Below are 60571 nucleotides of genomic sequence, written 5' to 3'. Positions count from 1 at the left end.
GCTGCTCTTCAGGACAAGCGAGATTTCAGCACCGATGCACGGCACAGTCAAGTTTTAAAATAAACTTATTAGGAGTGGCGGCAAAGGCTGTAGAAACGCAAGCCTGAATTCATTCAGCCCTGAGATTAGACTTGTACAACCTTTGTTCTCGATGAAATGTAAAGATCTTTCTGCGAGTATTGAAATCCTCTGCTGGTGAAAGTTATCAATAATATTAGCTCATCAGAGGAGTCTCCACATCCCTGCTGCTTCAGGCCAGCCGTGGAGGAAAGTCAACTATGGGATTGACTTATTCTGTTTCAAGCTTTTTTTATTTTTATAGTAAGAACAGAAAAATATGATTACCACTGCGTATTACGTTGTGCTGGGGACACAAGGATCCTAAAATATTGTAATACAGTCACTTCTCTTCTTCTCCTTGGGGGGGGAAAAAAAAACCTCACAGAGCCACGACTGAATATTTGTTTTAGTCTGCGAGATTTGTGGAACTTCCTCTGTAGTGTAATATACACATTTTCCATCTTTCTTGGCTTCACCGGAGAATGTTGGCGCCGATTTCATGGAGTATTTTTCAATATGCTGCCACATATTCTTTTTCGCTTCATCCGCTTTTGCCTTTAACCTCCTTTCACCGTCCATCACACGCTGTCTTGGCTACGTTACAGGGACACCAGAAACGGGGGCAGCCAGCCGGGTGATCTGAGTGTTTCCTGGCTTTGATGCGACCCGAGTGTACCTGGAGCATGTCCACAGTGGGCCTGACTGCTCAGGAGATCTCTTTTCCCGTAGAAAACCCCTTCCTGAGGGGTAGCTACTGTCACACCATGGCTGCGTCCAAACCCTCTTGGAGCTATCACCATGAGCTGGACAAGTAAGTGTCCTGGTGGAGGGATGATGATGATGATGATGAATATATTTATTAGATAGAATGTTAGCGTACAAGTACAGTCACACAGTAGCATGTATTACAGTATGAATAAAGTCAAACATCCTGTCTAAGAGGAGAATTTCAAAAAAGTACATACTTAGTACATAAATCATCGACATTTAACAACACAATTTTGGATGGTTTGTCAACTTTGCATGACGTTCTAAATGTTTATAGTTTATGCAAGACTGCGACCATGAAATATAATACGGCTTATTTAAACTGGTGACAATCGTTTTTAACAGCTTCTACTTCACTATGGACACTGCTCACACAGATCGCAGCCCTCGTGCCCAGCCAAAGGGGCCGCCCGCACCCTGCCAAAGTGCTGAAAGTAAGTGAAGCAGAGTTGTGGAAGAGAACCTAACAGTACACACGTCCCTTACTACAGGACGCAGTTAAGATGTAGTTGCAAATTTGTATTGGTGTTAACAAACTGTAATAATTTAATACCGTACCATTGATGTTATTTTTTCATTTTACCGCTCTCACAGGACATAAACACAGTCCTAGCTCACAAAGGTTGCCCCCAAAGAAATCCAGGCCGTCCCATCTTTCCCTGTCCAGCAGCACTGAATCACCGACTCCAAGTCCCGCTGATGACGACCAGGTCGTACCCTCGTTCCAGAGGCTGTCGGTGTACGAGTGCAGCAGTCCACCGCAGACACCGGGCAGATGCTCCAAGCCGTTGCCTCCCATTCCTACAAAAACAGACGTCTCCCCTGAACAGGCTGTGGACAATGAGGTAGAATTTTTCACGAGTTCGGACGACAGCTGCTGCCTGGTGTCTGTCCAGTGTCCCAAATCATCTCCTTTCCGACGTGGAGTCCCTAGTCGGAGAAGCTTCAGGGACTGTGGACAAATAAACTACGCTTACTACGACGGTCCATTGGGACCACAAAGTCCAAAGCAACCCCAACAGCAGCATGAGGCACACTTCCCACAGGATGTGCGTGAACAGCGTGAGCAGCATGGACCAGAGTTACCTGAGCAGGTGGCCGTTCAGAGACAGCAGGACAAGGCTCAGAGAAGACTTCGGCGCTCACACTCTGGCCCAGCTGGCTCCTTTAACAAGTCTTCGGTGCTGCGCCACACATATACCAAACGCCACACCAGCAGTATGGATAAGCCTGAGGTCCCACCCCCCATCCCTCCTCGAACAACGAAGATGGGAGACTATCGCCGCTGGTCAGCAGAGGTCTCATCAGGGGCTTATAGCAATGAGGACAAACCTCCCAAGGTGCCCCCACGGGAACCTTTGTCCAGAGGCAGCTCCCGCACCCCAAGCCCCAAGATCCTCCCGACATACATTAATGGGGTGATGCCCCCAACTCAAAGCTTCGCACCAGACCCAAAGTATGTAAGCTACAGGGGTTTACAGAGACAGAACAGTGAGGGCTCCCCCTGCATTATCCCTATTATAGAGAATGGCAAGAAGGTCAGCACCACACATTACTATCTTCTGCCTGATCGGCCAGCTAGCATGGACTCGCCGTACGTAGAGAAGTTTCTCCGGGTCATGGACAACCCCTCAGTTCACGGTACAGATGTATCGGCGTCAGACTGGGACTGCCACACCAGGAGGAAAGCACAAGTGGATTTAGTTTGAAAAGATTTATTGGAAGTAGCACATGGCTCCCACTGTACAAAAAAACAACACAACTTGGAATAAAAAGGTGAAACTGGACGCTAACCATCCTAAACTGCTGCTTATGTTATTATCTTTAACCCCCTATGTATTCTGAACACACAGGGTATGTGTGCACTGTATTCAGTTACTGGTAATGTTGGAACAACGATCACAGATGAGATGCTTCATGTTAAAACTGTATCTCTTGTGGGCAAACTTCAACATTGTAGAGCTTATTTTTGATATGATTTTTACTATGTGACATTCAATGTTGTGGTCTTTGTTTTTCTGATGACGTGGTATAAGGCCGAAGGTGCAAGCGGGCCTTGGACCTTGTGCTCAGTGTTTGCTTTGTCTGGAAGGTTTAAGATGTTTCGTGAGACGAACATGGATGCTGCTTTTTGTGTCTCACAAGGAGGGACTAAAGGTCATTAAAATAACCATGCGCCACTTAAGATATGAAGTTTAAGTACAAGGCCAATTAATTCTTAACAAAAATGAAGGATTCTTGCACATAATTCTCCATTCTGTTTGCTAATATAAATACTGACATTGTTTTTCTGCCTTGATGAAGTTACAGTCTCGCTCAGGTCTCTGCATCTGTGCAAATTTGTGTTTCCCCACGTGAATTGTGGTCATTGTACGTTTTGTACTAAGAGGTGGGTACATCACTGGTAGCTATGCACGTTTCCTTTGGAGTGTCTAGTGCAGCTTTTATGGTATACTTTGTCTTTTGATATGTGTGAATGACTGTATGTGAATGTCAAGTGTCAATGTTTGTGCAAAAGCGCGTTGGAACAGCAGTTGAAGTGAGAAAAATATGTTCTACAGTTCGTACAAAAATACTTGTTACTGTGCTTATTCGCAGTGCCTGCCTTTAAGTACAAACCCTCTAGAACGTGCACATATTAGTTTGCTTTCTTTCATCGACCAGGTCCGTTTTGTTGCACAGAAATTGACCTGCTGAACATTATGTGAATGTACGCTATTCTAACTGAGATTCCACCAAACAGTCGGAGAAGATTATTTCGATCAAGCTGTGAGTTATTGCTTGGATCTAATTTGCCTCAAGTACTACCTCCCTTTGATGTTTTTACTCCTATATTTCACTTACTCTCCCCAAATTTTGACAAATGTAATCTTTGAAATTTGGCATCGTCAAATAGAAGTTTACGCAAACGTGCGGTCGAGTTCGACATCGCGAAATCAATTCCAAGGGGAAATCCTTAAAAAGAGTATTTAGATCATTGAGATTACAGAGATGTTAATATAATCTGTTATTACAGACACATTACAAAGACGGTGCAGAGTTTACCTACCCGACACAGACTTTCCTGTTCTGCTCATGCATTCCTGTTGTACATGATTGCAGTGGGTGTGGTTTGAGAGACTGGCCGCTGGCAGGCTAGAAAATAGAAGCATTTTACTGTCGTAGGTTATTCAAGCGTTGTCAGGATGATATGGTGACTAACACATGCATTGAAGTAAGCCCAGAATCGAACATGGTGGTTAGTTTAAGAAACAAAAAGTAATTCAGGTCTAAGAGTCAATGAAATCTGCTTTCTCTCTCCTCCCTTTTCACACGAAACGTGCCGACACAATGTTGCTTTTGACTCAACTGTCTGAAAAATGTTTACATCATATACCCATACTATGTAATCTTAAGGTGTTCATACGTCTTATTAGAAATAATAACACAGAATGAAGAGTAGTTTATCAAGAAACAAGTTCTCTGCTGTGGTGAAGACACGCACTGGGAGAGTACAGTATGCTGTGTACAGTATTTAACTATTCCATTTGTTGCTATGAATAGAGAGGTATATAGTCTTTGAAACCGAAGCAAAATAAACTGATTATTTATGAGCCCGTTTCATTCCGTTTCTTGAATCTGTCGAACTTCAACTCTAAACGCAACCGTTCGTCCTGGTTATCACCCACACACCCTGTACGGCATATTGCCTTCCTCTTCCTGGTTATGGCATGCTCACCTCCTGCATGACAGCTTGGATGTTCTGTGGCAGTCACATTCGTGCCAGGTTTTTAAGGACTTGACAATTTTGCAAGTGTTTTACTCTTGACTTGAGTCCATGTGTTTAGGGCACTAGGCGACAGTGACACTGAGCCACACAGCTCATTAGTGGTCAAATAATTACCCCGCCAAGCTTAAATGCGGGACACATCTAGGTTTAAAAATGTTGTCATTGATTCCTTTGTGTGAATCGGCTTGGTGCAACTTTTCTTATCGTTTGCTGTGAGGGTTGGACAGAGTTGCAAATATTTAACCGAGAGCAATGTAATCCTGCCCAGCATTTACTGAGGTCAGAGTAGTCGTAAAGAAAAAGGTCAGTGTTTTGAGTTAGGAATAAAAATCTACTCGTGATTTAAAGCCGTTTTGGAGCAGCAGGAATGTGCTATAGATTTGGTAGAGTGTTATAGTTAAAAATAATTAGTAAGACTGACTGAAACTGTTAAATCGGACTGTTAGTGCACTGATAAAGCTAGTATTACTGCAACGATCGTAAAGACAACTGCATGTATGATATGGTCTACGTACTTCCCATCTCACAGTGCAAAAGCAGAGCATTATTAAAATAAGAATTTGTGCGCCATCTCGTGGCAATATATTGCATTGACTCTTGGATTTTATTGCTGAAAAATGAATGATGTGCAGATGATTTTAATTCTGTACATCGAGTGTGTTTGAATTTTGAAGATTCAAGGATGTATTATTATTATTACTGTAGGATGCATTGTGATTTTATCTAGATAAATGTTGTCCGTACTGCCATTTGCTGCTTAATAGCAGCTTGCGTGTATAATCTAAAATATCATTAAAATAAATATAAAACGGACAAAAACGCTGACAACGCCACCTAGGTTATTGAAAAAGAGAATGAATTCTCAATTGACTTACCTGATTAAGTAAAACTCTACTAAAACTACGCAGGTTCTTTTAAAATCAGGGATGAGCAGAGTTAAAAAGCCACCTGTGCGACAACCTGTTCACAAAGTTTATTTAAGAATAAAATATTTAAAACTATTAGAAAGGACCCTGCCGTCCAATGTCTCACGGACGGCAGGGAATACATGTTTTGTATTCATCGTCAAAATAATAAGTTTGAATAAAAGTTAAACAAAAATCCCCAAACAAAATGTTGATTCGTTTTTTAAGTCAAATAAAACTAAACGAACAACCTCTATAGAACTCCACTGCCAGAAGTAAAACCCGAAGCTGGTGCATTTGTATAGTTTTATTATAAATTGTTCACAGCAGCTGACATCACGATATGGTATCTACTCTCAAGTTCTCACAAAGTCCCCAGGTTTATTTCTCACACTTCAGCCGCCTCCTCTTTATCCTCCATTCCATCATCTGTTGCATTTTCTGCTAGTGCTGTTTGGGCTCTTTTGCGCTCCGCCGCCGTTATCATCATGGGATGTAGAGGAAAAAACCCAGCCAATCCTTCATAAAGACAGAAACAAGAGAGGGAGAACGCAAGTTTTAAAACAATTTTCCAACAATTGTGGCTGAAAACAGGAATTGCTGGAATCCTTTGGAACATTAGAATCTAAAGATAATATTATAGAATAGAATAAATGAATTTTATTTTGGTTTACTTTTCAATGAAACAGGGAAAGAGAACATTATACAAACACTTTTTAACACAGATGAACCAAAAGGAGGTCGGTTGAAGCAAATCCGTATTTAGAACCTGCCCATTTTCTTACAATAACCTACAAAATAAAAAATAAAAATCCCCTTCTTCTCGGGACTGAATTGTTCTGAATTTTGGTTTGTTTAATCTTTTTTACAAATATTTTCTCAAAAACATTTGAGATGTGATAATAATAAAATAGGCCCATAATTGTAAAATTGATGTTGATTGAATCCAATGCCAGACAAAGTGCATCAGATGCTTGTTGTAATGATAAAAGGCATATTAAATCTAGTTCTGCACAATGATTCAAACGAGAGAGAATGCATCAGGTTCACCATTTATGAATATAGAAAACAGAGTTTCAAAGAATAGTCAGCAGAAAGTAGATCAATGAAATTGAGCAACGCTGGTCAAACTCATTAGAACAAGTTAAAGCGGCGAATACACACCTAGCAGTTTGGCCACTGGCAGCGTCGGGTGTGCGCCGCAGGCGAGCCAGTGCTTTAATCGGTCGTAGTTGAAGCTGACAAGTTTTTCATTGTAGAGGTTCGGGAGGGGGTCGTAGGAGCCCAGCTGTTCTAGATAGGTGCCATCTCTTGCCCGTTTGTTGTAAGCAGCCACGATACGATAAAAGGGTCTGTTTGCTTGTTTGTGGCCTGCAAGAGCCAACCTGATGACAACGTAACCCCCAACGTACTTCTTCAGTAGGAACGATGCTGCGAAAGGAAACAAGCACAGTTAGCATCGCCAAATAAAAAATGTTGCCGATATAATTTCCCGATGGGATTATTAAAGTATTCTGATTCTGAAAAACATGATTTATTGTAACTATCAAGCCATTTCTTGAAACTGTGTTTTAATGTCATGTCCATTTGTGGAGCATCCTGCCTCGATCAACATTACATTTTTGAACCGGATGAAGGGATGAGAAGTGAGGAGAAGCAGTAATGTACCATCTGTAAATGTTTTCTTCTTTTTATGTTGTACCAGTATATATAAATTATTCATATCCCTGTCATGTTCTGCTTTTATTCAACAAGCAAGTTTTTTCTCGATTAGAAATGACAGGCGTCTCCTAGGCGATAAGATGATGTACAAGAGACATCACTGTGGAAAAAATATATCAGCTTTTATTTACATTTGAACAAAATGTGGCAAAGTGGAGAAGAGGCGATACGCTTCTGCGCCTGTGGAACCCAGCGATGTCCGTTGGATGTCACGACCAGCAGAGCCCAGATCCACCAGTAAAGCCTTGGTGGTGATCCTTGGATTCTTTGTAACCTCTCTCACCACCATTCTGGCCAGAACAGGTGTCCCTTTCGTCTTCCGACCACGTCCTCTGAGAGTTTCCACTCTGCGGAACGTCTTGTATTTTGTAATAATACTGTGCGCTGTAGCCAGTGGAGCTGGAAACCATTCAGAAATGGCCTTTTCACCCTTTCCTGACTTGCGAGCAGCAACAACCTGCAGCCACCGGTCCCCAGCGAGCTCCTTTGTCTCGCCATGATGCTCCACATGGTGTTTTTCACCTGTTCAGTTGATTCGAACTGCTGTTCCCAATGAAACGGGGTAATTGGGGTGCTTTAAAACAGCCTGGACTATTTGGAATGGTATAAAACTCTGGATTTTCCCTCAGACTGCGATGGGTTGCAAAAAGTATGAATAATTGTCGACATGCCGCTTTTTCTTCTAACGTGAATACTCACATAAATGAACCATGGCGTCAGCCGAATCAACCTGCAACAGAGACAAAAACGGCACAATTAAACCGCATCACATGCTAGTAACTCTTTACAGATGCGTCGTTATCAGATAAACCCTAAGCTATCATTAAAGGCCCAAGGGCTAGCTACAGAACGGCTAACCGCAGACGGCATTTTACTTTGGAAGACAAACGAGCAGCGGCCGTTGGGTTACCTCGTCAGCAGTGGAACGAAGGGACGCAGAACTTGCCCAGATGACGCGTTTGCAGACAGAAAGGTGGTCAAATAAACACAGACGAAACGTTTCCCCGCAGACATGAGTGACATTCACCAGTGCGCGGCCATCTTTAAACAGGAAGTGACGTTACTTATCGCCGTCATTGCATCGCGATGACTCTAGGTGGCGCTGTTGGACTACTGTAGGCTGGCCGCTTCCTGTTTCTACTGCAAAACAGGATTGAGATGTTGCTTTTTACGCTGAAACATTTTACGCACCGATTAAAGTTATTGTACATAATTTATTCCGAACTTGAGAATGTTCTTGAAAGTGTTTAATTGCGGAGGTAAAATGTATTGAAAGAGTTAATGCTCATATGTAATATAGTATAATATTTATGCACAAAAGTAAGATCCCCTCATATAATTAATAACACATTTTAAAATGTCTGTAACTTCTGCATTTTTTTTTTACATCAGTATTGTCAAAATGAATAATAATAAATTATTTACCCACAGTGAGGTGGACTATTATTCCTCTTATTTTGTATGTTGATTCATAAACTGGTAGCCACTATATCAGAATCACAATCAGAATTGTTTTCTTAATCCCAGAGGGAAATTCTATTCGCAACAGTGCTCCACTCGGCAAAAGAAACTGAGACTATGCACAGTGGTTGAAATATAATACAGAAGATTTACAATGATGCATTGTATATTTTTATTGCCACAGGAAGGAAATACCTTCTATAGCATTAGGTTTTTTGAGGGGGGTGGACTCAGTCTGTTTGTCCATGTGCTCCTGTTTTGTACCAGGAGCTGATGGAGGGGGTGGGTGGTGTAGTCCAGGGCCTTTGTAGTATAGTGTAGTACATGAGCATTTATATATATATATATATTGCCATTGGATTCATTATAATTCTAAGTGGTCAAATACTTGTATACTACATACATCAGTGTTTGAGATGTGTGAATATTAAAATGTAGTCAAACATAGTTGACGACAATGTTGGTGTTTTGTTTCTGCTGTTGGTAATGGTAACTGAGCTGCTACACAGAATTTATATATAAACAGACTGAGAGTATTCTAAGACTCCGGTGATATAAGCAGCTGTTGTATTTATATTGATGACTTCTCTAAATATTAAGATGTTGTCAATGTTATAGGTTCTCTAATTATATTCTGTGTTGTCAGTCATGTCATCTTTCTCATTCTTCTTTTTGTCATTTCTATTCTCTGAGCATTTTGTGTCTTACAACAGGAACGCAGGGAGTTTTAAATCGGTTTCCACTGTTGACCCCAGCAGAGACGAAACACTGATTTCCTGAGCGTGTTCATGAATTCAGGGGTTGTTGCTTTCACTGATGTCATCTGAGTGCATCTGAGTGAGATTTCTTCACACTGGGAGTGCAGCTACCCCCCCAGCCCCCCAGTCTTGGAACATGGTGATTTCACACTCCTGTTGTGTCAAGCTTGTTTTTCTGTGTGTCTGTGTGGGTGTGACAAACACATGGTTTTCAAGAGTGGAGGTCACCGAATACTCTCCAAAAAGAGGGATTGTATTCATTCTGAGAGTCACGCAACCCATATGTTTCTTCTTCTTGTGTAGAAACAGAAAGAGGTCATTCTGATGGATAGGTCGAAGGTAAAAAACAAAAAACAATTCGGTTGTTTGAATCCATTTAATGGAATGAACCAGTTATGCACTTTAGATCTGACAGTTTCATCTGCATTGTAGTCTAATTATTTGTAAACTGCTAAAGATGCATTTATTTTACCATTTAAGGAAACATCTCAAATTATGAAGAAAAAAAATGCTTTCAAATTAAAATTAGAGCAAACAGCCAAGCTGCACAGAACACAGAACTCTGTTCAGCAACCAAACAACCTAATGCAAAATATTTGCCTTGAACAACCCGTTATGGAACTTCAAGAGGAAGGCGCCATTATTGAACTGACCACATTTTTCCTTTCTGTGGAAAAATCAGCAAATGAATGGAGGCTTTACACAATTAGGTAGCAAGCAAAATTCATCTTACATGGTGAATCTGCAACGCATGATTATCTGAACGGTGACATTGATTCTAGTTGTGGCTCACTCTCTCGTGAGGACCCCATGCTCTCTGGGATATCAAGCCAAATTGTTCCTACTCTAATCCTCTGTGACATTTCAGTTAGAGATGCTCAGATGACCAAATATTTTACTTGGAAAAAACGACAGAAGTCCTTTTTAAATGAAGAAGACCTCACATTGTAACCAAAGATGTCTGCATGTAATTTGATTATGTGGAAGACGACAAATATCTATTAAGCACTGAGCTCGGTCTCAGCATGTGTGCTTACGAACACTTATATGTGCATGTGATTCTCTGTTGATCGTCTCATTGCACTTGGTTGTGCATGGAAGTAAAACATTTTATACCCAACAGTAAAGAACTGTCCATAACTTCTCCTGCATAGTTTTTAATTATTATTTACAGTTCATTACTGTACTTGGAATTACAGTATAATTCTGGAACTTAACGTACATGACAGCATCTTGACTATTCATAGGCAGCATGGTGGCGCAGTGGTAGGTGCTGTTGCCTCACAGCAAGAAGGTCACAGGATCCCTAACAGTTTGACTCCAACTTTGGGCCTTTCTGTTTGCATGTTCTCCCCGTGTCTGTGTGGGTTCTGTCCGGGTTCTCCGGCTTCCTCTCACCACCAAAAACATGCAGCTTAGGCGGATTGGTGATGCTAAATTGCCCGTAGGTGTGAGTGTATGTGTGAATGATTGTTTGTCTGTGAGTGTGTGGCCCTACGATGAACTGGCGGCTTGTCCAGGGTGTACTCCACCTCTGACCCATAGGCAGCCGGGAGAGACTCCAGCATGACCCACGGTTACTCTACTGTGGATGTAGTACATGGGCTGACTGATACAACGCCTTGTGTGAGTGATCCGACAGAGGCGGATGCTTTGCGTTGCTTCTCATCATCAATAACCATTGACTCGATCACTCGGACGCCAATTGAACAAAAGGGATGGATGGGTTTCACACTGGGTTTGAAATGTTGCCAGTGGGAACAGGAGAACAAACCTGTACCATGGTGCCTCATTTCCCCCAATATGTCATCTCAAATAATGAATAATGTCAGTAGATTTTGGTATTATTATTCATTTAATGGTTATGAATAAAATATATATATATATATTTTAACCAATAACAGACCAAAAACATCACCTCCTTGGCAGAAATAAAAATAAAAATAACAACACGTTAAAATTACTGAAATAAATCACTTTCATATTTTGTCAAGGACCAGGTTAGACCATTTCTTAAAGTCTTTGCACTTTGAAGTAGAGAAAAATGGCCTTCTGTGCCACTGAGTGGAGGATACTTTATAAATGCAGCTCGAGATATCCGTTAAAAAGCTGAGCCGGATGCTGTTTTTCTTTTCCACTTTCATACATAAGTCCCGACATGCTTCTCTCTCCTTTTACTTCCACAGAGGGAGTGTGTCATCTTTCACCAGATCTGCCGTGCTGCACTTTTCCTACAGCAAAATGGACAAAACAAATAGTTCCTCAAGGTTGGGAATTATGGTTTCTGTCATATTTGTAACTGTAACTTGATGCAACTGCAATGCTCAATGCCACACACTGGGCCTGACACACACTGACATCCTCGGAAAGATGATCATGCACATTTGTTTAATCTGGACCGTTATAAAATAAATTCTAGAAATAATCGTGGCTATATTACCGTTTATCGGTTTGCCGTGCGTGTGGGTTTGTGTCTGTTTGCTGTACTACTGACACATTAAACTTTAGTCCAACAAAGACATCGCATCGAAACATTTCTCATTGCGCTGTTGGAGTCCCAGTCCTCCCAGTCTCCATGAGGGGCAGCTCACTGGTCCTCACAGACGGGTCAAACCGAAACAAATTTCTTAACTTTATATAGTTTTATGTGACAAATAAAGTTTCTTCTTCAATAAACTCTGCATAATATCTATAATGTAAACCCTTGCAGCATTGAGAGTTTTTACTTCCTTTGACGTAAACAGAAATTCGGCGTGATGGAGAGCAACTCATGACAGAACATGTTTTATCAGGATAAAGTAGTGCATTTATTCTGAAATGAATGCCGATAACAATGAAGCAGTTTGACGAAAACAATCCTGGAAAGTCAACTTTAGATTTAAACTTGTGAATTCCCCAAAGACACCGCAGATTTGTAAAGGGGTCTCAAGTGTGTTGTTTGAAAGGAACACCGTATCCGTACGATTCTTTGGAATAGTTAGTCGGAATAATGGATCCTTTCAATTATCGGCACCATGTGACATCCAGTCTGCTGGAGCTTTGTAACGCCTTCTGCTCTTTTTAAGCATGTGTCGATGTTGAGCAGAGATAAATGTTACGGTTGCAGAGAGCACCTAATGGAAAGACAGGATTCAGTCATCGATGGGGGGGTCAAGTGATCTCCTTTCTCTGGAAAGGGGCTTTCAGATGGTTGGAGTGAAACAAATTGTGATAGCATGGAAAATGAAGGCATTGCTTTTATCTTCATTAACAAAGAGACTTTTTCTTCTTCGGCTACTTTTCCGTCCCCCTTTCATCCTGTGATGAAAGTGGAAGTGTTTTCTGCTTTTACAAATTGAGAGGAATTGCGATGCTCAACCCCAATATAGCACGTTTAATTCTGATTTTATTGTGGATTCCATCTTCTGAGAAAATAAAAGCTGACCTTAAACGGTCAGCAACCAAATTAGTCAAATTATGTGTTTTCCACCATTTCCATCTTTCACAGCACAATTTCTTTTCATTTCATACGTTGAATACGTTTTTATTGGGTTATCACAGAGTATAAATTGTAAAAGAATCCCAATCACAATATCACACTTTTCATTGGGTTTTACTGACTGGCTTCTTCATTGGTGCTAGAAACAGATTTATTCCACCCAGCCGATCGAAAGCAAATATGTATGCTTGTGTATTCATCGTTAGGCCTGTATAACACATCAATTAGTTAGAATTATGTTTTGAAGACCCAAACAACCACATATTTACCAGTCCTTAAACCATTGGAAAATTTATCTGACGTTATCTCTATTAGTGTTCAATAGGGGATGGTTTTAAAATATAACTAATTCAAAGATAAATATGGAGAAACTGGGAACATGACAAATGTCATGGTCATGGTGAAATATGCTCTTTTGCTCAATTTCTGAGGTACTTATTTGCTTGAATACTCAATTTTACCAACTAATTTGTGTCTCTTCAGCGCTGCATTTCAGAAATATTGTGCATTTTATCATCTTTACTTATTCAACACTTCAGATTGAGATCAATTTACAGCTCATTTGATCAACGTCCGACTACGTATGAACATAATATGAGCAGCGTTCCATCAGGAGGAGTTATATCATTGATATAATAAGACGGCAACCCTTTTAAGGATTGAGATTGGTAATAATCATGGAGCAACAAAGGCTGCCGAGGGCAGCGAACTGAGGTAATATTTGGCCACATCGTGATTTCGGCGGTGTGAGGTCACGACCTGCTTCCTGTGCCGCCGCTCTCCCCAGAGCAGAGCTGAATACGACACAGCCGCAAACTGGCCGGCTGTGTGAGGCGACAAGTGGATTTGCCATGCACATCAGAGCGTGATACCCACGCAATTTGGTCCCATCACATGCCCCACACACACACACACACACTAATGCAACATGCACACAGAGCATTCATGGTTGTGTAAAATGGACTGTAACACTGGCCGCTGTAATGAAATGATACCAGCAAGCCATAGTGCTCAGCAGCTTCAAAAGGAGTTTTAAATATTCTTTAATGCAAAATAATCTGTTTCTTGTTCTAACAGAGCAATAAATTTGATTTGATCAATAAAAAAATATTCCAATTTAAAAAGTATACCTCCCGGTTGTTTTCTCGTCAAACCTTTGAAGAGATTTGAGGAAGAGTGACGAATATTACCTGGGACAAATGCAGATTTGGTTTCTGTCATTTTGAGTTGTGCTTTAGGGAAATCTGTTCTCTGATCTTTCACATTTGGGTGTTAGTGCAAAACCTGTTTATTGGACGGCCGGTAGCAATGCAGAGTTGCCACTTACGTAAGTGCAATCTAAAGAAACTGACTTAAAACCAAAAGCTGACATATCTTAGGGATGTTGTAGGCGGCCATGGCAAGTTATACCCCCGTTTGAATGTTGCGTTATTTCAACACATTTGTGCCAATCTGAGGCGAATCATCAAAGAGCAGATCAGCAGATGGTTGTTGCATGGCACCCTGTTTATGCAGAACTCAGAGGACACACATCATGTTAAACTCTCACGACCAAAAACCAACTGGTGTTGAAGAGCAAGTGAGGTTTTGTGTGACAGTAAAAACAAGAAAGGGTTCCTTTGATGGTTTTGCTGTTGCAATGAACAGAAGAGGACGGGTGAGGTCTGCTGCAGGGTGATAACAGTCTCGGGATGTACAGACAGCAGGTTGCTTACAACATTGTGAGAGGAGGATAAATGGCTGCGATGCCTGGGACACAGCAGGCATTGTCGTTGCCTTGTCATGCGCCTTGTGTTTTCTGCTCATCTGTTCCTCGCTGCTTCCCCGCTTCCATGTCTCATGGCGCTCTGCTTTCAAGACTCCAGATTATTGCATTTTGTGCAGAGCATTGTCGGCATCTTGATTGTCTTCCACGTGTTTTTCAGCGGTCAACTTCTCTTGCCTCTGTCTTTCCTTCAGAGATATCTATTTCCAGTGTCGCGTCTCCAGCTTGTGATACAGCAAATGAAGGTGTATTTGTGGAGACGCTTGAATTCACAGTATAATGAGCAGTGACAGGTGATGTCACCCACTCTGCCACAGAACAACCCCCCCCCCCCCAGCTTATACCACTGCCACCCCTGCACCCTCCTGCACCATGCAGCTGGGTCCGCCTGTGCGATGCCACCCGCACACCTCACCTTGTCTTCCCGTTTTTACAAGAGCTATACACTTATTTGGAATTCCCCCTGGTCCCTTTACAATCCATCTGATATCTCTGATCACCTGAGAGGTGAGATCTTCCCTCCGTGGCCTTCGTCTGTGTTTGATCCCTGCCTCCCACGTCTCATAACTCAGACGTCACATTCAGATGTCCGCCCAGCGCATGTTGTTTTCCTGCTCTCCTACCACACATGCTGGGGGAACGTAGAACACGATGATGCTGGAGAGTGTGAACTTGGGTGTTTTAGCTCGAACGCAGCAGCTTCATGTCCCTTTGGATTCGGATACCTCAAATTTGAACAATCATTTGTGAATCTGCAGAATAGCTGTGGGCGCTAGAAAGACCGGTCCTCTTTTCTCTGACTTTAATTTGATGCCTTTCCTTTTTTTTTGTAAAGATCCAAAGAGGTGAAACTTTCTAGTATTTTCCATATAGAAAGAAAAGATTTCTTTCTGAAATAAAACTTTTTTTTTTTATTGTGCTGTTACACTTTCTATATGATTGTATTGTTGTATTCCGTTTTCCACACCGTTGCAGAGCTTTTCTGTTGAACTTTCTTTTATGCACTACAGTCATTAAATAGACCCATGGAGAAGGAGACTGACCTGTGAGAGTTCAAGCAAGGTTCACACGTATGGCTAACTTGTTCCAAATGAGTGTGAGGAATGCCTGCATCCCGTTCTCCCAATTCACCAAACATCACCTTGTCGTACGCTGCCTGCATCCCTGTGTGGAGCTCCTGCCAGTGCCACACAATTAAAGTTACAAGACAGTCTAAGTTTTTCACCAGCCGCCTCCTAAGAGCACATTTTAAACGCTCTCTCTCTCTCTCTCTCTCTCTCTCTCTCTCTCTCGATTGTGATAAAATAATTTGCATAAGGAAGTGATTACACGAATGGATAATTCTGAGCAGATGTGAAAATGTCTCAACATGTTAACAGGGCTGTGCGGAGCGTCAGGAGTCTGTCTCCGGCCTGGTACCTGGAAGCACGAATGAAAACTTTGGAGAACTTCATTCACTTGAAACTTGCTCCATGACATCTCTGCATTGTATTTTTATTTGGGGGTGAATTATATTCAAGACATCATGGGAGAGAAAGAACAGTTTATGCTTCATGTTTTGAGTATTGCAGATGTAAGAGCACAAACATCTGCAAAAACACAGAGCTTGTCAGTGTTTATTGTTTACTCTTAAATCTTGTCTTGTACTGATTTAGGGATGTCCTATTTCTATGTTAAATACATTTTTATGTTGCGCAGACAAGCCTGAGCAGAAGTTTGTCACCACAATTAAAGAAAAAAAAGTATTATGTGAACATATATTCTGCGCACCAATCACAAAAAAAGTTACTATTTGGTCGCACTTTGCTTGTGAGAAGCTCAACACACTGTTGACATTTAAATCTAGTTTAGAACAATCTTTAATACACACTTAATAACTGCTTCTTTTCTTTGTTCGTCTGAGCTGAGGCAAAGATAAAGTCTTTTGGTGATGCCTTTCATCAAAGATGTTTTCTTTGGGGTAGGATGCTCACCTACAAGCCAAACAAAAAATGTAAAAAAAAACCTAAAAACCCTCTGGTAATTTCCATAACACAAATAATGAGAGGCTACGCAGCAAAGTGTTTGAAGAGCAGTCCTGATCAAGATAAGATTGGAGACAGTGGAGAGACGTGAAGCGCTTTTGTCTCTGCTGCAGCTATAAGCAAAGAGACAGAGTTCTCTTATGATCCAGAGAACCCAGCAGAAAGAACCAGGATAAAATGGATGGGGTGAGGCGTGTCAGTCAAACGCTTCTGGTCTCATTGTATGTTCCTGTTTATTCACACAATAGGCCAACAAAGCTGCTGTTTGGAGTGCCATGGGGATCGTATGAAATATACCACAATCTAACAGAACTCATTGTAGAGAAAAATAACTCATGGACATGATGGTAAAACGAAAATATTCTGAACATGACATTAAGAATTATGTATTTTATAATTATGATAACAACAAACTGTTTTACTTTGGTGTAGACATTTTACTTTTAACTAAACTTAAACTAAATTATTGATTATAAGTCAAAGCTTTTTTCTGTAAGGCTTCTAGGCTCACGGAACAGCAGCTTAACCCAACAATATTTTTAACTGTTTATTTCATCATCTGGCAATTTTGAAAATCTCCATCAACATACATAAAACAAAAAATATAATTAGATAGAGATTAGTGTGGTTACTCAACTTTTATGAAAATGAAAAAAAAATCTATCATCCCAAGTATGCTGGAAATTCTTATGATAAAGTAGAACAAATAAAAACAGAGTTTATTACTCAACAGTTCAATTATGAGCAAAGAACCTGCTAAGACGTGTCAAATATTCTACATTTTATAGACGTATTTTTTTTCTGTGCCCTTGTAACTCCGTTTCTCGTTGGGTGTAATCACCAGCAGCTGCAAAACAAATGAAGAGCAGACTATTATTGAATATGGGATAAAAGGAAGATGACCTTTGATATTTGAAAAATATACCTGATGCAGCTTCAGAGAGAAACAGAAACAATAAAGGGAGAATTAATAATAAAAAAAATAACATAAGAAAACACTTTCTGTTGCTCACATTTCACATGATTGATGCTTGACTTAATCCATTGCTCTCTGCGCCCTCCCAGGAGGGTGCAGGCGGTCTCTTTGTGCGTCTCTGGCGCATGTGAAGCGCACCAAAGCGCGGCAGCGTGAGGGTCATAGCTGTTCGGCAGGGCACCAGATCGTTCCCACCGGCGCATCTGCATGTGAAATCGCCATTTCACCCCTCCACACTCCCTAATTGTTGCTAAAATTATTTGTGAAATTGCCTTCCACCAGGAGTGTTTTCCACGGCAATTGTCGGTGGGCCCACAGAGTCGACACACGCGTCTCTCCTTCGCTGCCATATGTGCTCTTTTTATTCGACTTTAATAGTAGCGCATTATTTTCAACAATTACCTTTAAACAATTACCGCGGTGCGTCCTGGAGGGCAAGTCAACCTGTTGTCGTCAATATAGCGGGTCGATCCAACTGGTGTAATTTACCACAAAAGCTTTAGCAGCAATTGAGATGTTCCTGCTGCGCACAATTAATTGAAAGGTTAACAAGCCAAATGCATTTTATAGTCCAACCTTCGCCATCCGGGGTTGCGCTTTTGTACACAAAGAATCCACATCATCAATTCTTGATGCTATTCTCCCCCCCCCCCCCCCCCCCCCCCTGCGCAATGTGAAAATAACACAATATAGACCTCTGCAGTGAATGATTTGTCATAAACGGAAAGACCTTTGCCAAATAATGTAGATTTAATTTCAAAACATTACTAATTTTAGCAAATTCTTTAGACAATATGAACAATAAACTATTTAATTAGCATGACATTATTAGTTATTGTTTCAGCTTTGACTGTATGGTTCTGCCGGTTTTTTTGTAAATATAGTTTATTTTAAAATACACCAGTTTATATTTTAAATTTCAAGAGATAGTCTTGATCAATGAAAGAAAGAAAGAAAGAAAGAAAGAAAGAAAGAAAGAAAGAAAATGAAACATCTTAATTTGAAAGGCATTAATATTCCACAGGTTTGAGCAGCTGAATGTCGTGGAATCAGAAACACTTTGACGTGACAGGATTTAGGATAACATTTATATTTAATTAATAACATTGCGAAGCGTTTTTTTGTGGAATCTTATGAGGAAGACAGCGGTGAATTAAAAGTGGAATGGGCCGCTCTGATTGGTCGGCTGGCTCCTGGCTAAACCCACTCTCTTTCATCCATAAAAGAAAGGCCGGCGAGCCTATGGGAGCGCTCGGCTGTCTCCGCCTCCGACGAGCACTAAAGTTGGCCACTTAAACTACTTCCAACCAGCCGGCAGACATTATACTGAAACCAAACTAGACCACGGGAAGCGCGTAACAGTGAATGTTTGTAACTGACGTGCACATCTTTCGGTGTTCGGTGCTTCTCATCATTTCATTGAATTTGTACCTGCTGTTCTTTTCTTTTGATCCTGACCCATTGATCGACCCGGAGGAGAGCATCACTTCCTTTCCCCGGTCCGGTGGAAGAAGGGTTTGTGCGCATTCTCCGCCTCGGATTGGGATTTGACAGCAGATTTTAACATATTTTTGCGCATTTTGAAGACATTGCTTCCTTTTTTTGTTCTTTTTTTTTTTTTTAACTTTGGACTTTGTGAAAATCGCTGGTGCGAGTCATTTTTATTGTTTCGCATTTGTAGCTCCACGCAATGGCTACTTTAACAGGAACAATGCCTCGGATGATGCGCCCTGCGCCAGGCCAGAACTACCCCCGGGCCGGCTTCCCCCTGGAAGGTAAGCGAAGCAACAACATGTGATTGATGTTTGAACTTGGCCGCTGCGACAAAACTCGTGAGTAGTGCATTCTGTCAGCTTAAGGTTGCGCAGACCAGCGCGTAACTGGAGTCTTACTGGGAAATAAAAAGGGTGGGCGAACAAACGCGACCTCCAGTCAGCGGCGATTGAAGTCAACAACTTAAATCACAAGTGAGTTGCTGCTGCAGTGAAGCATTAGTGCAATAGGAATAAAATACGTTATTATTATCTGATGTGATGCCGTTTATGAAATGTTCAGTCTGTGTTTATAACTGTTGTCTTTATTTTCATTTATTATAACGACATTCATCAATTATTAACTGTGATTATAATATTTATTGTTCATTTTTATGTATTTGTTTTAGTTTTTTTTATTTTCTACCATGTTTTGCCTTTTATGTCAAATGATATTAACAATTTAAGACTTGCGAAACGATTTATTGATTCATTCTGAACTGCATCCAATCCAGCCAATAAACGGATTATTTATTTTTTTAATTGTTAATTTTAAATACGTTATTAGTAATTAAGATTTAAATGCAACACGTTCAAAAAAAAGCAATCTAATTTGTAATTGAAAAAAATAAAATAAAATAAAAAACCCATCGACGCCCGCTCTCGAATCGCCTGAACACATGGGCGGTAAAAAAAATAAAAAAAATAAAAAAGCTCACGTTGTATTTGCATGTATTTATGGGAACGGTTTTCCCATTAGAACTCTGTTCGTGCTCAAGTGCTCCGGACTGAAACGAGCAAAAACCACGTCGCTCGAAGTTCCTCGAGCTGCGGGATTTGTTCGAGTGTCCTGCTGCTGGAATCGGTAATAATACGCACAGCAAAGAAATGGCTCAAAGGATCACATCAATATTTGTACAGCATGACTAGGAATAATCAAGGTGGGCAGTGTCACCATCTTGAGGCGCTCTTGAATGGGATATTGGATGCTGAAGTGGCCTCGATGCGTCCTGCGAGCCAGACAGACGCTGGATTAGTTTGACGCGCGACGCGCTCTTGAAAATCCTTAATATGCTAATCGGAATAAACTTCCTCGCGTTAAAAGTCGGTAACATAGCAACCACGCCATTATTTGCCCTCGACGCGTGCTGCATTCTCCACATCTGGCCCTACAACCTGCAACGAAGCGCACGCACGCACACACGCGTTGAACAGTGTTGTTGTTTATGTTGTTTATTGAGACTTGTGTTGTTTATTGTGGCGCAGTCTCCACCCCGCTGGGCCAGGGTAGGGTGAACCAGCTCGGCGGTGTGTTTATCAACGGGAGGCCCCTGCCAAATCACATCCGACACAAGATAGTGGAGATGGCCCACCATGGCATCCGACCCTGCGTAATCTCGCGACAGCTGCGAGTTTCACACGGTTGCGTCTCCAAGATTCTCTGCCGGTACCAGGAGACCGGCTCCATCCGTCCGGGGGCCATCGGAGGCAGCAAGCCAAGGGTGAGTGGGATCCGTGAACGAGTCTGTGCGTGGGTCGGTCAGCGGGGACGTGACGCCTGCATGCATGGGCGCAAAGATGATGTGTTTATTAATATAATAATGATGATGATGATGATGATGATAAATACATTGCAGCATGTTTTAGTAATACCCAAATATTTTTAATAAATGTCAAATATGGTAAAAAAAAAAAGTTGAAATAAAAAATCGTGAAGAATTGAAGAAATATGAAATAAAATATTTTAGCCAGTTCCTTTATTTTAGTGTTGTTGTGTCTGTCCGACATGATGTTATATCGGTAGCCTTTATATTTTATATGTGGACACCTCCTCACTGATATTTTATTAGAAATAATCGAATATATTCTACAGTTCCGTTAAATAGTATTTAACTCGCATCGAAAAAAAAGAATCCACGGCCTATAATATAAGCTTAATGTTGAGTCTTAATGTTGTACATGCTATAAGATCTCAGTTTAATTTGCTTCCAATTAAAACTATCTTGAATCTCCCCCTCCCCTCTTTCCTGTTTTTTTTTCTTTTATCTTTTTCTCGTTCCACTTCCAACCTAAAGCAGGTGGCAACTCCTGACGTGGAGAAGCGGATCGAGGAGTACAAGCGGGAGAACCCCGGTATGTTCAGCTGGGAGATCCGGGATAAACTGCTGAAGGACGGGGTGTGCGACAGAAGCACGGTTCCTTCAGGTGAGGCTTCATCTGGTAAGCTGCACTTTCTTTTGTCTTATTACGAGCGAACACTTGCAGCATCAAGCCACAAATAATATCATGTTTAATGCAGCAGGACGGACAGAAAATTACAAAAATCACCATGCTGGGATGTTTCTTTTCTTTTTAAACCTCGAATTATTTTTTAATTATTACACATGCTCCTTTAATATTTACCTAACATTAAACAGCTGCTTCATGTACAACTTTGTGCTATTTTTCTATGGTATACTAAAAAATGTATGATCGGATTATATGGTGCTTTTATGGGTTTTAGGGCTAATCATCCATTTACCTTTTTGTTGCCATTAGTGAGCTCCATCAGCCGCGTTTTGAGGGCCCGATTTGGCAAAAAAGATGACGAGGATGACTGTGATAAGAAGGATGAAGATGGAGAAAAGAAAACAAAGCATAGCATCGATGGCATCCTCGGTGATAAATGTAAGTTAACAGCAGAAAGTATCTGGCCCTTTTGTATTTGTCTGAATAACGAATTATTATTATTATTATTATTATTATTATAGTAATCTACAGTCTTGCAGGGAGGATGTAAGTGTTTTAAATAGACTTCCTTCTTTTCGTCCTCTTGGGAAAATGTCCCGCATCCAAATTGCAGCTAAACGCAGAGAATTTATTCTTGCTTTTAACTCCGAGCCAGCAGTTGTTCATTCACTCAATTATTTATGAGATCCTTGGCAGAAGGTATTTAACTGCAGAAAATTAATTTGTGTGGCAAATTCCTTCTCATTCATTCGCTCATTTAACGGCCTCTAAACGACAGCTGACAGTTGACCCATTTCACATTCGATGTCAGTTCACTGACATTTCACCACTTGTCAGCTGAAGTGGAAATCAATTTATATATTATTATTTTTTTCTATGAATAATGCCGCGAGGAGAGACATTTGAGGCAGGTTTTGTATTTGTACTGTCATTAAATGTTGTATGTTCTGTGCTATATTTTAAATATAATATGCGCTGATTTGTTTATTTTATTTCGTTTTCCTGAAACAATATTATTAAATTAAATTTTTTAATTAGTTAATGAATGTGAGCGTGAATAGTCTTACAGAAAACTAACGTAGAATAATTTATTGAACCATTTTAATTTTTTAATTTTTGTGTACTTAATGTTTTTTTTTATTATTATCGGTAGTGAAAAATCCGCAGCTTCCAGGCGATGTAGAGGTTGGTCCGTTTTGATTATCAGACATGTCTGAGTGACTGAATGCGGGCTTTAGATAAGAGTTCACAAAAGCATCTTTAAAAAAAAAAAGGTACTGCCTGAAATTTTTCAAACTTGAAGATGGACTTCACGCGCAAAAACCTCCCCTCTATTGATGCTTTTATAAAAGGAAGAGTCTGACGTACAAAAGCAAATCCTGGAGAGCAGGACAGCGAAAAGGAGAGTATATGCAGGCCCGTCCTTTCTCATTCAAAAAGCGGGTGAAAGAGGGAGAAAAACTTTGGACAAAAGGCAAGGAGAGACATAAGAGGAGATGAATTATTCATTACGCCCCGCTGCTAGATAGTTTTGTAATTTGATATAATGGCTAGTTGGAGAATAATCAGTTGACAGCGTGAAAACGTTCTTTTTTCCTTTCACACCAGGCACTGGCTGTTATTTGAAAAATGTCACCTTTTTTTTTGCAGCTATTTCTATAGTTGGTCCGTAAAACCCAGTTTGTGGAAATGGCCAGCATTTTTGCGAGAATGCTCGTTACGCACATCTGATGCGCGTAAAACCGATCGCTGCTTTACGCACAGTATTATCTATGCATTTGATTAACTTTCTAATGTCAAATATCCACTATAGTATTCTTGCCTCTGTTTTTTTTCTTTCTTGGCTGCTTGTGTTTTAATGTAAGACGCAATTACTTTGCTATAAAAATAGACGCACCCTCTAAAGCAGTTTAGACTGCCGGCATTCGGATGGCATCTAATAATGTTAATACTTATTAGAGTAAGCGCTGGAAACGACGGTTGCTGAATAGGTGCTGTGTTCGTACCGGGTGTAATAGCTGCCAGGCATGGTAGGAAATGTATTTATCCCCAATCAGCCCCTCACTCTGCGAGTTTGAAGCACAGCCCTTATGTGGAGAGGGGTTTAAGGCAGATTAAATAGAGCCTTTTATTTCTTTTCACTTTCATCTTAGAGCGGCGCTCACAGTGGCTCGCCCAGGGCACAACATTCACGAGATGTTTCTCTTTTTTTTCCATTTCATTTACTTATACAGATTTTAAAGCTTTATTTATTTATCTAGTTGTTTATTAGGCTCCTTGATTTCCTCAGAGGTTACACCACAAGCTATAATCTAGTTTTACTAAACCCGTGTTTATGAGCTATTTCCTGAAATAATGTGGAGCAATTTAAATCAAATAAATAATGCACCGAAAATGTTTGCACTTTTTCCACACTGCCTTTTTTTACTCCGGTAATTTTAATAGTCAATGAGGGAGATCATGGTCCAACCTCCGTTCTGAGAGTTTGTACTTAATGCTTATGTAAAACAAACTGATAAATTATATTCCAACATTTTATCACCCGAAAAAGAGGGAATATTGCTCTTATGTGCACAATGTGGCATCCCTTAGTCTCGTTTTACCACCCATTGAGAAGGTGAATCAGATGTCTGGCGTCCATCTGCCTCAAACATCATGACTGAGGTGGAGACAGGCGATGGACACTTCAGCAAATTGCAGGATTACCTGAGGTCCTCAAACCAATTAAACAGATGCCAGGTGGGATTATTTCCAAGGGTCAGGAGTCCACACTGACAGGAGTATAGCGCAGAGGTGAGAGGATGTCAGACAGACCGCAGATCGAGGGCTCCATGGCTACTGTTACACACTTGCTGAAATGTAATTTCCAATGCAAGAATATAAGGTGCAAATTGTGAGCAGAGAAAACATTTGTCTCCGGATTGTTCTCGTTTTATTTGTGGCTCAATTTGCTGTAATGTATATGCAAAAAAATAAATAATAATAAGTACAAAAACAGTTTTTCGTGTATCTCATCAAACAATGAACAAAAATAAAGAAACTCAAAAACAAATAGGTTTTTAATTATATAATAAACGTTTCCTTTTATATTGCGTACGTCAAACACACGCACGCAATAAACGCACAGCCAGTCTCTGAATATCATGGTAATATCATGTTGCCATATTTTGGGTCTAAAGCCGCGCTGATTGAGAAGGACAGGGGAATGAAGCGAGAGACCACTTCAAACAAATCCCTCCAGAACAGTGTGAGAGATTCAGTGAAAGCATGGGCGAGTTATTTAGCTATAATAACGTTTTTTCCTCAGGCATGGAGGAGAGTGACTCCATCTGCACTTTCTCGCAGCTATTTGGCTGGGTGGAAATTGAGGGAGACCCAAATGTTGGGCAGAGATAACATACCCATCACAGCCCAGACCCTGCGCTGCGCTTCACTGCATTAAACTCGGATTAACCTCCCCTGTCCCCACAGCCACTCGAGACGCATTTCACTGGAATTTACAACGGTGGGCCTACATTTCATATAAAGGGGGCAGGAGCGAAAAGAAACAACAACAACAACACTACTACTATAATAATAATAATGCCGATAATAATAATAATAATAATGATGATGATGACAATAATAATAATAATAATGATAATAATAATGATGATAATAAAGCTAATAATTATGATGATGACAATAATAATAATGATAATAATAATAATAATGATGATAATAATGCTAATAATGATGATAATACTAATAATAATGATGCTGATAATAATAATAATAATGCTGATACTAATAATAATGATGCTGATAATACTAATAATAATGATGCTGATAATAATAATAATAATGCTGATAATAATAATAATGATGCTGATAATAATAATAATAATGATGATGATAATAATCATAATGATTATGTTGACGATGCTAATAATAATTCGAATAATGATGATAATAATACAGTATCTTATTTTAGATTTGTAGACTAAATAGCATTTCTTGCAGATTTTTACAGCAAAGTGAGAATACAATTATTAGCTTGTCTTTTTGTCCTTTGATTATTTTTTGTCAAAGTTTGCAACACTGCTGAATGAACATCCAAGTGTACCGGTATTCATTTCCACTTGATGCAGGATTTAATCTTAGTTCGGCATTCAGGAATGTGTTGAGTCTTATAGCCTATAATTTGTTGTTAATGACGTATATTACGGTGACCCGTGATGACCACTTAAACAAATTAGCCTATTGGTTCCAGCTATAGTAACACGAGTAAATAACACGAGAGCCGTTGCATGTGAGTAATGGATGGAGTGTAAATGTTAAAGTGTGGAGTGAAAGGCCTGCCGTTCATATACTGGGACGCATCTCAGCGTCAGAGGCTTAAAAGTGTCTGCAGCATTAGGCTAAATAAAAAAGGAGTCGGCTTAAATTCACTCTGTGCTGGCATTTGACTTTGATCACATCAGAAATATTCATGGGAGCACAAACACGGGCTGTGTCACCATTATCCAGGGTGACAGTGATACCTCTCAAGGCTGTCTATTAATTAAAGTGGCGCTTATACCATTTGGGACGAGTCTCTATCTATATATGCACAAAAAATAAAAAGGTTCTTCCATCTCTTGTGGGGCTCTTGAAAAGGCGCAATCTGTCCTCTCCAGCTTCTTGTGGGAAACTTCAAAATGCACAGCGGAAGACATGGGGATTTCTCAGCTCATTTATAAAGACGAGTTTATAATCCTTTCCTGCTTAATAACTTAAAAGGATTCAATTTCTACCCCTCATTTATGGGTTACGATCACACATTGTTATAGGCGCAGATTTCAAGGTTAACATTTCCTGCTCGAAAATATCAGAATATAAGCTGTAAACCCAAAAGGTGCCCTTTTGTTGGGTTCAAAACGTCCCCGTATAAGTGCAGGAGAAACCGATTTATAGATGCTATTACCACGGATGTGATAACACGCCAAAGAGCAAGATGCCCCGCGCCACCACGCATTTTAAATGATATGATATTTAATTATAGCATATAATTTCACCATCGAGAATTGAATTCAGAAGGTTTACGAAGACTCTGAAGATTCCGTGCCTGGTTGGCGGTCTCAAAGCATACGAGACAAATCAAAGAGGAAGCGCTGCCCCCCAGGTATCCTGCAGGAACAGCGGGGCGCTTCAGCGCCTCCATTTCTCTCTGTGTTTTATTCCGCCAATTTCACAATGGACTTCAGGATCTTGCGCCGGGACCGCGCCTCCGGGCGCGTTCCCGAGTAAAGACAAACCCGCGCGTATTATTTGCTTATCCCAAATTTGACGCCATCGTCTCTCTCTCCCTCCCTCCCTCCCCTCCTCTCTCTTTCTCTCTCTCTCTCTGTGTCACACACACACACACTCAACAGGTAGGATGTTAGTGGTTGAACTTTGTGCTTGGGCAGCCGAGTTATGCGCAAATTTACCAAAGATTAAAAAAATTAAAATCGACTTTGTGTTATTGATTTTTTTTTTATTTGGTGCAATCGCATCGGAGCAATGCGTGGCTGAAGTTAGCCCCAATAGCTAATGTGGTTTAAAAATGTCTGATTTATTTTTAAATGCTAAATATTATTTTATTTTTTAGTCCTTATATAACTATACAGACTAAACCGGCTTTATTATTATTATTTATTATTATTATTATTATTTATAATAGTTCGTTGTAATAGGGGTGCAGGTTATCTAAATGCACCAGTACTATATGCCGCCTAAATCGTTTCATTTTCTACTAATATATTCCTAAAATTGCCAGGGCTTTGTTAGCAGTCTAATTAGCTGGAAGAAGATGAACGAGGCTGACAGGAATCAGCTGTCCACAGATTCCCCTGTGAGTCTGACTCGGAAATCATAACTTGACCAGCTTTTTCGTCCTCTGGAACCAGCTCGTTGAACTTGTCACATCTAATTAGGGTGTTATAAACACCCCAGGAGCATCGGTGGGAAACAGTATGCGGTTGGTCCGGGGCAACCAATAAGGCCTTTTTGGGTCAGACTGGGGTGGTGGAGGGTGGAGGGTGGTTGGATGGTGGAGTTTCTGAATTGGGCTGCTGCAGGCCTTTGTTTTCGGAGCAGGCTTTTCCTGCCATTACTTTAATTATGACCATCCAGCGGGCTAAACAGGCCAGCCTGCACAGAATATGCAGCCTTCTTGTAATTAGGTATGAAATTAATTACAGCAGACATGTATTAAAGACTGCCAAATCCACAGAGTTTAAAGGTATAACAGGGGATTAATGGCTTGCAGACAAAATGACAGTTTATTGCATCCCATCTCTGCCTGTCTGACAGGTGTCACACAACGTTTAAAATTATAAATGCACAAGAGCAATTTTTGTATACTTTTGTATTTGTATATGGATTTTCCAGTAAGTACGAGTTAAAATGAAAGACTTTTGCCTGCAATTTCTATCAAAAATACATTTCCGTTATGTCCTCAAATGCTTTACAATTGTGCCATTTTCCTTTCTTTACTTCGTAAACAACTTTTTTATCTTAAATCTTGCTGCTCGACCCATGCTATCTGTGCAAATGCAAAAAAAAAAAATACAATTGTCACCAGTTCCTCTCTTAAGAGCCTGCGTTCTCTTTTTTATTGAATACTTTTTTTTCTTGTTTCGGGACAAAAACATCCCTGTGATGTCTGACAACCTACTCTCCCCATTGTGCGATGAACAGTGACTAGAAAAGGAAGAGAGAAAGAAGAGGGAGGAGAAAAGGCCTTTCTGTTATTTTCAACCTTGAGACTTGCTGCATGGTCTATTCAGGCAAGTTGATGAACTCCTCCGAAAAGTTTATTAAGGGCCTCAAAACAATAGGAACTAAAGCCCCTGGGAGCCTCAGCGGACAGTTTATAAACTAGCTGCTATTGTGCCTCAAAGGCAGATGCATGAATACTTTTGAATAGGGGCCTTCAAACTGACACGATCAGGCTGGACAGCAGCAGTTTTAAAGGGCGCTTCTGCTGCAGCTCAGATCGCTGCTTCTCTTTGCATTAATGTACATCTGCAAAGGACGGAGGAGGAGGCGCTGGGCGCTGTCTGTCATGACAGACTTAACTCTACGTGGGGACTTAAACAAAGTTAAAAGAAGACAGAATGAGAGTATTTTATAACTGCTCTCTGCTATTATTATTTTGTTGTCAGCTTTATATTTGGTGAAAATCAAGTCCAGACCATCTGTCTTGTGAGTCATCCAAAAAGAAAACAGGTGCATGGTTTAATGTATTACATCCTTTCTTCCTTTTTTTTTTTTTTGCTACTATTGCTTAAATTTGACTGTGGAAATTGCAAAGCGCTGTTTGGTGGACACCAAGAGCAGAGTGTGAACAATTTGACTTTCCTTTCCGTGGTGCTTTTTTTTTAAGCAAAGAGCTTTCAAAATATTTCTCTGATAATTTATGCACCCGAAAGGGGACACAAAGTGAGGCATAAAACTATTGTGTGCTTTTGGAAATATGGCGTCATTGTTGATATTTTATTTATTTACTTCTGAATGGGGGCACACTGGCTACGCGGACTCAAGAAGATACATTATTCCCGTCCTATTCAGTAAACAATAGACTGTCACTCTTTATCCCTCTTCCCTCCCCTGTTCCTCCCTCTCCAGCTTTCTCTTTTCGTCTTCTCGGTCTCTGGCTCTGTGCCTCACAACATCAGAGGGGGGTCCAGTGATTTGTGACCCCCAGCAACCCACACTTAATCTCGCTAAAGAGGGGGAGCATCCAGTTTGCAGCTTGGCGGGCCCCAAATAGGCCAAGCCTGCTCTGGCAGGTGTCAACATTAGCAAACAATTGGTCCCCAGTCCCATGCCCTGTACCCCAGTGCAACACTGAACCTAAACTATTTGAGGCGTGTTGAAAGGAGCCACATAATAGAGAATGTGGAGGAGGAGGAGAAGAGGGGGGGAGGACAAGGGAGAGATTACACTCTGAGACAGCTATTAGCAGGGATGAGGCTTTACTAAACAAACAAAAAGAAGAAGACGATCAATACTGTGTTAGTTTACCGAGTGGAGTCATCATTATGTCTTTGGATTATATGTTTTCTCCTCCATTGTTTTTTCTTGACTTCTCAAATGTCTCTGGGCCATATTGGCAATCCGATTTAGTTTGGCAAGGGGGTCCCCGCGAAGCCTAATTCCTCTCCCGGGCAGTTGAGTGTTAACTGCACTTGTGGTGGACAGTCCACTGGAAGATACTGGTGCTGTAATGAATCCTGATTGGTGAGTATTACCTGCGACAGTGGACTGCGTTGTCCTCAAGGGAAAACAACACTCAGGGAGGACGGAGCTCATCTTGGCGCTGTGGGATTGAAGCCCCACTACCTCATTAGACAGGAGCGTTTTAGCACAGACAGCAGAGTAAGTGGGATGAGAATGGGTGGACATTGGGACTATTGCTGGTCTTGAGTGGGTGGGATGCATCTTGACAAGAGGGACAGTGTTTTTTCTTTTTAAGGACAGACCTGTAGTTCTAAGATAGAAATGACATTTAATTGCTTTGAAATGTCCTTTTGGCCTCTTAACCTCCACAAAGACAAAAATGAAAAAAAAGAGAGAGAACCAGCCACTGAAACAAGCCTCTTGCTATGGTTGTTCTGTACACACTCCAATGTGGTGCAATAAACCAGGGTAATTAAGTGACCCCGTGACCTCGACAGACAGTCAGAAAAGCAATAATCTTGTCGGCAAGCAATAAAATGATTAAGCGAATTCACAGGATTAAGAACATGACACAAAATCAAAGACTGATTATTTATTTATCAACAGAGACAAAAAAAATATTGTCTTTTCCCCTTTTTGTCTTCCACAGGTGAGTTTCAGCATGATTAAAGAATATTCAGCTATCCAACTCTGTAAATCATCTTGTTTTCACATATTAACTTCTCAGCTGTATAAACACATGAACGCCACGTCCAGATGACAAATAAAGTCAAACAGTCACAAAGGTCTGATAAAGTTAAATTAAAGAGTAAATCTTCTGTGTATTTTTGGTGCGATTCAGTCTGCTTGGTTCTTCCATCAGTGAAATCAGAACCGTCTTTTCTTTATGGATTATTTCCTGTCTTCTTTTTCTTTTACACCCTCTGACAGTAAACCTTTAAATATATATAGGCCCGTATGTTTTGTGTATTTGTTTCCCTTTTGTATTTTAGGTAAAATTAATTGACTTATTTTTTTTTATTATTTTTTTTTTAAATTGTGCTTTTACAAAAAATTTTATTCTTAAGATTTTCCTCTGCCGTTTGAGGAATAAACAACATGGTGCGATTGAATTTCTTGCCTGTCTGAGATAATCTCATGGAGTTATTTTTGGACGTACAATATAATCATAACCGGGACTCTTGTCTTGGTGATTAAATCTTTGTTACTCTGCCAAATAGTGAATCGAAAAGTGCTATACAGTACATCCGGACATTATTACATCCATGTTAAATTGTGCGCTGTGATGAGCAGGTCACCGTCCCATAATTTGTTGAATGAAACGCAGCTTCCTCCAATTCGCTTTGCCACCCAAAGGTGTCAAACTCTGACAGCTGGCACAGATCGGGGCAGTGTGTTGCATTACGACTGGCCACTGGTTACCATGGTGCTGCATTAGAAAAGACAAAAAGCATTTCTGGCTAATTTTATTACAATACAGGAATACCCCCCCCCCCATAATGTGCAACAGTAATTACGTTTAGCACAGTGAGCCTGCGCTCTCCCTCAGTGGTGAATGAGAAGCATTGACCATGGTCTGCTAGTTTAAAAATCGCCATTAGCCTATGCTACTTAGGGCCACATCATTTCACATTTTATGCTCTTGATCTGCTTCACCACTCAAATATTCATTTGTTTTAATTGTGCACGTTTTTTTTCTTTCATTTTTTTTAAACCACAAAGACAATAAGCATGTTCCCCGAGTGTTGCAAATCAGAAATGTGTTTTCTCCCACCAAGTTAAAATGTGTAAGCGGTTGTCCAAACAGTGGGGTGGAGCTCCCGTCCTTGCAGACAAAATACAACTTCAAATGTTGTCCCCTATTTTCTACTAATAGGCTTATTTATGCATCGTCAGTCATTCTCTCCTTGGGGAATACGTAGTCTCAGTATAAAAAGCTTTGCTACTGAGCCACATTACAGTCCCTCAATATAGAGGAATCAGAAATGAATGCCAGGCACCGTAAAGCATAAGCAGGACCCAGGGAGAAGCCGCTCACCCTACACATTCATTCAGGAGTATTGTTTTAAAATACACAGAGTTCATATTTCGCAGTTGAATAAAATGTTTTAGACACAATTGTATCCAATTACAGAGATAATTCATTGCCAGGGTGTACAAATTAAGCAAATAAGCATATGAATGAGTAAACCAAAAAACTTTTATGTAAAGAGAACATCGGCTCATGCATTTTAGTTTGAGCTTTTTTTTTTACAGCGATCTTGAGTTTTTAGTTAAGTCTCCATCATTCCTCAAAACTCTTCTTTTCTTCCCAGTGTCCTCTGCGTCTGACCAACTTCTCCACAATATTTGCTGTTCAGAAAATGAGGAAAGTTCCCTTGGGCACATGAGAATGTCCGTTGTGCATTCCTATGCTGTGCCCAGTAATCTCTCTTTGGCTTTGTTGAGAAAATGATTTGTTCCTCGAGGAGACCTCGGCTCATAGCCCTGAGACGCTACTGTTTGATTTCCTGCAAAGGTTTTTCCAGCTTTTTGCTGGGGGACTGAGGCTACTGGCTCCAGTGCCATTTGGCAGAGACCCCCATGGACTCCTTTTTACTGTCTTGTACTCTCTGTTAATTCCATTACTTTCGCTGTGACCTCAATTAGCAGAGACACAAACTCAGGCAGTGACATGATGCTCGACAGGAAGAGGAAAAACCAATGCGAAGCTCGGTCTTAGTGGGGACGGAGGAGGCAACGTTCATATTCTGCATTCTCTCAAGTCTTGATGGCTCCATGCGGCTCTCTCGAATATTCAGTTGGATTTTGCTCTATAGCCCTGCCCCAGTGGGAAACAATATGACAATTGGAGGAGTCAATAACAGTTAACAATGTCCGGCTTAACGTTATGATAATGGTCATGACATGGTTGTAATGTAAGACAAGCACGAGTCTACGCAAAAAAGAAATAACAAAAATCAAGAGTTAAAAACAAAGATTTATATTGAAACTGATACCCAAGTTTTAGTCGGTAGTATACGGAAGAAAACCAACCAACAAGCCCTTCACGCTTTCACACTCAGGCAGCACAGAGGCATGGGGAGTCAATATGTCAGCGTTTATGGATGCCCTGCGGAGCTGCACAGGGCTGTCAGCCTCTATTCATGCTCTAATGGCCCCCCGAGGAGCTCGTCTCTCCGGGCTGAAAAGGCTGGGAGGCCCAGTGGACGCCCTGTTGTTGAAGGTGAGCGTGCGCTCTCATGGACGCGCCGCGCCTTCATCCGTATGACAAGAGCCATAAAAGAGCATCGCTTTCTGCTTCTCCTTCTATGTCTCCTCTGCTTTTTCTTGCACCCGGCCACCCCCACCTCCGATGTCCCCACTTTCTCCCACCTCAAACAGAGAAAAGGGGGCTAATTGTTTGTTGTGAGATCCAAAGATTGCAGAGGCTCCCATCTTTTTTCCTCACTTGCATTTTTCTTCTTTCAAGTCCGCTACTCCGTTTCTAAAGAAAGTTATTCTGTCCAAGAGACAAGGGATGAAACGTCTTTGAATTTTTCCAAATGTCTTTTGACATAAATGATCCTAAAACTAACGTCAGTGTTAAGACAACACAAAAAGACAGCTATTTTCTATTTCCATTCAGCAGTTGTTCTATATGCATGTATTGCGTGAAAGTAAATACAAAAACGGTCCGTTACTGCGTCACAATTTGTCTGAAAATGTGTTTTTTCCCCAACCCCCCCCCCCCCCCATCTGACCACTTGAAATAGATTTTAGAACAAGCGCCCTTGACCTACAGCTTCCTGTTCTAAACTGGTAATTGACACGGTAGGCATGAGACAAAGCTGAATTCAAAGACATATGTCTATAAAGGTGAGCTGAGAATGATTTTATTCCAGATGGACAGTGGAGTTTTATTATTCTCATGTATAGTTACACATCTCATCTCACCTCACCCAGATTCAATTTCAGCTAAATGTCAAATTACATCCCAGAGAAGGTCACCTGCCACCACGAGAAATTGATAATGCACTTTGACATGTTCCCAAACCAAGTGAACCTTTCAATGGATTTTGCCACATATGCACTCTTTACACAAATTGTTTTGTATGTTGAATTAACTATTTTAATATATATATGTGCAGGAGTCATGCTGAGGCTATAACTCTCAGTCTTGTTTTTGTTTTTCACTCACATGAAGATAAGATTCTTCATAGAGCCCGTGTTTTTGAACTTCTTTTTTTTTTTTTTACGTTGTCGTCTATCTTGAATTCACATCGAGCTCCTATCTCAGATACATCCTTTTGTAAATGCCTTGAATCACATGCCTCCTTTAACTTGGCAACCCCTTTGGCTTGAAAGAGGCAAGTGCATTAAACAGAGATGCTGCACCATTTTCAGAAAAATGCAAATTGGGAAGTTGTTAGTTATTTGATGTTGCTGCAGGAAACCCTTCCTCCACCCCCCCACCTCCAAAACATCTCTTACACTCCAGTGTCGGCAGTTGAATTGTATGCAATCCTGGGGACAGGCAAGGCTGTTTATATTCAGGCCCGGAGCCCCAAAGACAGCACAGAGACAGATGCATGTCAGAGATAGCAGATCCCATCTCAGGCAGATGCCTCTTATCGTAGCCCTGTTTGCATAATTAGGCCTTTTGATATTCACCCCCTCTGACTGACAAAAAGTATAATTGCAGCATCAACTACGACAAAAGGTAGACACAAAATAAACAAGTCAACATAAATAGGGAGAAAAGATGTTATTTTTGTCCTGTGGGGGGAAAAAAGAGGGAAGGAAAAAAAACCTAAATCTGCTGTCAGTCAGTCAACTGGTGTGACTTGGTGCTCAGAGGCTGGTCCTGTGAATGCCTGCAAAACACAGAGCACGAGGCCTGATTGTAATTATGCTGGAACTAATATGCTTTTCAAAATGGGCCATTATGAGCTAATGTTACACTGCTAAAGCCCTGTCTGTTTTTGTCCCGCTATTTTGGATAGTTTGCAAAAAGGTATGGTTAATATTGAGGCCATGGATTATGATGTCAGAGACAGTTTGACACTGCCAGTGACTCGGATGAGCACGGTGGAAGTTGAGGTACTGGTATATACTGCTCACAGGTGAGACGAGGCATAAAAGCGCCTGCACCGCTTCAAAGGGAGATTTCTTTCTCTCAATGTTTAGTTAGTTTTTAAGGTGGATTTTATTTTCTCTTGGTTTCTGGGTTAAATACCTTTTTTTTACTTTGTGTATGGTAATTCTTAACAAGATGCAGAAAGTTGGACACTTTTATGCAGTCTTTGAAGATGTAATAGATTTTTCAATGGCAATCCTTCATTAGGAACTGTTCCCCAAAAGTTCAGAGGAGGTTGTGTTTTGGTTTGTCTGTCTGTTAGCAGGATAACTCAAAATGTTATTGACGGATCTTGATGACATTTCCAGGAAATATTAATAATCTTATCAGGAACGGTGGATGACATTTTGGTGATAATCCAGAAGAGATCCTGGATTCTGGATCACTTTGACATTTATGTTAACATTGCAGTCAATCGAGCTTCCAAATTTGTTCCTCAATGTCTCGGTTGATTATTGACCGATGTTTATGGAATTTGACACCGTCATGTAGGGCGGGGGCCTCTATCTCACCACCGAATTTCATCTGGATCGGATCAGGAATGATGTCAGGAAAAAATATAAAATTTCAACATTGAAAACCCGATTTATGGATTCAAACAATCTGTTAAAAACACACATCAACTCTGCTTCACTTTTACTCTTCGTGGTTAGCGTATATACAGATACCAAGAACAATGTAGAACCTTTTGATGATGATCCAGATCACCATGTGGACGGTGTAAATCTGATTAGGAGGGGAATGAGCTGCTTGGCGGAGGTCTGCACTCTCTGAGTGCTTTTCTAGTTGGCGTTACTTTAGTGTGTCGGGGTAAAGGTGGGCGACTCGAAGAGTTTGAGGGGATTGAGGAAGAAGCAAAGAAGAAGGGCTGGAGGAGACCTTTGGAAGGGGGTCAATGTGAGTCGAGGAGGGGTCTGATGATGAGGATCCCATCTGCCTGGTGTCTGAGGAATCTGTCTACAGGGTCAGCAGAGGACCATCAGGGGACAGAGCAGGCTTTAAACCTCAGGCTGACCTTAAAACTATTAACTAGAAGCACAAGTCCTTTAAGAGAGCTGCTTTATCTGCTCTGGCCTGACACCAGCATGATGAAAGTCACAGTCACACCAGGGTGAAATTATTGGGTGACACCCATGCTCTTTGGAATTATTCCAAGCATGGAATAAAACACTATTAAAACAAGAAACACTCAGAGAACTCAGAAGAAGCTGGTGAGCTACACAAACACACATTAATCTATATGCTCCACTTTTTCTGTTTATAATGTTTACTGTCTATATAAATGACATCGCCATAAAAAGAGTACCGGTAATGATCACTTCAAATCATAAGTGCAAAGACAACATTGTAACAGCCATCTGTGTCAAGTATAGTCAGCTCACAGTTTAAATAAAGTCGAGCATCCAACAGAACAATCCAAATCCAACAAACCGAGTCTATGAGTTCGGATTAAATGTACAGATTTAGCTCCATTAAACACTCTAATTGAAACTATTGTCTTTTGCTTGTTAATCGATATGAATATTTCTTTATACGTTAATGTTTGCTGCGTAGTTCTTCACTGGGGTTCCACAAGGCAGTGCACAAAGGATACTGGTCAACATTGGAAGGAAATCAAAAAAATAAATAAATGGATGCTTCCTATCAGCCATTTTACCCTCCAACCCGCATGATGTGCACATAGCATCAATCAGCTTGACGGTGCCTCTCTAATTAAAACTATAAATCACCTTGTGTATTAAAATCAACTCTTTAATAAGCATTCATTACAGTTTTACTCGGACCGTACCCAAAGCTATTCTTAATTGTATTCGGGCAGTTAACGGAGACAAAGCAAGCAGCAAACCTGATTGAATCATGTTTATAATGGGTGCAATTTTAAATCAATATCAGGGAACAAACTCAGAGGGAGCCCCCGGAGGAGAGTAAATGATAATCATGCCCACTGGATGGCATTTAATTAGGTTCTAATTGGATGATATATTATGAAAGAGGGCATGAGCAGTTTATCAATATCCCCTGAAACCATGGATGGAATTACCGTTGCACCGTGATACAAATGTCGAATCAGAATGCACCTTTTGTCAGATGTTAAGGAATTGAGCTCCACAGGCCTGCAGGCATTTTGTTCACCGAGTCTTATTATGTCTTTGATTGCTGCGATTGGCACATTGTGAAGGACAAAAAGACAGAAGACTCTGGAACTGGGAACAAATTGAAAATGGTATTTCAATGTATTTATTTATTCGTCTGAATGGTCTCAGGCCAGTTTGGACAGAGGATTGTATCTGCTCTATGTTGACCAAAATAATTTTGAGACTGTTTGACACCTCCATGAAGTTTTTAAGCAAGCCAGATATAGTCAGCGTACAGATTTTGGAGTTTTATGTCCACCACCAACCTCAGTTGGCTCCATAGCATGTAATATTTGAATATTACTCATTAGAGGCAGGACTTTTGACCTTGCACTTCTGGTTCACGTACAAGAGCCGATGTGTCGGCTCTAGAGGGGTTAATGGAGAGCGGCGGCACGGACTATTGTCTGACGAGGTTTATCAGTCATTAGCCTAATAGCATGCTAAATGCGACACAGATTGTCGTTGCGGTTCACGTGCAAAATAAGATCTGTGAAAGTGCCTCAGACAAAAGGGAGGAAAATAAAAATAATTTGAGGGGAAGACTTTAGTGTCTCACTTCCAAGCCCCCTTGAGTACATGTCTACTCTGCCCCCCCGCCGGGCGTCCCTGTAGGACACAGAGGTGACTTTGGAAAGCGATCTGCAGACTGTTTGGCTGGTCTCAAGTGTCGTCATGGCAAGTTACTCGCCAAAATGGATATACGCGTCCTCATGAAAACCAACAAAGGGATATGTGGTGTATGTGCATATTCAACTTTGTATGTTCAAGGGTGTGTGGCGCCGGAGTGCGTCTGTGCTTCAAGAATCAATCTTTATTAAAACGGATATGGCTGAAGAATTGATTTAATGAATGCGGCCTCACGTCCCTGCAGCCGCACGTAATCCGCGGAGAATCATTGAGCATGAGCTCAGGGGGACAGAAAATGTTCGTAGGAGACTCGTAGAGTGGCCCGAAATAATAATAGCTTCCATATAATCCCATAATTCCTTGTTTAATTAAACTCTGGAGCTGGCCTTGAGACTCTGCCAGCTTTGTTGCTCTTTTGTTCTCACAGTTGTTATTTGGTCGCTAGGTCTGAGTGGTCTTTTGTCCACTTATGTTGGAAGATTGGACTGGAGCGGCGCTGTAAACAGAGATCACGGCTGTAAAACAACGAATCAGATCATAGGAACTTAGTCAAGACATTTTGGTGAGCGCTGTATTCCTCACTTGAGCTGAACGGCAAGCGGCCTCTGTCAGAAGCAGAAATCTCATCATGCATCCTCTCCCTTTATTTTCTCTCTCCCCCACACTTTCTGGACTGTGCGTGATGCAATCCAAACTCGGCCCGGAGCAACACTGGCACGTCATGCCTTCTTGTCAGTGTCTCAATGGGGAAATTATGAAAGTATGAATTTTATGACATGAAATGAAAAGGGCCATGTAGCTTGAATAGACATGCAGAGGAGGTGAAAATGATGCAATTTTCTAAATTCAGTTATAATGGTAATGTGCAATGGTAATGCGTATTTGCTGTCAAAACATCCCCTGTCGGGCCGGATTGTGCAGCTTTGTGCTGTATCTATGTTCCCCGAGCAAAAAATGTAGCTTAGCTGAATGCCTTAAAAGTAATGTAAAATATGTTTTAATTCATTTAATGACAGCAGATGGAAGCGCATGGGGCTGAATGGTTTTTTGGTGTGATATTGTGTTCTATTTTGTACACTTTGGCTGTGCCGTGTATGAGCAGTGTGCCCTGGGCCAATGAGAGAGAAAAGCAGGGTGAGAGCAGCAAGGTGGCCTCTGCAGATTAACCCCAGCGACAGCCCTCTGCCTGCACAGCCTCTGGGAGCCCTCACAGAGCCAGGATTGTGCATTGGGCTCTCTTCTTATATTAAATAAAAAATCCTCAGATTAAAAAGATATTCTTCCAGCTGCATATTGGGTAAGGAAAGGCTGTCATTCGAATCTTCTCCAGCATGTCGTCATTCCTGCTCCTTGGACCAACAACAGAGGCTCCAGAATGCAAATAACGCTGTGAACGCATCCACTACTTCAGTTTAAGCACATAATTACCCTCGCCGAAGAGGAGGCGAGGGTATTGCAATTGGGTGCGTTTTTTTGTTTGTCTGTCTGTCTGTCTGTCTGTTTGTTTGTCTGTCCAAGCGCATAACTCAAAAACTAGTAACCCAATCGACTTGAAATTTTTACACAAGCAAGGTTCTGTCTGTGGCTCGGTCCTCCCCGAGAATGGCGTTGATCCAGATCTGGATCCAGATTCTAGAATTATCTTTACATCTGGAATTGTGCCTGTGCTGTAAACTGCCACTTTAAGAGGGAGGGACACGAATGGCATGATGGGAAAAAGAGTCCAGAAGATGGCTTGTAGTACATTCCGGAGCAGCAAGCTAGAGCAGGTTTGGCCCCTCTGATCCGGAAGCCCTGTTTACTGTCTCACAAGATCGAATAGTCTTTTGGAGGCGAGGGTCTGCAATCTCTGATTGTTGTTTTCTAGTTGATGTTTTCTGAAAGCACACCCTTGTTGATTTGTGTAAAATGCTCATTTACTTTTTTGTTTTTTATTCTTTTCTCTCTTTTTTTTTAATCTCAGGTAACCGCACGGACGATGGGTCAGATGTGGATTCCGAACCCGACTTGCCCCTGAAGAGGAAGCAGAGACGCAGTCGCACCACCTTCACTGCGGAGCAGCTGGAGGAGCTGGAGAAGGCATTTGAAAGGACACATTACCCAGACATCTACACCAGAGAGGAGCTGGCACAGAGGACAAAACTCACAGAGGCCAGAGTACAGGTGAGATACGCCACGGACAGATGCAGCGAGGACAGGCTCGATGCGTCTTTACAATCTGCGTTATCACCAAAACATGTTACATGTTAATGACAAAAATGGATTCTGTGTCATTATATTGGGGTGGAGGGACAAAGCTCGGTGATAGATGTCCTTCAACCGAGACAAATAAACCAAAACTATCTGGGTCGCTCAGGGAAATATTGGTTTTACAAATTGTGGGAGAGCCAGGTTTGAAGCTGGCCTAGCTGTAAAAGCTCCAGCTGCCAATGTCAGTGTGCTTTAGTGGTTCAGAAGGGAGCTCAGGCTGGAGCTCACCTGGTGGAGGCCTCACAAAGATCCATGCACAGCAAACACGCACATCCTCCTGACAAAAAGAATCTCAACTGACTGAAGTCGTGCTCGAAGGTTCTCCTTCTGAAAACATGACCACAGCTACGGTTTACTCGTGTGCGTTTAAGTAACTTGCTGCTTACCATTAGCCTTCATTATTAATGCCCAGGAACATGTCTGACAACCAAAGAGCAAAGTTTTGAGCATAAGATTCAGGGAAGAAAACGTACAGTAGAGTTATAGCAGCAGCTGTTCTTTCAAAGATGGAGAGAGAGCGAGAGAGAGAGAGAGAGAGGGAAGAAAAAGGAGAAGAGAGAAAGGCAATGCATTCCTGGTGGATTTCTCATTTCGGCCTTTGGCCAGGATCTCATCCCATCACTTTTAAGCTCGCCGCTGCTTGTAAAAGCCTCACATATCACACAGGGCTCCTCATCCTCTCTGGGGACCGTGTGCCCCGACAACAACATTAATCAATCAGCCGTGAGTAAAAAAAAAAGAAAAGAAAAAAAGGTCTGGGGCACCCCTCTCCTCTTACAACCGTCATTCACACTCCTTCTGAAGCCCCCAAACTGCTCGCCGCATGCTAACTGTTCATCACACTACAAACATGCAGTTAGGGTAACTAATTCCACACATGTCTTTGTCCATCTTGAATCCGCCCAGCATGCAAAGATGTCTGAGTTTTTAATGCCTCACTCAAGGAAGGAAACATTTATTTCACGGCTGTTGTAAAGAAATATTTAGTATGTGAAATAAACTATATATATATATGTATCAACTTTAACACAAGCAAAAAATAAGTGTCTGCAGAACTGAATTTCACATTTTGTTGATCGCAATCCAACAATTATAATATGGTGGCACAAGCAAAAGATGAAAGTCCACAAAGTTCCTCTTTAAAGCTCACGGCTCACGTACAGATGAATTACTCCAGTTTAATTTAAGGCCACCATGAGGGCAGTACTTGTTACATTTACATGTACTGTTTATAAAGCCGTACAGAAACAATTTCAACATAAATTAAACAAGAAAAAGCAGCGACGGCAACATATTTGCTGTTAGGGATAGAGATAGAGAGAACTTTATTCGATAATAGATTTAAATGGCATCAATGTGAAAACCTCATAATTTGTTGACGCCGTTTCCCCTCATAATCTAATTCTGACAGACTTCGAGGGTCTCCTAAGGTCAAATCAAACTTAATTGTCTAAGACGGTTCTGAAGACGGGGGTTCTGGCAGCAGAAAGTAATTCTACCTCAACTTGTGCTGCTGCTGCTTTGGAGAGCTAATGCGATGGATGGAGTTATCGAGGAGGATAAATATCACTTGTGTCACCTTCGTCATAGAATTTCACCAAATGCATCTCACAGGAATTATTAAACAGATCCCGATGAATCCAGGATGAATTGTGTTTCTGTGACTTTGATGGTGTGTGTGTGTGTGTGTGCACATGAGCGTTGTTTCTGAGTGTCCACCAGCTGGTTCTCCACATAGGTGCCCAAAAGGCCAATCAGAGGCAGAAGAGAGGAGAACCTTTGGCCTGAGAGCAAAGCTTCTACTGCACAGCTGCAATGACGCATCTTCCAGATGTCCTTCTCACACTAACCAGTGTTTGGGGCTAGCAAAATAACATGCTGATAATGTGGGGGGCAGTTAGTTCAGGTCGGATGCAGAGGTGAAGTGCTTTAATGAGGCTGCACGGCCCAAAGCTGTGTTGTAAATGAAACCGCTAGTTCCTTGTGGAAGTGATGAGCGTTTGGCTTAGCGCTGACTCCCAACCTGAACTCGTAAACAGAGTTGAGTCCCTTGTGTCTGTCCTGGCCTGCCATTCTCAGACCCTTTTAGCCATCCATCTTTATCAGCCTGGCCGCCCCGTCCAGCAGAGTTACCAGCGCCGCAATGCTTTTTATCACCCCAACTGACAAATTGTGGGATATGATCCGTATCTCTCAGCAATTAGTTCCAGGCTGTCTCCGCGGGAGGGGGACGCTGCCAAGGCTACCTTCAGTCTCTGCTCAACTGATGGAGTGTGCGCTGCCACTTTGCATCTGATAACCCCTCAGTTTTAACAGGAGCAGGCAGCAAAGCCATTCCATGAGCTATTAGAGAAGGGAACATCATTTGTGTCTGCTCCCTCTGAGAGATGCACCAGGTGGGGTTAGCGTGGGGGGGGGGGGGGGGGGGGTGCAGGCGTAGAGGCTACAGAGGCCGCTATAAATCAGTACCCGCAGATGAAACAAATTACTTTCTCCCCTCTTCAGACTGAAGTTTTGAACAGAGCGACTGCCGAGTCTGGGCCGAGACTCATCATCTCCGCCCGCCGCCTGCAGCTCACTTTACCAAGTCTGTCACATAGATCCTCTTTCATTACCAATAAACATTCGGCATGCAGCCATTATACTTAGTGGAATCTAATAAGGTATAAGTATTGCTTTTTTCTCTTTTTTTACGAGGCGTGCAAATTGATTTCGTAAATAAGTTTCCATCCTTATGCTTGGCTTGTGTTGGCCTCTTGGATGCATGGGATGAGCACAGGCAAAAAAAGAGGGCCCTGCACAGATAACGTGGAGTGGCCTTCATGGGTTTATGGGACAGAGCAGTCAATTCAAACTCCTGCTGATGCTCTTAAACATGTTTTCGACATAGCGAGTGAAGAAATAATCCCACGGGGAGGTACCGGAAGGTAATACGCAGCTTCTGATTGTTATAATATCGGCTGAGCACTAGCAGCTAGAGAGAAAATCACAATGGAGCTGAGCGGTGACAACCAGACCCAACAGGCAACTGTATTCCCGCCAGTATGGGTTTATGTTTCATAAAGGAATAAATAGGATTTGTGTAGATTGTAGGGAAGAAATTGTTGCAATGCATCAGTGTGAATGTTCTAACAGTTTCTTATTATTAGAATTTAAATGACTTTGGTACAGTGCTTCTGTACTCCTGATACTTATCAAGCTAATCCCAGTCTCCTCTCAAATTCACACTCCTAGCTACTTTAATTAGCATAGTGCCAGTCTGGAAGGCAAGCAGGGAGGGAATCAGAAAGAGAGAGGGGGAGATGAGGGGAGGGGAAGGGAAAAGGAGGGGGGGGGGGGCATTGCGTGGTATGAGGCAGAAGAGGATTTGTACGTTGAGATTGGTTGCATCACCCCTGTGTGTTTTTCTGGGTATGAAGTCAGCAGCACATTTTGTTTTGTCATTATCTCGTCTCCCGCTATTCATCTAGCGAATGTTGCAAATTGGCTCCTGAAAGGCGTCACATATCCGCCGCTTGTCTCCGGCAAAATAATGCATGGAGGCTTGTGAAAATATGAGCGCTTCTATTTGAGGGGAACGGCATCGAGAGGCTTCTGGCGGAGTTTAGTGGAACACATATATGCTTTGGTTTCTGATCTATCAATGATCTGCGATGACAAAATGCTAACCCCCCCCCCAGGTTTGCAGCTGGACCCCTGCAGATTGTGTTCGACAACAACCTGCACCCTAATCGTATTGCCTTCTTGAAGCCTTCTTCTTTTGGGTTAGGGTTGAGGTTAAGGAGGGCTAAGCTTTTCTTATGATGGCTCCATCTTTCTTATACCTCCACACTTTCTCCAGAAGCACTCGGAGATGAAGCAGAGCGTTGCATTTGTAGAAACCTTTCAGCCTGTGAGAATGAAAGGCGTCCGTGAGCCGCATGAATTCTGCAGCACACTTGTAGGTAGATGCAAAGAACACGGAGGAGCGCTGCAGCTCTCTGTGCTGCAGAGAATTAAACCGGATTGGAAAGCGCAGGGGGAGACTCTGTGGTCCAAGGTGACTTTGTGATCAGGTTCCAGAGCACAGCCTCAAATCCTCAGCTTCGGGCTGTGTGTTAGTCTGTGTGAGACTGAACGTGTGTGTGTGTGTGGACACTTACGTCCGTCCTCAGACCCTGATGACGAAGCCACTCACATATATTATATCGTACACACCGTTCTCAACAGATGCTGCAGCCCATTCGGTGGTTTACTAAGTCGAGTGTATTAATGTAAAAGCTGTGATTCATGGGGTTATCCTTCGTTGAGCCCTGTGTGACTTTTTTCTGGCAGCTGAAGGGATCGTGATCAGACAAACCCAACCATAGAAATCAGGTTGACGATAATCTGCTCGTATGAAAGCAATACATTTTGAAAGAAACTTGAGCAACATATAAAGATCATTATTTATGAACATGTGTGAAATTGCTAAATACTTATGGCCTCAACCAAACCTCTCTCTCGTATAGTCTCTGCTAGATGCTAACGAGAGCGAGACAACCTTCTCGTTCGCTTTGCACCATTTACAGCTCCTGGTCAGGGTAAAAAAAATATTGGAAAAATTCAGAGGCATTTGAGTTGAATTATTTACTTCTGTGACATTTATTTATTTATTCACTTACTTATTTTTTTTATTTATTTGAGCATCAAACATTAGGCATGAACTCAAAATGAACAAAAATAAAATAAAATAAAGCAAAAACATTTTAAACAAACACATTTTCAGAAACATACCTTGGGGTACATTCATGCACTGGAAACATTAGTGGGGCTGCGAGACCGCAAGAGTAAACGCCGGCGCAGAGAAACGGCGAAAGCAAAACTTGACTTCGATTTTAAGAGTTTTGTATTTGCAAGTTGGAACGACTCCTTCCTCAGTGTGGATGACAAAGGGCGGGGGGCGGGGAGTTCAAGAGAACATAAAAGAAGGATGGGATGAGTGGATGAGGTTAGAGGTGAAGTGGCACTGAAGGGTGGGGTGACGGGGTGTGTGGAGGACGGGGTGTGCCCCCTTATTCCCTCCCCTGGCCCATGCAGCTGTTTGTCTGGCCCAGTAGGAGCTTAGTTCAGACCGTGGACCACGCTCCAATAGATCCCAATAGCGGAATCTAAACTGGAGCCACTCTCCGCATTTGTTTAGGAATAAATGATTGAGGGAATCAAACGGGGTATTTAGACACATTCAGGCTTGCGATAAAGATTTCCTGGTGATCTTTGCAGCCGCCCATTTCACACAGTGCACCCTGTTTGCTTTCTAGTAAGCTCTCAAGACTTAACCTCAGTATAGACAAAAAAAAAAAAGAGGCGGCGGCTCTGCAGAAAAGAAGCACATTCAGATTGAGATCTCTGTTGGGCTGGGATCACTTGTAGGCCTGTAAGAGTTTAAATGTATGTTTGTGTGTACAAAAAAAGGCAGCCCCCCCCAAAAAAAACAGTGAGTATGTCGCTGTCTAAGTCCCCTTGAAAGTGTCCCTCTTTAAGACCTGTTTAAAAGGGACGCCCCCTCTTTGTGTCCACTGTTCTCCTCGGCGTATGGAGGGGCTTTTGTCCCCGTCTTTCATGTGCTCTCACAATAGCCTGGGCCGTTTGAGACACAACAGTAGATGAACTGCGCTGACAGTGTATTAAACTCTGATGAATTGGCTGTGCGAGGCATAGATCAATGTCCTTCAACCCTTAGCACACAGTGAAGCTCGGGCCTTGTCTTGGTTAAATGGAACAGGTTGCTGGCTCTTTTCAACAGGCCCTGATTATATTCATGTTTTGTTGAAGCAGAAGCCTTTTTAAAATGTGTAAATCTTTGCGTTTCAAAAGGAGTCCTATTTTTCCGTCCTTTCATTCAGGGAATTTGGCGCTGCTTGTTTTGTGAGCATTTTGCCAGTCGCAGCCTTGGTAACTTTGTCTCTTAACCCAAATGTTAGGACCCGCTCTTTCTTTCAATACGACTTTTTAAGCTTAAAAACAACCATATTAAAACAGCCGAATGGAAGTACACCATCTCCAAAAGCGTCAAGCTTCACAGACGTGCTCGAGGTGTGAGCGTCCTACATCTGACCTTTAGATGACTCCTTCCCTCTGAAGGAGGCTTAGGGCAGCCGGTTTACACAGATCACAGCTTCAGCCATTTAAGAACAACAGGGACGGACCACCGAGCCTCTATGGCTGCTCCCACAGGGACCGCAGACCCGCCACCACCAGCAGCAGCCTCAGCACTCGCACTAACTGGGAGATTAATCAGAGGCGGCAGGAGCGAGCCTGCAGACGTAACTGAAGGCCCACTCCTGTCCAAGAGCTAGATTGAAGAAGGGAATGAAGACAAAAGTAAAGCATCGCTGAGATCTGAAATGAATGAATGAAATGAAACGCGTTATGTGATTTCCCCTATACAGGTTTGGTTTAGCAACAGGCGAGCTCGGTGGCGTAAACAGGCCGGGGCCAATCAGCTCGCAGCATTCAACCACCTACTGCCGGGAGGATTCCCCCCTACAGGGATGGCGGCTTTACCATACCAGCTACAGGACTCCGGCTACCCCAGCGCCGCACTCTCGCAGGGTAAGACCCGCATCTTTACCTACAGCATCACAGACATACAGCACGTTTTGTACCGTGATCTGAATCTAATTTACATAAAGATGAAATTAGTTATCTTCTTTGTGGAATGTCATCCATATTTTATGCTAATTTTCAAAGCATCGCAACCAGGAGAACAATATAAGAACCGTGCAGCGAGGAGTTATGTTAAGATTCAGATATTAGTCATAGCCGAATGGAAACAAACCTTCCGTTTTTTTGTTGTCCAATGAAACCTGTTTTATGTATAAAGAATTTCAAAACGTATCACTTATCAAATGTTATTTTCAGGCATGCCGTCTGGGAAACTTCAACTTCTTTGCCTTTTACCGATTTGTTTGTGTTGCTCTTGGTAGTAGAGGGAAGCACGTTGCACAGACCCCAACCCCTGCCTCCGTCCTCCATGCACCAGGGGGGCCTGAGTGCTGACAGCGGCTCTGCTTACGGCCTCTCGTCCAATCGCCACAGCTTCTCCAGCTACTCTGATTCATTCATGAGTCCCTCAGCCTCCAGCAACCACATGAACGCCGTCGGAAACGGGCTCTCCCCACAGGTAAGACTGTCTTCAAGTGTGTAAAATCTTTCCCAATAAGTGTACGTTGAAACCCCCTCATTCTACCACCTCCCTCCCTACGCCTCCTGTAACTGTTCAGAACGTGTAATTAATTGTATTTGACTTCAATTAAAATTCAGAAGCAGCATGTTCAGCAAAATAACTACCAGTGCGTTCGCTTTTCCAAAGCCCGAGATTTATTTCAGCTACTCCAAATTGCTACATTTGTAAAACAATTGGATTAACATCAACAAATTAAATTTCATCTTGATAGCACTGCAAAGTGATCGAGCTGCTCCAAACAGCGGGTTCCACTTTCCTGGGACGTCTAAATCCTGTGCAGCACAGAGGGAATAATTAGCTAAAGCTTATAAATGTAGGCCCATAATTTCTCGTCACACAAAGACTCCGGCTATATGAGTGATTTTCCTCCTCTCTTTCTGGTATGATCTCCAGGCAGAGCGACAGAAGCAATGTGCTCTGCTCATGTCCTGCAGGTCCATCCTGTCGGCCACTTCAGTGCTCCTAATGAAGAGGGATATTGCCACTTAGCTTTATGTAATATAATGTTAGACGTATAGAAGCCCAGATATGCATGGTGCTTAATGTGCCGTACCCTATGAATGGATTTGTTTGCTCCTCTGTAAAGCTTTGGATTTTAACCTCTTTGGACACCGCAATTAAGGAGCGTTTAAATGGGACTGTGTGGTAAGGGTTGAGCTTTAAGTAGCGCAGAATGCAAAATGATTTGCATTGATGCAAATCGTGTGTACGGAGTGAATTATACACAATTACCCATCAACAGTGGCCGGTCCTTGCCCACCCCTCACCAACAAGATGTGGTTAACAGGCAGAAAATAAGATTGAAATGGTGTGTAAAGAGTTGAAAATGAATTTCAATGCTGCATTTGTCCACAATTACCCCCGTCGTTCACACGTGTTTTATTGGGAGTTTTTTTTCCTTCTTCAAATATTTCTCAAAGCAGATTGGAAACATTCTTGGTATTACCCTCTTTCTTCGGAGAAGAAAGAATTGAGGATTTTGTGACAAAAAAAAGAGATTTTCTCTCGTGCTGGAGCGACGGAGGATAACATGGAGGCTCACAGCGTGTTTGATTGTTAATCGTGGCACAGAGGCTTTAACTGCTAATGCTCTCACTGCAAACCTGCAGAAAAACACCAGGAAGCGTGGAGTCTTTTTTTTCATTAATGGCTCTCTCTAATACTGGCATGGGGCACGCCGTCGCTTTCTCTCCCTCTCTTCATAGGCATTCAGGAATGTGCTGGGATATTAAACATTTCCTGTCATAGTGAGGATCAGGACAGGAGCCTTTGGGCAACTGTACAGCATGGATTTTCACTATTCAATTACTCTATCAAGTGGGTTTGATTAAAGTCCTTTTTAAAAGAAACCCACCTGAAATGCTTTTAATAATTTTATTTTTTTACATGTATGTATTTAGGGCTTGAATTGTGGATTTTCTATCTTGATTCTTTTTAGGGCTTTTATACGTGTGTGTGTGTGTGTGTGTGTGAAGCGCCACACAGTGCATGCTTGAGTTGTGTGGCATTCCTATCAGCGTCTCAGCATGGAGATGAATGTTTCCACTGACGGCAGAATCAGAGTTCACTATATGCTGCAGTGTCCTGCTGGGTTGGCCAGCCTTCGTCTCTCTCTCGGCCTCACGCAGCTATACATATAAAACTCCCATGACAACTTCAGTTTATCTGTTCCGAGTTAAATGAACCGTTGTCTTTGCTTTTGTGGCGTTGGGAATATGGGGCCAAACGGTCCGACCTTTGCCGACAACGCCACTTTAGGACTTTCAACCTAAAGAGCTATTTTTTCATTCCTTTGGTCCCCAGCTCGTTTTAGCGGGTTTCCCCAACCACAGGTCCGCTCACAGTGACGACCAGCACGGCACTTAATAATTCAAAACATTTATTTAACACTCTACAAACAAAAGAAAAGGAGAGACAAGGCAGTGACTACGGCCAACCTGCCTTCAACGGGGAAAACACAAAGACAAGAACCAGGGAACGAGGGAAGGGAAGCACCTATATACGCCCCCCCCCCCAATCAGTGGCAAATGGGCCACAGGTGCTCCCTCCCACACCTGCCTGCCTAATTACATCCCATCCGGTTACACTTTCAAAGACATTTTAATGAAACACCAAATCAGTTTGAGGTTTGGAAAACGATGTAAACATTTTAAACACCTTACAGTTTATTTTTTCACGATTTACAGCGTGTTTTAATGTTTTTTTTTTCTGTTTTCCATCCCTCTAATAAAAAAATAAAATAAAACGATACAAAGAATCTATCTCTCTAGATGGAAATGAGAATTTAAAATTGTAAGTTACAGACAGCATCTGCTTGAGGGAGATATGCTTGTGCATCGGTCGGTATATGTGCAAGCTATTGCTTCAAGTGTCTGGCATTGATGGCCTAGCTGTTGCTGTAAAGATTGACAAGAAAAATTCTCTGATTCCCAGTAAATGGGCTGCAGGGACGAGGTGCCAAGTCTGTAATGGAATCCTGCAGTGTTCAGCAATCCCGACAGGAGCTCCCGTCCATCCCAATCCCATAACCTATCCCGACTGCACACATTTTCCCATTACAGGCGGCGGAAAAGCCATGCACACTCAAACTGGCTGCTGTTATTGTGGGATATACAGCATGTTTGGGATGCAGTATATTTGGGGTGCTGAGAGTGAAGCTGCGTATGGATGGGCAAAAGGAATGAAACCAGAAGTGCGTCTTTTTTGTTGGTCTTGTTTCATTTAGTGGCACAGTGGGTGCAGGATGGAAGGGAAGGGAAGGGCACATAGGACTGACATGCCATGAATCTGCCTCAGGATGGTTATGTTTACTCTTATATTATAATAATATCATTAAGTTGGACTGAGTTCTAACTTTCTATGCGGCCTTGAATGAGATTTTTGCATATTCAAAATAAAATATATTTGTATTTGACTAAGAATGCCGTGCTCTTCAGGCAAACACATCATCGTCATTATCACCTTTCACGCATATTGTGTATTTTTTCAACAAAACTCAGTAATGGGAAACATTAAATAAGCATTCCCCTTACTTTTCAAATGATTCTTTGAGGCGACGTTCATGGGCATTGCATTTTACGGGAGACGTTTGGGTGGAATTCCTCATTATTGCATGACAGGGACACCTGCTGGGAAAGAGGAGGAAACAGCGGCCGTGACTGAAGGCTGAAGCCATGCGAGAGGAGCTCAGTTTCAGAGAACAGGTTTCCTTCCACAGAGAAACCTCAGGAAGGAATGACACCCGGTCACACAAAGTGGGAGATGCGCTGTTGAATGCTTTGCAGAGATGTTCTACTGTGTCCAGGTTATTTTGTGTGATGGGAAGAAGTGATGGGGCAAAAAAAACACCAGCAAACTCTACAGGGGTGACAGACGGAGATCTCACCGCTGGTGTGATGAAGGAAGTTCACAAAGTTGAGAGAGGAACTTTTTCTTTTTTTTTTCCAGGTTTGCAGTTTTATAAAATTGTGTGTTTTGGAATGACAAGGATGTGCGTGTATCTGAGGAGGGCCTCTGGGCTGTGTGAGTGGGCCGGGCCTCTCCACACACACACATGCACACACACACAGGATCAGAGACACAGCGGCTCTCACCCCTGCCTCCCTTTGATCTGTGTCCCCAGGCCTGCCTGCCCGCGTGGCGCTGGTACCACGCACGCTGACACCATGCTCACCAGCGACACCCCACAACTGTCTGAGCGAGATAAGCCAGGGGAGACTCCAAACTGTGCTGCTGCTCTTCCATTAGCTAGCGCAGGCGCTTCTTTTTTTTTAAAAAAAACTGGATGAATTATTTTTAAGAAGCAAGCTCTGCCGTTGCCAAAAATAAAAAAAAAATGGAGAGGGGAAAATGTACCGAACAATCTGGAGCTCTGACTTCATTCCGCCTCCCTCCCCGACTTCTAACAAGACATTCTGCACCTGAATACCAATGAGAGAGGGAGATTCGCGTAGTCCCCCACATTATTAAAACTTGGGCATTAAGCCTCTCGCCGGGCACTGTGTCAGCTGGCAGGCTCCGCTGACAACAAATCAAAGGGGATGAGCACATCGCCTGCATTCACAGCTCAGCCACTTGCAGAGCAAGAGGGGGGAATACATGCTGGTTAATTAGAACTCCCATTAAAACAAATACTGTTTCAATTTGGCAACTATAAAAAAAAAGATGTAAGAGGCTTTCAGAAAAAAGAGACCTGCTGTCGGCAGCTGCCAAGAAGATCCAGGGACTGTAAATCATATCCACTGGCGATACTGTTTCTGCACAGATTATTAGTGTTTGCTGTTGTTTCGCAACAGTTTTGAACGCTGAGGAAAGATTATGTGCCTCTGTGGTCTTCATGTTGCGTTGGCCTTCGTTCCTGCAGCCTGTACAGAACTCTGTCTGCATGTACTAAATGCTGTTATGAAGTGTGACATCATCACTATCATTTTTCTTTCTAAAGAGGGATGCTCTTGGAGTGCATCATGGCCGTACCTGCAGCATTACATGTGAGCCTCATCTGCCCCTATAGCTGAGACAGTGCTGCAGCCGCCATGCTGCCGCTACACCTGAGCCATTTGTTGCTCGTTCCATCTTCCAGGTCCCCAGAGCTCAAAGTGAAGCCATTTTCTTTTTCATTCCAAAAATATTTTTGGTCTCAGCTTTATGTATTCAGAAGCTATTTTTCACCTACCAACCTTCCTTCGCTCCATTTGGCTTTTTGTCATCCCACGATGCCTTGCCAATAGTGCTTTGCGCTTTCTCTCTCCCCACCTTCCTCCCTCACTCCAACTCTCTCCCCTGGAGAGGCAGCTCTTCTCCTTACGCCCAGATGAAAGGCTATGGCGGACAATAAAAATGCTATTTAAATGCAAGGATGTTTGTGTGCGGGTGAGAGATATTTCCTGCTGAAAGTGAGCTGCTGCATCCTGATAAATAGTAAATATAAGGGAATGTGATTTACATTTATCTTGCAGAGGCAGCCAATATGAATTTCAGTAAATCCTAGAAGATGGGGATTTAAGGAGGAAAATGACTGAGACCGATTCACACGCTGTGTGTCCCACGCAGTTGAAATGCCTATAAGGTGGAGAGTGGCACTGCCTTTATTAAAATATAGGCGGAGACATGGGTCCTATCTAAAATACTTATTACATGCACTGTGTCACATACTCATCTGAGATTTCCAGACTCATACTCTCACAATTTGAAGATGACCTGTATCATAATAATAATAATAATAATAATAATAATAATAATACCGGGTTCGAATCCTATCTGTGCGTGGGTTTTCTCCGGGTTTTCCGGTTTCCTCCCACCTCCAAAAACATGCAATTTAGGTGAATTGATTATTCTAAATTGTCCGTAGTGTATGAGCGTGTGTGTGTGTGAGTGGTTGTTTGTCTCTCTCTGCCCCGCGAGGCGCTGGCGACATGTCTGAGGTGTACCTCGCCTCTCGGCCATAGCAAGCTGGTGATGGGCTCCGTCAACACCGATGATCCACAAAGTGGAAAAGCGGAAGAAAATGGACGGATGGATGGATGGATGGATGTCCCATCTTTTCAGGGTCAGAGTTCAGTTTGCACAGTTGTGGACTGCAGGACGGAGCGGTAGAGAGTTTTGCTGTGAACCTGTCCTGCTAGCCGGAGGTCTCGGGATGTTGTCTAGCTGCATGTGCTTCCTTTTAGTTCCAGATGCCACTGTGACAGGTGCACAGCTGTGATTAATACTCTCTCTGACTTTTTTCCTCTCACCCACATTTTCTCACCCCCCCCCCCCCCCCCCCTCGTTGACATTGTAAAGTTGAGGCAATACTCGCTGCTCTCCTAGCGTGTGTGTAAGAAAACGTTGAAATGCAGAATGTCTGTTGCCAGCACACTTTGATGCACGTGTCTCCTTCAGGCTCCTCCTCTCTCCCATTCCTCAATAGGAAGCAAAGGAGCATTTGAGAGGTTGTTGGGTCCTCAGCTGGTTGTCTGATGCAGCAGCTCTCCCCTCTCAGTCTCCAGCTGAGAGCTATTTCACTATTTATTTACATGTAATTATGGCTATGAGGTGCAGATATTAACACTGTCAAGAACAATTTGACCTGACATTTTTCACTAGATGTGGCCCCTGCTGGTTTTAGCAAACAACTCCCACCTTTTCCCTTCTCTTCCTCCTCCTCCTCCTCTTCTTCCTCCCCCTTGTTTCTCTTTCACTCCCTCAATCCGCCTCGCTTTCCTTGTGGAGCAGCTCCCTCCCTCTCACACACACAGGCCCTGCCTCGCAGAAACCACTCTCCTGGAATCAGAAAATCTGCCGTTTAATTTAGAAGAGGCATTTGTGCAAAGTGTGGAGAGTTGAAGTGTGTGTGTGTGTGTGCATGGGGGGGCTTTGAAGGGGCCTCTCTTGTTCCCAGTGGCTGAATCCATCCCATAGTTACTCAAGCATATCACTAGCAGAGAATAGACGGTTGCTCCCCACACATTCTCCAATTGCGGTCCAATAAATGGCACATTAACCTCTGGTTAGAGCGGGGGCCGGGTTTATAGCCTACACTACGAGATGTGTGGAAGGCGGAGCTAGACGGCAGTCTCGAGCATGCCTTGAACAAGGCTAGCAAGAGCTGAAGTTGACTGGAGAGGATTTAGTTTAATGAAAATTTGCAAGGAGAGAGACCCTAAAATAAACATACTGTAGATTATATTCCGTTTCAGCTGCTTGCGGCAGCGTTCTTTGCATGCATGGACACCTCCATGGAGCGGAGGCAGGAGAGACGCAGGAGCGCGATGGGATGGCTAACATGTTGTGAGGAGTGACAGCTTGTTCCAGTGCCCACTAATCACCCTCATCTGTGCCGGCCTTGTCAATGCCCAGATTCTGTCAGTGCCAATCAGCCAATTAATTGAACACAATTAGCACCACTACCCTAACCCCCCCCCCCCCCCCCAATACACTTCAAAGGCCCATGTCTCCCCCTCCAGTGCTAGCCCCCGCCACCCTTCCTCCCATTTTACCTCTCATTCTGCTTCTGCCTCTTCATCCTGTGGCGTTGTTGGAAGACACTTTTCAGTTTTTATTAATGTGCCACAGACAATTAACGCAGTGACATGCAGGCCAGAGCCCGTCATCTGCTGCCCGTCGTCATCCCGGCAGTGTGCTGCGGCCCCACGCCACCTCCACCGTGACCAAAACGCTTTAATTCAATTTATGCAATCACTGTTATTTTTAAATAGTCATTTTGTCTGCTCAGATGAGGGGACTTACTGCCCGCTGGGCCGGGCCTCTCATATGGGAGATGGGGGAGGGTGGATCATTGTGGTGGTAGGAGTTGACTGACCTTGTCCCTGCTATTTTATTTGTTTGTTTATTTGTTTATTTTATATGTTATTGACCTCCTTAATTTTTTTTGGTTTTAACTTTTAAGGTGTTTGATTGAGAGTTTAATAGTATTTTTAACGTATATTTTGTTAAGTTGAAGAATAATTGAGCAAAGTCATCAAAGAAAATGTTAAAAATGTCAGTGTATATCTGTGCATATACATATTTTCGTCTTTGTTCGATATTTCATCTGCTCTCGTGGTCACACACACGCCCAAACATGGGATCCGTGTTAATCCTGGGTCCCAGAAATAAAATAAAAAACACTCTTCTCTTAAAATAATCGCCCCCTCAGGACTGGCCTTCAAATATTGATCTAAAATTCACTGTCATTGCTCATAATCTTTAATCGTTTCTCTGCTGAAGTGAGTACCGGTATCAACCTGGCAGATCTGTTAAGGTGCAAGATGTTATTCTGCAGCACGCAGATAACTTACAGACATTTGGAGTGCTCATTTTCCCCCTGTCTACCCCTGTGACCTCTGCCTAACTTAAAGGTACATCTTGGGGGCATTTTGATTTGGGCAGAACAGGGAGCTATCGGTGACAGAGGAACTAATCCAGTCTTGCCCAGATTAAGAGTATTTGTGGAGTGGGGTGTGTTGGCGCTGGCGCCGGGAATAGAACAGAAGGGGCTCCTATCAGCTCACCAGGCAGGCTAGCCCTCAGGCCAGCGGAGTCCTACAGGAGTCTTTGTACTTCCCAAAGCCTCCACTTTCCCCTCACTCTCCATGTATCACTTTCTCCTCTCTTCTCTGCCTGGTTTTCTCTAGGCTATCATATTTTCACTGCTCCATTTCCTTTATACATTTGTAAGGTTGTGTTGTTTGAGTCCAACGCTGGAGTTCCTGTCCTCACTTATTATCGCAAATGTGTTAAAAAGCAACAAATAGTCCTTATTTTTATTGTGCTTTTTTACCCTGTGCTTTTTAGTATTGCGTTACATATAGGAAATAAATAGTTGCTGTGAAATAACACCGACGAGTTTTGGTTAAACATTGGGTATTGCAGCATATTGTCTTGCCACTGTTTTGTTTTTGTTTTTTCCCGTAGCACTCCTCGTGTTTCTGTCGGCTCTTGTTTGTGTCACATTGTTTTGTTCTGGAAAGAAATTCAACAAAGAGCATCTCGTCAAACATTGGCACGGACAAAAAAATATATAATTTGACTGTTCTAGAAATTAAGTAAGTATGAAAGGGGCCCTTTTTGTGTCTCAAGTCTGCTATTTATTTATCTGAAAGGATGCACATTGTATCAATTTACACTTTCCCATTCACTTTGCCACAGGCTGGAGGGCTCAGAAGTTGAGAGAATTAATTACTTTTTTATTATTATTTATAAAGTAATCTATCTGTAGAGAAGGAGCGGAAAAGGGAAAAACGCGGAAAAGTCGAGGATGAGGGGGGGGGGAACGCCCTGGAGCATTGTCCTTTAAACTAGGTCCTGGCTCACATTATCTCTCCCAAACCAGCACTCACACAACGTCAGACAACAAACGAACTCTGAACTGCTGAGGATGCTGCTTGCAAGGAAAGAGGGAGAGAGAGGGAGGGAGGGAGGGAGGAAGTGAGAAGAAGGAAGGGGTGTAAAATGTAAGGAAATTAATGTGCTTGTTTTCTTCCTCTGCTCCCAAATTGTTCACTAATTCCCACTCAAGAAGTATTGTTTAAAGCATCTGTGTAAATACGGAAGCGTCCTGGTGAGGCTCTATCAAATATTGTAAAATTAAGATAACAAACAACAAAAACATTTTTATTCATGTCTGAGAGTAAATTCCTATAAAAAAAATATGATTTGTTCGTCATGACAACAGAAACGTAAGGATATCCAGCTCCAAAATGCATCTTATACAGACTAATGTGACTCATTTCACCTCTGAATGTTAACAAACCAAAAACCGGATGCAACCATTTATGTTGTAAAGCCATGCAATTAATGGATAACATTCAATTACGATATAAAATACTAATGAAGTTGTCAAAGTAGAAGTGAGTCAAACACAGAGGATGTGACACCATGTTCACCTCGACCAGCATCATCATCATCATCATCGTCACATTGAGAAAACGATTAGAAAAGAACACAGATTTTTTTTCTTAGTAATTAAATAACCTCAAATGCGAGTGAAGCAAGCTGATGGATTCAACCTCATACCTTCTAACAAATCTCAAATTATGAAGACAGGATTGTCTTTTATGAAGGAAAGCTGAAGAATGGTATCATCCTCACAGATGACAACACTTGTTAGACTCTAAAGACATTGACCCGCCCTGATTCACCAAAATAGCAAAAAATTGTACAATTTCAACGATAAGAAGTCATTTTTCTTTTGAAGAATTTTTACGAGCGTGAATAACTTTCAAGCCAAATGTTGGATAATCTTCATGAGCAGGCGATGCAATCAAGCTCCAATTAGCCAATGACTAAAATGGACTCATGCCCTTCAGCTGTCTCACTCAGGACCCTTAACAAGCGTACCCCCTTTACTTTTAGCCACGACAAACCATCAGGACATAGTACTCCTGCTGTCTGCAGTCCAGCCCCAGATGTGAGACAGCATCACATGTGTCCAGCTTGAAGAGAGTCATGAATCTCCCACTTATGGATACATGTCACATGCTTTGTCCACAGATGTGGAGAAGATAGGGTGGGGGTTTCCATACTGATAGAATTAACATGTGGAAATGAGTAACCGGCCTTTACGTCACTGACTTGCTTCGAGTGCTTTATATTTCCTGGGAGGCTTTTTGTAAAGATACGATGAATTTGCTGAATATGGTTCATTTCCCCTCGGTGGGATATTCCTGGCTCCGTGCATCACTTGTGGTCCACTTGGCTTGCCGCTGCTATGTTTGCGTGCTATGTGCACGCATTTGCCTCTTTGTGTGTGTGCGTGCAAACATATGTCTGCATGTGTATCAACACTGTGTAACCACCTCCATGATAGGCTAATTGGTTTAGCAGCAGAGGGGTCAAGGGCCAGTGCAGCATAGCAAAACTCAATATGAACCTGATGTTGAGTGGAAAGCTCCGCTGCTATAGGAGGGCAGCCTGTGCAGGACACTTCCCCTTTCACCACCCCTGCTCAGATGCATGCACACACATTTAACTTTCCCTTTTCACTTTAAGAAACTCTCAGCCTAAAAAAACCCAATAATAAATAAAATTCTCCACAGTGTTCTGTCCGCTCCGCTTTCACCCAGAATAGCACTAGAGGAAATCTCTTCCATTTTAACATACTTTGAGACCTTCTTCTGACAAATGTCACATGCTATTACATTAATCTAGAATATTGAATTGGACGCTTTTATGCACTATGAATAATACACACCCTGTGATATTCAGGCGAGCCTCAACCTGCAGTATCAGCGGGCCCCTCAGTAGGGTTCGTAGAGCCTACTTTGTGCAGGGATCTGAGGGGGATCATTTACCAGTTCCAACTCCATTACTATTCATGAGATGGGTAGGCTAGGGGCGAGGGATTAGAGACTCCCTCGGTGCTTGTTGTGCTGTAGGCTCGGGCTCAGGCCTCGGGCTGTGGGACAGGGGATGTCTGGCACAAATAGTGAGTCTATTATCACCCTGGGACCCTTCTGTCCCACAGCAGAACACTTACTGGCAGCACCAGTTAATGGAAACTGTCTCTCTTGTTCCCTTTCTCTTTTTTTCTAACCTCAACACCCTCCTTGTGTCCTTCCTCCTCCTCTTAAAAAAAAAAAAAAAAAAGAAGGGGCAGTTTTCCTTTTCCCTATTTTAAAGTTGAACTTGCATATATATATATCTATTGGCATTTGTACCGTGAAGTGCCAGGATGGCTCTATATTTGAAGGGAAAAGTACTGTCCCTCAGCTCTGTCAATGCTTTGATCCTCAATTTTCCAAATTTATAACATCCTCCCATTCCCCCTCACCCCCAGGTGATGAGTATCCTGAGCAACCCCAGCGCTGTTCCCTCCCAGGCACAGCACGACTTTTCCATTTCCCCCCTGCACAGCAGCCTGGAGAGCTCCAACCCCATCTCAGCCAGCTGCAGCCAGCGCTCTGACGCCATCAAGAGTGTGGACAGCCTGGCATCCTCCCAGTCATACTGCCCCCCAACCTACAGCGCCACCGGCTACAGCGTGGACCCCGTCACTGCAGGCTACCAGTATAGCCAGTATGGCCAGAGTGAGTAAATCCTACATTCATCTTTATACTGTAGACGGTGTCGAGAGTCGAGCTGGAGGCATTGCATTAACAAGAACATCTTATTTTGAGCTGACAATGTGATGTCCAGCTCCCAGGAAAAAGGACTTCCTGACCTTTGCCCCATGGCCGGTGGAAGCAGACACGTGCTCTTGATAAAGACCCCCCCCCCTCCCCTTCCCAGCACCACCAAAACCAGAGAGCTGCCTTAGTCACACCCCACTCCACTTGGATGGGAAAAGAGGAGAGGGCCACTTCAAAGAACGGCACACCCTCGGGGGCAACAGTGTCCTCTTGCCCACCTCTCCCTCTTTCTCTGTTCTCCATCACACACAAATACACACACCCTCAGGGCAGGGAAGAGTTCGCTTTATTAGATTAACATAACTGACTGATGCTGTCACAGCCATTCATGGGGTAAAATTAAAGCACACTCACCCAACAGGCTAGCCAGTGACGGCGAGCCAACATTTGTTTGTATTTATATGCAGCTTCGAGTTGTGATCTTGGTGCTTTATTTTTTTTTTTTTTTGCATCTTCTGGCGTCCTCTTTCTAAATAGATTTGTGCTGTCGTGCGTGATGGAGCGCACGCCAAGCCGTCACATATTGCGTGCGTGTGTGTGTATGCGTGCGCACGCCGCAGCGTTGTGTCGGCACCGGGAAACTGACGGCAGTGCGGATGTGAGCTGATGTGAGGTTAATTAAGATGATGATTGAGCACAGTAGATCGGTAATGAATGGAGGAGAGAGGACAGAGCTGCTGTCTGCGGATGGAAATGATTGGCCACGTGGAGTGTGGAGGGCATGAAATCAAAGATGCCAAGTGTAATGAAGACTGGCACATCGAACACACACACGGGGGGGCCTGTCTGACTGACAGCAGGGAGACTTTACCAGGATGCACATTGCCCGTGCCAGCGGCGTGCCAACCTGAAACAAGGGACAGGGGAGGGACTTTCCATCCTTCACTCTCTCTCTCTCTCTCTCTGCGTGAATTGTTTTTCATTTGACTCACTTGTTTCTGCCACAACTTATTTCAGCCTTAATCAGAGAAATGAAATGAGAGTGAATGCAGCGTGTGTGTCAGAACCCCCCCCCCACCTATCTAACACGAGCCTTCGCATTGTCTTCTTGTCTCTGTGCAGCTGCTGTCGACTACCTGGCTAAGAATGTGAGCTTGTCCACCCAGAGGAGGATGAAACTTGGAGACCACTCGGCTGTGCTGGGACTGCTGCAGGTGGAGACGGGACAAGCCTACTGAAGCGCCCCCCCCCCGCCCCACTTCCAGACGCACAATGCACCATCCTCCTCCGCCTGCTGTCACCAGTCTGGACTGCAACTCCAGCTCACCTCACTGCCGGTGCTGCTGCAGGACATGCACTCTCGCTGTGTCTGACATGGCTCTCCGGGGGGGTCGAACGAAACTCTCCTAGTCATTGCCTCTCTTCTCAATATTTGGGCATCTTGCCCTCCTTCCCCCCAGCCAGAACCCCCCCCCCCCAGACACCTGAGGAAATCGGGCCGCCTTGGCCCCGCTCCTCTTTGCCATGGCTGCAGTCCAGCACATATTTAGAGCCATCAACAACACGTACTTTGACATTGCTGTTCCTAGTAGTTAACAAAGCCAATATCGTTTGAATGACTTCTTCTTGTTCCTTTTTGATATTGCTAAGATTATTGTTGCTGTGATATTATTATTGTTCATGTGATTTCTGTTGTTCTTTGGTTCCCTTTGTGTCTCTTCTCCCTGTTAGATGTTGGCGTGTAAAACCCAGCGTGGCTGGCTGAGACGGTTTGCGAGCGAGTGTCTGTTGCGCATTCATACTCTGTGTGTCGGCGCAGTCACACCAG

General features: G+C 42.6%; 3 protein-coding genes across 4 annotated transcripts; 2 read left to right on the top strand and 1 right to left on the bottom strand.

Annotated features, from left to right (window-relative positions):
- The first annotated feature begins 719 nt into the window (after positions 1–719).
- Positions 720–2977, top strand: errfi1a (ERBB receptor feedback inhibitor 1a). Its single transcript, XM_068742664.1, has 3 exons — positions 720–871; positions 1174–1262; positions 1423–2977. Exons 1-3 carry the CDS (start codon positions 720–722, stop codon positions 2535–2537), a joined length of 1356 nt encoding a protein of 451 aa, XP_068598765.1. The 3' UTR covers positions 2538–2977.
- Positions 2978–5704: 2727 nt separating this feature from the next.
- Positions 5705–8263, bottom strand: mrps16 (mitochondrial ribosomal protein S16). The gene is made up of 4 exons (XM_068742762.1): positions 8135–8263; positions 7924–7954; positions 6667–6933; positions 5705–6021 (listed from the first exon to the last, which is right to left on the bottom strand). Exons 2-4 carry the CDS (start codon positions 7934–7936, stop codon positions 5891–5893), a joined length of 411 nt encoding a protein of 136 aa, XP_068598863.1. The 5' UTR covers positions 7937–7954; positions 8135–8263; the 3' UTR covers positions 5705–5890.
- Positions 8264–19376: 11113 nt separating this feature from the next.
- On the top strand, positions 19377–59981 carry pax7a (paired box 7a). Of its 2 annotated transcripts, none has more exons than XM_068742590.1 (9): positions 19377–19461; positions 20704–20939; positions 21513–21657; positions 21976–22104; positions 39701–39900; positions 46398–46560; positions 46938–47131; positions 58452–58701; positions 59866–59981. In XM_068742590.1, exons 1-9 carry the CDS (start codon positions 19377–19379, stop codon positions 59979–59981), a joined length of 1518 nt encoding a protein of 505 aa, XP_068598691.1. The 2 variants fall into 2 exon arrangements, with proteins under 2 accessions (XP_068598691.1, XP_068598690.1); XM_068742589.1 differs by having other exon boundaries at positions 46935–47131.
- The last annotated feature ends 590 nt before the right edge of the window (positions 59982–60571 follow it).

Source organism: Brachionichthys hirsutus, chromosome 8 (assembly GCF_040956055.1).
Source record: "Brachionichthys hirsutus isolate HB-005 chromosome 8, CSIRO-AGI_Bhir_v1, whole genome shotgun sequence".
Classification (NCBI taxonomy): domain Eukaryota; kingdom Metazoa; phylum Chordata; class Actinopteri; order Lophiiformes; family Brachionichthyidae; genus Brachionichthys; species Brachionichthys hirsutus.
This window is presented reverse-complemented; position numbering and strand designations above follow the sequence as displayed.

What these genes read in the sequence shown, in the direction of transcription:
- errfi1a (XM_068742664.1), top strand. Translation starts at nt 720, where the DNA reads ATGCGACCCGAGTGTACCTGGAGCATGTCCACAGTGGGCCTGACTGCT. An exon ending in TATCACCATGAGCTGGACAA is followed by an intron (nt 872 to 1,173) that starts GTAAGTGTCCTG and finishes CGTTTTTAACAG; the next exon opens with CTTCTACTTCACTATGGACA. An exon ending in ACCCTGCCAAAGTGCTGAAA is followed by an intron (nt 1,263 to 1,422) that starts GTAAGTGAAGCA and finishes CCGCTCTCACAG; the next exon opens with GACATAAACACAGTCCTAGC.
- mrps16 (XM_068742762.1), bottom strand. An exon ending in GCCAGTGGCCAAACTGCTAG is followed by an intron (nt 6,022 to 6,666) that starts GTGTGTATTCGC and finishes GTCTTTATGAAG; the next exon opens with GATTGGCTGGGTTTTTTCCT.
- pax7a (XM_068742589.1), top strand. Translation starts at nt 19,377, where the DNA reads ATGGCTACTTTAACAGGAACAATGCCTCGGATGATGCGCCCTGCGCCA. An exon ending in TCGGAGGCAGCAAGCCAAGG is followed by an intron (nt 20,940 to 21,512) that starts GTGAGTGGGATC and finishes TCCAACCTAAAG; the next exon opens with CAGGTGGCAACTCCTGACGT. An exon ending in GTATAGCCAGTATGGCCAGA is followed by an intron (nt 58,702 to 59,865) that starts GTGAGTAAATCC and finishes GTCTCTGTGCAG; the next exon opens with CTGCTGTCGACTACCTGGCT.